At 37.3% G+C, this 60572-nt stretch overlaps 6 protein-coding genes across 13 annotated transcripts; 3 read left to right on the forward strand and 3 right to left on the reverse strand.

Moving 5' to 3' along the window:
• Nucleotides 1-10563: 10563 nt before the first annotated feature.
• LOC131018966 (uncharacterized) lies at nucleotides 10564-12056 on the forward strand. The gene is made up of 3 exons (XM_057947650.1): nucleotides 10564-10938; nucleotides 11032-11564; nucleotides 11627-12056. Exons 1-3 carry the CDS (start codon nucleotides 10564-10566, stop codon nucleotides 11964-11966), a joined length of 1248 nt encoding a protein of 415 aa, XP_057803633.1. The 3' UTR covers nucleotides 11967-12056.
• Nucleotides 12057-12076: 20 nt separating this feature from the next.
• On the reverse strand, nucleotides 12077-13824 carry LOC131018967 (uncharacterized). Its single transcript, XM_057947651.1, has 4 exons — nucleotides 12820-13824; nucleotides 12414-12716; nucleotides 12228-12335; nucleotides 12077-12160 (listed from the first exon to the last, which is right to left on the reverse strand). Exons 1-4 carry the CDS (start codon nucleotides 13336-13338, stop codon nucleotides 12077-12079), a joined length of 1014 nt encoding a protein of 337 aa, XP_057803634.1. The 5' UTR covers nucleotides 13339-13824.
• A 3473-nt stretch (nucleotides 13825-17297) lies between these two features.
• Nucleotides 17298-25056, forward strand: LOC131014265 (protein NPGR2). Of its 5 annotated transcripts, none has more exons than XM_057942177.1 (6): nucleotides 17298-17757; nucleotides 18207-18475; nucleotides 18959-19211; nucleotides 19870-21083; nucleotides 23093-23246; nucleotides 24505-25056. In XM_057942177.1, the coding sequence occupies exons 2-6, from the start codon at nucleotides 18230-18232 to the stop codon at nucleotides 24822-24824; spliced, it is 2187 nt and encodes a 728-aa protein (XP_057798160.1). In that variant the 5' UTR covers nucleotides 17298-17757; nucleotides 18207-18229; the 3' UTR covers nucleotides 24825-25056. The 5 variants fall into 5 exon arrangements, with proteins under 5 accessions (XP_057798160.1, XP_057798161.1, XP_057798165.1 ...); XM_057942178.1 differs by having other exon boundaries at nucleotides 17304-17771; XM_057942179.1 differs by having other exon boundaries at nucleotides 17385-17975.
• A 2505-nt stretch (nucleotides 25057-27561) lies between these two features.
• LOC131014266 (phospholipid--sterol O-acyltransferase) lies at nucleotides 27562-35083 on the reverse strand. Of its 4 annotated transcripts, XR_009098119.1 has the most exons (18): nucleotides 34773-35083; nucleotides 34024-34159; nucleotides 33571-33715; nucleotides 32951-33120; nucleotides 32798-32874; nucleotides 32056-32269; nucleotides 31921-31969; nucleotides 31784-31837; nucleotides 31277-31376; nucleotides 31048-31142; nucleotides 30470-30521; nucleotides 30283-30354; nucleotides 29512-29680; nucleotides 28500-28604; nucleotides 28341-28425; nucleotides 28138-28239; nucleotides 27966-28020; nucleotides 27562-27891 (listed from the first exon to the last, which is right to left on the reverse strand). XR_009098119.1 is itself a non-coding variant. In XM_057942183.1 (16 exons), exons 1-15 carry the CDS (start codon nucleotides 35022-35024, stop codon nucleotides 28158-28160), a joined length of 1929 nt encoding a protein of 642 aa, XP_057798166.1. In that variant the 5' UTR covers nucleotides 35025-35083; the 3' UTR covers nucleotides 27562-28020; nucleotides 28138-28157. The 4 variants fall into 4 exon arrangements, 1 of the variants encoding a protein (XP_057798166.1); XR_009098118.1 differs by having other exon boundaries at nucleotides 31784-31958; XM_057942183.1 differs by having other exon boundaries at nucleotides 27562-28020; nucleotides 31784-31958.
• A 1744-nt stretch (nucleotides 35084-36827) lies between these two features.
• LOC131018968 (uncharacterized) lies at nucleotides 36828-39379 on the forward strand. Its single transcript, XM_057947652.1, has 3 exons — nucleotides 36828-38556; nucleotides 38638-38872; nucleotides 38968-39379. The coding sequence occupies exons 1-3, from the start codon at nucleotides 36828-36830 to the stop codon at nucleotides 39377-39379; spliced, it is 2376 nt and encodes a 791-aa protein (XP_057803635.1).
• An 18011-nt stretch (nucleotides 39380-57390) lies between these two features.
• On the reverse strand, nucleotides 57391-58831 carry LOC131018969 (uncharacterized). Its single transcript, XM_057947653.1, has 2 exons — nucleotides 58016-58831; nucleotides 57391-57936 (listed from the first exon to the last, which is right to left on the reverse strand). Exons 1-2 carry the CDS (start codon nucleotides 58829-58831, stop codon nucleotides 57391-57393), a joined length of 1362 nt encoding a protein of 453 aa, XP_057803636.1.
• Nucleotides 58832-60572: the final 1741 nt, after the last annotated feature.

Raw genomic sequence — 60572 nt, forward strand, 5'->3', positions numbered from 1 at the left:
CGTCCCTTAATGCCATTAGCATTCACGGTTTGCTTCCTTTTATCAGCTTTTGGAGGCCTACCACGCCTCTTCTGTTGTTCTGCTTCCGTCCCAATGTAAGTTTCCTCCTTCCCCGTATCCACCGATCTAGCGGGAGTGTTTTGAACCAGCTGCAGAAAATTATCTCCTCCTGATATACCAATGTCGATGCGGTTTCCTTTCCCTGTGACAACATCCCTCTGTATCTGTTCAGGACTATTATGAAGACCATCCATATCCCCTGATCTGTCCATGGCAGCTTTCTCGGTCGACATAACTGGTAGCACAACATCTCTGTGCTCTTTTGTGTTACTCACCTGCTCCCTTCCTGCCGAAGCAAGGAGTTGACATCTGTTATCAGTACTTTCTTTCCCCATCCTGTCCAGATTTTCCGTGTCCTTAACCTCAATCTCCTCCGCATCCTCTTCGTCCGAGGTCGAGAGATCCGATCCCAATTGATCATCATGATTATTCTCCGATTTTTCCATCTCCTCATCCCCTGAATTTATCATAGCAGAAGCTAACAACTCAGGGCCGTAAGTATCATTGTTGTTGTCTTTCGGATCCACTTCTTCCCTCGTAAGATTATGAAAACGATTATTAGTATGAACCACATCTTGTTTCTCAACCCATTGTGGTTTAATAGCTTCCATAATTGAAGCTTTTCCTTTACCCACATCCTGGTCTTTACCCTTATTATCCCTTTTTTCCTCAAGAGGAGCAGTAACCTTATCCTGCTTATTAGCGACTTTCTTGCATTTATCCAACGAATGTCCCGTGATCCGACATTTTGAGCAAAATAACGGTAGCTGTTCATAACCAAACTCAACATAAAAGGATCCCTCATCACAATGCACTAATAGAGTTTCATGCAAAGGTAATGCAAGGTCCACTTCCACAAGAACCCTGGCATAGTGGCCAAACTCCCCTTTGGCAGACGCACTATCGATTTTGATAGGTAGTCCCAAGTATCTCGCGATGCCCGCAATAATTTCCGGATGCCAACATTCAACTGGCAAATAATAAATTCTCACCCAGATATGACATAGGGACGAAATTTCCCTGTAAGGATCAAAAATTTTGGACCATTCACGTATACGTATCGATCCTGAAGAGATCTCCCATAGCAACTGCTTACGTACTCTAGCTTTGTCTTCTGCTGTTGAAAACTTCATTGTGTAGAAACCCTTGCCCATGGGAATCAACCTCCAAGGGTTTTGGGTTTGCCAAGTCATCTGTAGTTCCTGTTTCAACGCATCACACGGCTTCGGTTTTTCACCTTTCTTGAGCAGAACACGTCCAATGATGGCATGGGTGAATTCTGAAACTTGTTTTTGATATAAGGTCGATGGAATGGAGAAGGAAGCATTCTCACCTTGTGTATCCGGTTTAAGGGCCGAATAGTTGTGTGCCGGGATCGCCGGTTCAGTTTTTCTCTGCCCCATGATAGCCACATACGAGGGTTTGGGATCATTAGCAGCCTGCGCAACATCCTTGGAGGAACCCGCCATATAATCAACTGGCAAAACCCTAGGCGAGTTGTTGGTAGGCGATGTAGCCCTAGGAGAAGGTTGAGCAGTTTTGTTACTTGAAGGTGGATCAAAGTTAGAAGAAATTTTAGGGATGTTGAGGGAATTCTGCCCGGCAGCCATCTCCGGTTGTTTAGATGCCGGAGACGAGTTATCGGCCTGAAAAACCAAGGCGGGCGACATAGAGAGCTAACGTAGGGTTTTCTTGAGAGTCATGCTTATCAAAAAAATGGTTGAACATCCATGAATTAACTAACAAATACCGAAACAAATTATTGGTGATAAGAAAAAACAAATGCAACAACAAAACTATTAATGAAATCTCAACAAAACACATTAAAATCATTTGAATTTAGGCCAAGTCAACCTTAACAAAGACAAAGATAGAAAATCATTCTCAAATATTATCAAGGGTATATTAGTCATTTCATGATATTTTCTATAAATCGGCGCTTCTTACTAAACAGACTGCTTATTGTTTCATGCTTTTTAGCGTAGTGTACAACATATTTTGTAGAAGCACGCTTAGCTCAACTCATGTTATATTTACATGGGCTTCTTAAACTAATTAAAACCTGACCTTGCTTACCACCTTCTTTTCATCTTGAGCCAATGCAAGAAAATCATTCACATCCTTCTTACAAGGCTTCCTTGGTGCAACCCATTTTTTATTTAACTCATTTCGTGTAGCCACTGTAGCAATCTAACCCATAGAGCTAGTGTATATATTCAACTTGTCTTGCTTACCACCTTCTTTTCATCTTGAGCCAATGCAAGAAAATCATTCACATCCTTCTTACAAGGCTTCCTTGGTGCAACCCATTTTTTATTTAACTCATTTCGTGTAGCCACTGTAGCAATCTAACCCATAGAGCTAGTATATATATATATATATATATATATATATATATATATATATATATATATTCAACTTGCCTGCTTGGTTAATTATTGTGTTAGACTTTATTGATTAATACGTCTACAAAAGATCATTAAATGTTAAATAATTCATATGTATTAAAGAAATGTGAGTTGGTTTTAGATTTCTGGAGATTTTTTATTTATTTATTTTTTCTTTGAGAAAATTGACAGGAAATTTGAATTTGAATAATCGTTATAAATTATCTGATCTTTGAATTCATGGAGTTAATCTTTCTAATTTAAATTATTTTTCATTATTTTTGTAACAAAAAAAATAAGATTTTTTTTTTAAAAAAAATGGGCCGGTTTGGCCCGACCGCTTGATGGCCTGAGAGGGACTGAGTTTGGCCTAGAATTTTGCAACCTGATCTGATTTTCAAGCCGGCCCAGCTCGACCCGACCCGGTAAAAGTCGATAGACCGGTGGGTTCGGGCCGGGCTGGCCCGACGCGCACCGTTTGACACCTCTACCAACCTATCATGAATTATGCATAAATATAATAAATATTTCAAAATAAAATAGAGAAGGAACTCACCAAAGTCTCAATTACATGCCATAAGAGTGCTCTGGACTTCATTCTTTGGAGCACTGAATCTCTTGCAGAGTTGGTCTACGAGGTGTTTTTCTTCGGGATGATTTGAGTAATTTTTGATCAAGTGTACTTGGAAGCGGTATAAAAATTCAATCGGACGCTTCATGACAAGTGTGAAGGCCATCTCAAGTACCCAAATCCAATCTGTACAACAAAACGCAAGACATTAAAAACAACACAACAACCTTAAATCAAATGCCTGAATTCATCTAAAGGAAGGCCTCGGAGTTCACATTGCAATATCAAACCATAAACATTTCGGAAATAAAACCATAGTTATGTCCAATTTGCTATAAATTAAAAAGATGGGGATTCTACTGAAACATATCAAATTTAGTCAAAATTTGTGCATTATATAGCAATTAACCTAATTTAAAAACCTCGTTCATAGCTTCGAGTGCAAACACCCACATTATCAAACTCCGGCAGTTCTAACATGAACCGACAATCCGGCAACAGAGCAAGTAAAGATGTAGCAATAGCTGCCACTATATCAAAAATCTCTTACAAATTCATTTTCATGTGAAAATTAGTAAAACACCCTTGTTAATTTCATGATCTTTTCTTTGAACAGCAAATACGTATAACATACTATCATACTAGCCAACAATATCTCCATTTATTAAGAGAAAAATAGGAAAAACCAAAAACTTACCTTAGATGTCGGGCCAGAGAGAAGAAAAAGCTTCGGATTTTAGGTGATGATGAGTAAAATACGCACCAGTGATGTGCACCCGTGGAAATCCACCTATAGAAATCCACCCTTGGAAGCTCACCCTTACTCAGTTGTGACGTCCACCTATGGAAAATTAGCCTTGACAGTTTAGCTATGAAGTTCGCTTTGACAGCTATGTCAAAGTTCATCCGTGTCAAAAGCCACCTTTGACATCCAAGTGTGCTGAATCCCACCCGTGGCAGCCTCCGGCCATGTCAGCAACCTCCGGTTGTGTCAACTTCCACCCGTGGTCAACGCCACCCTTGGCGCCTCCAACCGTGTCAACGCCACCCTTGAGAATTCCAGCCATGTCAATGATTTGGGCCTAATTACACTGTTTAATGGGCTTTAGGGCTAGGTTCACTTAATAACTTATAAATAGGGCTCTTATGTATAGAATTAAGGGCGGATTCATGATTATTACTAAATTTTGTACATGTAACAACTTAGCAAAACATAGTGAAAACTCGGGCAACCTCCGTGAAGTATATCATTATGATCGAACCACGTAAATTCTAGTATTATTTATGTTTTTATTTATTTTTCCTGATGAGATTAATCCCACGCTCAACACTAGGGTATAATAATAATAATAATAATAATAATAATAATAATAATATCTTTGAGCAGTGTAGGAACTGTAACATGATAAACGTGGCAATGCACAATATCAAATACTATATGAGACATTAAACACTGCATAAATCGACCTCATGGACGGATACAGAGTGGGGCGGTGGGGGTACGGTTGTACCCCAAATTTTATTTAATTTTAGTAGTATTATATATGTATTTAAATATTGTTTAATGTATTTTAGCACCCCCAATCCAGCAGAGCAACCCTTTCTCATATGATACTTATTTGGGCTTTGAGCCCAAATTAAAGTTAAAGAGTAAAAACTGAAAGTAGTGGCTACAAAGGTTAACAAATAAAAGTAAAAAATATTACAGAAATTAAATTAAAAAGAAATGATTGAATTTTCGATATAGAGTTGAAGAAAGAATTGCCAAACAGCTTAAAAAATTAGTGTGTGAAATTGTGTGACAATTTTGGAATTAAGAAAAAGATTTTATTGATTTTAAATTTATTGGATGATAAATAAGATAATTATGTAATTTTTTTTCTTGTTTGAACAATGTTTTAGAATGTACTATTTTTAACACGAAAATATCTTTTACATTTAAGTTTATGAAATTATTTTTTCGTACCCCCAATTTAAAAATCCCTAGAGTGAAAGGGTCCACCCCGAAAGCAAGGGGATACTAACTAACAGCTGAGTCCTCTCTCTGCCAAAGCTTTCCACTCTTCTTTCTGACAATAGGGCTTCCAAATACATCGTAAGCTAAACCGGTACTGACGAATAACCAACCCGCAATGAATAGGGAATGTATAGTAATGCTATGAATGACCCAATATCAAATACTGGTAATAATATCAACAAAAAAACGTTCTCCTGAAATTAGTTGAGTAGGCTTGCGTTAGTTGTCTGCTATAAGATAGCCAGTTTTGGGCCCTATTGTTAATAATAATGAATTAGTATTCTCATTAATAGCATTTAACCAACCGGGTCTGCTCGACCTCCTTCAAAAAACAAAAAAACAAGGTGTAATTTATTTATAAAATAAATATGAATGTTACTTATATAACGAAATAATTAACTAAATCTTTAAATAAGGATGAAATGAAATCAAATAAGTACATTTTTTTCTCAAAAAACTAATTCATACATTCTTTTTTCTTTTGTTTGAGTTAACAAAAATTAATTCACATTGAATTGAGGAGTTTTATTGTTATTTATACGGATATCAGCTTTTACTCAATAGTTTGACCTAGTCTAATTCATTTTAAGAACTGGAGTATTACTTAATAAGATCCTGAAAAAAAAAATCCACAGGATTTTAAATTCATAAGATGGTCACTGAAATAATGGTCAAATAAAATGACGAAAGCATCGAATCCCAAAATAACAACGAGTAAATAACATTATTAATAACCCTCTCGATTATTTTAAAAAATAAGATTGTAATATAAAGATATAATAATTTCTTTGTTCATAAAATATTTATCATAATTTTTTTTAGGGTTAATTACGCCAAAAACCATGAACTTTGGGCCCATTTCCAAATTTTCCATGAACTTTGATTTTTATCAAATTTTCCCTGAACTTAAAGGCGTGATCAATTTTTCCATGATTTTCGAAAATCCCCAATTTGACTGCTGACTTGGCACCATTTAAGTCACCTGAAAGCTGACTTGGCACCGGCGACGATGTGAAGAAACGACGTCGTCCTATACTCGTGAGGGATTGGGGGAAGAGAGAGAGATGAACGAGGGAGGGAGGCAGAGTGAGATAGAGGAGAGGGGAGCAGGGGCGGCGGCGCAGTCGCGACTTGCCGGATCTTGCAGAGCTTGTCTTGAGAATGCTTCTCGTTCTTTCAAACCCCCAATTTAATTTGGTGTGCATCTATTAGGGTTACAGAGCTTAGCAACCATGAATGAAGTAATCGAACTTGACGAAAACTGGGAGCGGCAAGACGACGGCTTTCGTCCTCCCACGGCCGGCGGAGGGGTGTCGTCACTGTTTGGGTTGATCTGAGAAGTGGGGGAAGGCCTTGATTCTGCTGAGTTGAGTCGATGGAGGCGGCAGACGGTGGTTGTTGCTATTGGCGGCGACCTCGCCGTTTGTCGCCGGATTATGGAGAGAGTAGAGGGAGACGGTGTTGTAGATCTGGGTCGTAGTAAGAGGAAGAGGCGCAACGGCGGCGATGAGCCGCTGTGGTCGCCGAAATTTCAATAGGGGAGAAGAGTTATTTGGGGATCTAGGGCGGTTGTCGCCGGTGTATGCAGAGATTAGGGGAGAGTTGAGAGAGTAGAGGGAGGCAGGACTCCGGTGGCGGCTGGGTTGTTGTCAATCGGAGGAAGAGAGATAGAGGGAGGCGGTGGCGCCTCGCTGTCGCCAAGGAGGAGGAAGGCGGAGGCGGCATGGAGGTTGTTTTCGCCGGGTTCGGTGAGACAGAGGGCAAGTGAGGGGGAGGTGGGTTTCGAGAAAGAGAAGGGAGAACCGGGGGTATCAGTGGCTGTCGTTGTTGCTTCGGCGAGCTTCGGTGGCAGCGAATTTTCAATGGTGAAGGGGTGGGTTCTGGCGTGAACCGAGAGAGAGATGAGAGGGGACACAGAGAGGGACCAGAGGAGAGCGAGAGAGAGACGAGAGAGATGAGAGAGAATTGCTTTTTTTGTTTTTTTTTATATATTATTTTCCATGTGGCAATTTTTGGTCCACGTAAGCGCCATATCAGCTCGTATGGCCTACAAATTGCCAGGTCAGACCGGAGTATTACCGGAGCTGAAATTCATGGAAAAATTGATCACGCCTTTAAGTTCAGGGAAAATTTGATAAAAATCAAAGTTCATGGAAAATTTGGAAATGGGCCCAAAGTTCATGGTTTTTGGCGTAATTAACCCTTTTTTTTATCTATTTATAATAATAGTACAGTTCACATTACTTTGAGACCTTTACTAATAACTTTATTTATATTTTATTAAAATTTTATCATTCACAATGTGGTAAGTAAATAAGATATTAAGAAAATTATTAAAAAGTTATTTTACTAATAACTTTATTTATACTGTGAATAGGCGAAAGTACCCACTTTTATAACTTGTCTTACAAAAGTACCCACCCAAGCCAAAGTCTAAAAAGTCAAAGCCGACATGCTTGGTTTTTTGGAAAAGCAGACCTGACATGCTTCGGTTTTTGTAAAATGTCTAACTCACGTCAATTTCACAAGTTAAAAATGTGATGAAGAGACAATAATTGCCCAACTCACGTCACTTTCACAATCTAATGTATACTGTATGTTTGAAAATTTATAAAAAAATTAGCTTACGTTTGCGTTATAAAAACATTAGTAAGAGGACTAAAAATTTCACTATTATGTGTATTATGCAACAAAAAAATATTTAGAAACCAATGAAACAATTAGCCGCCGGAAATTCATAGCCGTGAACAGTAGCCGGCGGTCCAAACTATACACGGCTACTGGTCAGCGGCTATGAACTTCCGGCGGCTAATTACTCCATTTGTTTTATAATATTTTTTTGTTGCACAATATACATAATAGTGAATTTTTGAGCCCTCTTAGTAATATTATATTATAACACGAATACCTTAATTTAGAGTTTTTATTTAAATTTTTAATTTTATTTTTTTTATATTACAAGAAGTATACATTGATGTCAAATATGAGAGATACTGAATCTGCAAAAAATTGGATTATAGTGGGGTAAAAATACTCACTTTATGCATGATTTGATTGAACACAAAATAATACAGTAAACACATAAAATAATAGGCTATTTTTGAAGAAAACACTTGAAACTCCTGAAATGTAAACACAAAAATATTTTAGCTCTAAAAAAACAATTAGCCGCCGGAAATTCATAGCCGTGAACAGTAGCCGGCGGTCCAAAATATACACGGCTACTGGTCAGCGGCTATGAACTTCCGGCGGCTAATTAATCCATTTGTTTCATAATATTTTTTTGTTGCATAATATACATAACAGTGAATTTTTGAGCCCTCTTAGTAATATTATATTATAACACGAATACCTTAATTTAGAGTTTTTATTTAAATTTTTAATTTTATTTTTTTATATTACAAGAAGTATACATTGATGTCAAATATGAGAGATACTGAATCTGCAAAAAATTGGATTATAGTGGGGTAATAATACTCACTTTATGCATGATTTGATTTAACACAAAATAATACAGTAAACACATAAAATAATAGGCTATTTTTGAATAAAACACTTGAAACTCATGAAATGTAACCAAAAAAATATTTGAGCTCTAAAAAAACAATTAGCCGTCAGAAATGCAAATCCGGTCGTACTAGCCGTGTGAAATTTTTCACACACGGGTAGTGAATCCGGCTACGATTTTGTGGCGGCTAATATTTGTTTTGGGAGCAAAAAATCATTTTGAAGTAATACATATGGTTGTAAAAGTTTTTACCTTGTTATGAATGTTTGAAAGTAACATATGTATCCCTTTTTGTGTATTTCTATTTATTTGTTAATGTTTTAGTCAAAAAAGTACATGTCCACATGAAATAAGAGATAAGGTGACTGCACAAATTTGGATTGTAATGAGGCTTTAATGCTCACTTTCTGCATGCATTTGATTGCACATTGAATAATAGATTGAAGTGTACTGAATGAATGAACAATACATTTCACGTGAATTTGTACAAAGGAATCTAATATTAGTCTATAATGGCTACACTTGTGAATGAGAAAACATAAATCCAAATACTCGTAGAAAGAGCATTCAGTTAAAAAATTGAGAAATTGAAACCCTCAAAGATTTGAGAAGTGGTTTGTGCGATAGTTGGTGCAATTGGTGTTCAAATTCTACTTGAAGAGGTGATTTTCTCATATATTGTTTGTGTAATTAATAGTTTGAATGTTTTATGTTATATTTATGAGAATTTTTAAAGTGTTTATGCATATTTTAATACTACATTTTATGTGTTTTTATAGATGGAATTCGTTAGATACATATATGTGAGATACAACGGACTCGTCGATGGTATACACTATGTTGGTGGGGCTACAGAGGTCCTTCCCCTCGTCAACGAAACTATTGAGAGCCTGATGTGCAGCGTCAACAATATTATGAGGACGCATTCGTTGAGCTCGAGCTACCAATTGTATTATTTGGCGACCAATCTATTTGGTAGGGAGATGAAATGTGGCTTGGCCACAGACGATGACGTGGAAGCCTTGTTGGCAACTGCCGACTATCCCATGGTGTACGTTGAGCACTACAACGGTCCGATTGTAGAAGAAGCCTACATACCTACTTTTAATTTTGCTGAACCTTCGGGACACGTAGATGAAGCACAATGCAGTCAGTATGAGACGCCGTATTATCATCATACGTCGTTTCATGGTGTCCAGAGCTCGCCTCCACGACAATGTTTTACATGGGATGGACAACCGCTAGACGAATCTGCATGGAATCAAACCGAAAGGCTTAATGAAGTATGTGGGAGATTGAACGATGTGCGGACAGATGATGAACCTGAGCACGAAGCTGAAGGCTCGGTTGCATCAGGAGACGATGATGATTCTGATGACGAAGAATTTGACCCTGCGCTCGAGGTGGGCACTGCTTCTGATGCCTCTGAGGATTTATTAGACGACGATCTAATTGATTTCGCGGAGACCGAGCGAGCAGGTTGGATCCGACAAAGTACAACACGTGACGGAGATCCGACAGCCGAGACCGGTGATCTAACTAATTGGTTAGTTCCCTTGATTCCAGTGGACGCCTCGGCTTCGCTGGTTGCTCGCGAGAGTGACCCTTCTAGAGTTGATGATCTGCAGAAGAATTCTTTTTACAACAGCAAAGACGACCTGATCATTGCTGTTGGTTTGTGGAACATGAAGCGAGGCACTGAGACAAAAGTTGTCCGCTCAGATCCGGGACGAGTCTATTTCTCGTGCAAGCACTCTGACAACTGCAATTTCGATCTTCGTGCGTCTGTTCACGGCCGAGGGATGTGGAGAGTGCATAAGTTGAAAGAGCATTCATGCGAAGGGGACTTGCGCACAGCTAAAAAATCAAGGCGCACTCGAAGGTGGTGGCAGCGTTTGTGGCAAACAGAATACGCGATGATGGAGAGGTCATTAAGCCGAAATCCATCATGGCTGAGTTAGTACGCGATTTCGGCATCAAAATCAAATATGATGTCGCGCTGCGTGCAAGAAATCTCGGGATGGATATGATATACGGTCGAGTTGATGATTCGTTCCTCCTGCTCCCAAGATATCTGTATGCCCTGAAGGAAGCGAATCCTGGCACCTTATATGATTTGGACGTAGATGTAGACTGCCGGTTCAAACATTTGTTTGTTGCTCTGTGGGCTTCCATCTCACCTTTCTACTTTCACCTTCGACCAGTGATTGTGGTTGACGGCACACACCTGAAGGGCAAAAATAGTGGCATTTTGTTTGTCGCCGTGACAAAAGACGGAAACGAGGCAGTTTTTCCCTTGGCGATCAGTGTCGGTCCGATCGAGAATGATGAGTCGTGGAAGTGGTTTATGTCACATCTGAGAGGTGCTTGCGGCGAGCCCGATAACTTACTTATTGTATCTGATGCGCATGTCTCCATCGCTAATGCTGTGAAGAGCGAGTTTCCAAATGCTACTCACGGTATTTGCTACTACCACTTGTTGAACAAGATGAAGGGTTACAGGCCCGGTGTTGCTGAGCTTTTCCGCCAGGCTGCATACGCCTACGAGCAATCAGATTACACGCGTGCAATGTCAGCCATGGCTGCTCTGAAGCCAAAGGCGTACGAGAAGTTGTTGCGCGTAGGCCCGGAGAAGTGGGCACGATCACAATGTCCTGTGTCCCGTTACAGCTTCCTTACATCCAATGCCGCCGAGAGTTTTAATGCACGTTTGCTGTGGGCCAGGCGTCTTCCAATCTGCTCGATGTTGGAGGCAGTCAGATTAGTTGTCGAGCAGTGGTTCAACGACAGGCTTGCGGCCGCACAAGAGAGCGATGAAAATCTGACTCCGGAGGCAAAACAGAAGCTCAGTGCAGAACTTGTAAAAAGTCGTCGTTACACAGCCAAGAGGACCACCGAGAGAAAATACAGGGTTCGTGCTAGTGGTCGCCATTATATGGTTGACCTTCAAAAGCAGAGCTGTGAATGCAACGAATTCAACGAGGACCAGATGCCGTGTTCTCATGCGATTGCAGCCATTACGTATGTCATTTCTATTCATGACCATTATTAAATAACAAAAAGTATAATCGTTTGTTTTGCAGTGAGGCGAACGAGTCAGTGGAGGATTACGTGCACTCTTACTACTGGAACAGTTCACTAGTTGACACATACTCTGGTGACGTTAACCACTTGCCTCCCATAGAGAATTGGAATATTCCTTTCCGAATTGCATCTCAGCTTATTTTACCAAATCTCTCTCGGCGACAAGCTGGTCGTCCAAAGGAAACTCGAGTTCGATCCGCAGGTGAAAGGCCGACTCAAAACACATCAACAGCGGAGGCATCAACTAGTAGCAAGAAACGAGCACCCAAAACGTGTGGTCTATGTGGCGGGTCTGGTCACACACGTCGATCGTGCAAGGGTACGGCCACCGATGCGTAGTCGTATTTATTTTTCTGTTTTATTTAAGTTCATTTAGAGTTCCCTAGTTTATTATATTATTCTAATTATTATGATATTATTTCAATTTCATTGTTCTTTTCTTCTAAATATTAAATAAAACGCTGCTCTGAAGGAGAGCTAAACATACGGCGCGCATTCGCCATAAGCTCATTGTATTCTCTATCCAAATAAGTCTGCAAAGAAGAAAAACATTATTTCAAATAATACTTTATTATAAACGCAAAATATGTTAATGCTTACGAAGAATTCCGCATCCAATATGATATGGCTCCTGTGATCGATGTCCTGAAGCAGGTCTGTACCGCTCACCAGCCTATGCCTCAGCGTCATCATGTACGCATCTACATGCTGCACATACTTTAATGTTAATATTAAGTAAACACTGAGGGTACAACATGTAACAAGTGCATCAAAAATATTAGATACCTCGGGCTCGAGCTCTTTAGTCCTGTTCATGAGAGTCACCCAAAACTGCCTCTTGATCGGGTGCCCACTCTCTGTCACCACCAACTTCCTGTAGTTCCCACCACGGAGACGCTCCGCCATACGAGTAAATCCCTGAATATACTTGTTGTCGACGGGTTTCGGCTCGTTGCTGTGAACGTATGGGGATCTCAGCGCAGCCGAAGGCTGCCGCTCACGGTAGCTTCGGCGCAGTTGCGCATCCTCTGGTGGTGGTGGACAAACACTGAGGGGAATGGCAGGTGTTGCCCCAGAAGCAGAAGCTCCCTATATTTACATTAAAACAACACAAGTTAAACATATAAACAGTCCATAAATGACACGTAATTTCAATTAGAAGTAAAATTTAAAACAAATACTGAGCTTTTACCCCACTAAACTGCTGCCATAAACGCTCCATCTCTTCCTGAGAATATCCAGCCTCGGCCAGAATCGGCAGCGAAGAACGAGGCGGCTCGAATGGGTGTGCTGAGCTCGAGGGCTGCTCAGTGTACGAGTAGCGTGGCCCCAGATATGGGGTCAACTGTAGGCCAGCCCCAAAAGTCGTGGGCACACCAAAACCAGTATGCGGGCCCGGTGGGGTTTGATAATCATCACTGCCGGAGTGACCCGCGTCCCTAGCAGGCGCCTCGTGTGCAGGGGACCTCTGCTGTGATGGCGCATCCTCCGTCTCGGGCTCCGTCTCGGGCTCCGTCTCGGGCTCGGGCTCTCGTCGCCTGTCCGATTGAGGTCTTGGAGCAGGCATGGGCTGACGTACATCGGTGCTATGCGAGCATCGGCAACGCATACACCCAAAGGTCTCCTCTGCCCAATTCTTCAGCCTCGTGAATAGGCTCTCCTCCACACGCCTCGCCACCCGGCCCTCACTCTCGCGCACCATCTGCTCCATGCGCTGCCACTCCTGCTCGCTCAAACCAGAAGGCCCATGAGCAGCACTGCTCTCTCCCCCGTATCTGGGCCTCCTGTGACTCTGTGACCTCCGGCCGGAAGTCACGGGGCGATCGCCGCCGCCAGTCTGATCCCGCTGGCCACTGCTCGACGAGGACGAAACCACCTGTGGTCTTTGCCGCTTTCCCCGATCTTCGCGCCTCGAACTGCGACGTCGGGGTTCCACCTGAATAGATGCCTCAGAGCGGTCCCCACCACTCACATCCGGTCGAGGATTCCTCTGGCCGAAGACGCCCGGACCTGGAAACTGGACATCTCCTTCATTCGCGACCGATAGCCACCACTGCGTCCTCGCCTCCTGCTGTTCGGGCTGCAACTCATAAAGATCGTTCTCCTACAATAAAAAATATATGTACATGATGATTAATATTCATAACATCAAATATAATTAACTAATAAACACTTAAATTATTACCGGTGACTCAAATAGGGGCTGCAAATCTTCACTGATTTTACTCAAGAAGGTCCACCTCTTGAATCTAGGTATTATCCCGGCATTATGTAGAGCGACGGCTCTGCCCAAGCCGGGAACAACCTCAAGATCCCAGATATATAGAGCCCAAGAAGGCCCATAGAAGTGGTACTTCCATTTTTTCGACATCTTCTTCATCCTGTAGTTCAAGCGACTATATGCCGCTGCACCCCAAGGAAATGTGGAGAACTCCGACAAGTCCTCCACCAAAGCCCACGTCCAGATCTCCACGGGTCGTGGCAAATCCACGCCCAAAACAAATGCGTGTAGCACCAACAGGTGGGCCACACGCAGTGCTACCGAGCCGTCGGGGTCGACAATCTCCGTCCACTGATCAAAAAAAATGTTTGCCAACTCCTGAACTGACAAGCGCTGCCCGCCACAAACTCGTGTGTAGGCTACATTGTTTCTCAAATTGTGGGAGGCTAATGGATCGAAATGATGTGGCCCAAATGGCAATCCGGTCACAAGAGCGAAAGCGGCGTGATCAAGGCAAACCTTCTTGTCGTTGATGTAGAACCACATCACATCGTCACTATCCAGCAGATGACGAGAGACAATATGGTGCAATGCCATGTTGCACCTGTTGCCCGGCTCCCAATCCAACAAATGTCCAAAGCAACCCTGCCTGAACGTATTCTCCAGTGCGTCGCCCCCAATTTCCCTCAGTCGCTTGGGTACCCGGGACAAATAACTGGTCTTGTAGTAAGAACTGATCTGCGTCCCGGGGCGATTTATTGTTTTGGGCCTCCGATAATCGATCTATTCAATACCAAAAATATATCAATTAAAAAGCCAAAATATAATTAATTAAGAAAAATAACACAAAATTTAATAATAACATAAGTAATTCAACCAAATAGAATTAAACAATTTATTAATAATTCACGAAAATAATTATGTACATGTAGAGGATCTTCTCGTTAGTTTCAATTTATGCACTACCCAATTCAATTCTTTGGTTGTGTATTTTATTTAAATTATTGAAATGATTTTAAAATTAAACTAAATCAATTTATATACAAACTAATTCACAAATAACATAACTAATTCAACCAAAATGACTACAACAAAATAACATAAGTAATTCACGAAAATAATTAATTATTTTCGTCCCAACAAAATAATTAAACATAATGACTACAACCAAAATGAATATACAACCAATAATTAATTATTTTCGTCCCAACATAAGTAAATTCCATCCCAATAATTAAACAAAATGACTACAACAAAATAACTACAACCAAAATGACTACAACAAAATAACTACCCAATTCACGAACCCAATTCACGAACACAAGTAATTCGAATTAAACAATTTCACCAAAATAATTCACGAACCCAATTCACAAATTTAAAATCAACGAAATAGGATACTTACTTGATTTGAAGAAGAAGCCATGTGTATGCCTTCGGACGTTGAAAAAATCGTGAATGCTCTCCTTCAAGTTCAAAAAAAATGATTCTCATTCAAACATGGACAAACAAGAAAACAAATAAAAAAAAAAAAATTCATTCCAATTTACCTTCGGTTTGGAATGCTCTCCTCTTTCTCAAAAATTTACCCGATGCTCTTTCTCCTCTCTCTCTCTCTTTCTCGGCTGCCTCTCTCTCTCACTCTCTCTCAAAAAATAAACTGATGCCGTGAATTCAAAATGGAATGCGGCTAGGTTAAAAGTTCTAATTCTTATACATGTAAATGGGTTTCTTGGTCAAACAAGCCTTAAATTGCCTTGTGAATTTGAGATACAGCCGTGTATATCCCCCCAATAAAGCTTCCGCGATTCTCGCCTATCTGTATAGCCGTATGCATTGTCCAATCACCCTTTAAGCTTATAATTAAAAAAAAATAGGTTTTCGTGTATAAATAGAAGAAATAGTAGTAAATTAAGGGTAAAAAATACGAATATTATATAAAATGATATGAAAAATTATTTTAAAGATATTTAATAACTTACCCGCCACTAAAGTGTAGCCGTCCGATATAGCCGTGAGTATTTTCTTTCACACGGCTACGGCAGCCGGCTACATATTTCTGGCGGGTACTTGGTGTTATGGTGTAATATGTTTCATTGATTCATAATATATGATATTTTAATTTTTTTATCCATCATTTGCTATTATTTTATGTGTTACAATATTAATTCATATTCCAATCAAATAAACTAAATAAATTTAGACTTATTGAGTTTATTTTGTCAATCTCCTTCTCGTGAATTTACTGCAAAGAAGAAATAGACCCTATAAAGCTGCATTGTAGCCGTATGAATTGTCCAATCACCCTTTAAGCTTATAATTAAAAAAAAAATTAAGTTTTCGTGTATAAATAGAAGAAATAGTAGTACATTAAGGGTAAAAAATACTAACATTATATAAAGTGATATGAAAAAATATTTTAAAGACATTTAATAACTTACCCGCCAGTACTTAGTAGCCGTACGCTGTAGCCGTGAGTAGTTTCTTACCCACGGCTACGGCAGCCGGCTACATATTTCTGGCGGGTAATGGGTTGTAAGGTGTATTATGATTCATTGATTCATAATATATGATTTTTAAATTTTTTTATCGACTATTTGCTATTATTTTATGTGTTACAATATTAATTCATATTCAATTATATAAATTTAGACTTATTGAGTTTATTTTGTCAATTTCCTTCTCGTGAATTTACTGCAAAGAGATTGCCCCCTATAAAGCTGCATTATACCCGTGAATTGTCCAATCACCCTTTAAGTTTATAATAATAATAAAAATTAGGTCTGTTTAAAAATTTTAAATCAAGATTATTATGAAACTAGAATTTTTTTTAAAGCTAATTAAGTATTTACCCGCCTGTTAATCCTAGCCGGTCACAGTAGCCGCTGGGATCCATTTCCAGCCGGCTACGTCTAACGGCTACGATTAACAGGCGGGTAATTGTTGTATTAGCTTCAAAAAAAAACTTGTTTCATAATACACTACATTTAATTTTTTTTCAACTTTCTTATACATGTTTAATAACATGAATACCTGTCTTTATTTTTTCGAACTTAAGGCATTTAGGGTTACAAATAATGCCATTTCCTCAGATTTAGAGTCATATTTAACTACCTCTCTTACACATTTTCTTACACAAGTGTACTTGTGTAAGAAAAGTGTAAGAACTTTTACGGAAAACGATGCAAACCTATCACCATCAATTGCAAAGTGGGTAGTTTTATAAGACATCTTATATGGGTGAGTAATTTTGTAAGATAACTAACCAAAGTGGGTACTTTAAATTCCATCCCTTATTTATATTTTATGAACGGAGAAATATAAAAATTCAAAGTAAATAAGATTAAGAAAATGGTAATAAAATATTAATTGTGGCTATCCGAAAAGAAAAAAAAAAGGAGTTTGTGGCATACATTTGGCCTTAAATTTGGCAACCTTGTTCACCAAACCGGGTCCCACTTGGAAGTCTCTATTCTCCCAAAACCCAATGTATACTTTTGTTTTCTCTCTCAAAAAAGCAAAAATAAAAATACTAATGTCACAACTGCTGCCTTAATTGGTTTTTTTTTTTTTTTTTTTTTGAAGAAAACTGCTGCCTTAATTGCTGAAATCTTCTTTCTCACGCTTTCCGTCAAATTCCGTTCCTCGTTTTCAGTTTTCTCTCTCCTAAGAATTTCGTGCAGACCAACTGTGGAGAAAGCGAAAGGCTCTGTGGCGTTGGAAACATTGGAAAAGAGAGTGATTGTGGAAAGTGAAGTGTTTTCTTTTGATCATCGGAAATTCTGTTTGATTTTGTCTTTGTGGAAGACGCGATTATTGGGATTTTTCCAGTGGTGAGATGTGGACTGGTGTTGATGAGCTGTGGGCGTCTAGTATCAGCTGTGCTTCTTGTTGTTCCGATAGCGAAGGGTGAGAAATATCAAGTTATATTCTCCTCTTCCAATTTTTTTTATTTTATTTTTCCAAGTTCATTTTCCCGTCTCGAATAAAACCCTGAGAATTTCTTCTTCTTCATGCGTTTCTTCCAATAATTTCGAGTATTTCGGTACATAGGTCGATTTCTACGATTATTAGTATATGGTGAATTTGTGGAATGAGTTTGGGAAATTTTTATGGTAACTTTTTAGGTAAGAATTTCTGGTTTTGAATTTGACTCACTGTCACTTTTTTATGCTTGAAGTTTCTTGTTTATTTCTGTTTTCTCTGAGTCCATGCTGCCATATTTTGCAGTGTGAATAATAGTACATTCCAGTTCTGTTTGTGTTAGCTGTTTTCTGAAGAAGTCTTCCCTGCAGCTTGTGTTCATGATTGTTTAGTGGGAATTAATTTGTTTTTAGTTCGATTCTATGCTTGTTCAGATTCCCTAGGGAGTTGATGCGCTATGAGGAATAAGAAGCAGATTGGAGAAGAACGGAGTCATAGAGCCCGTACTAGGCTGGGAACGATAATGCAGTGTCTTTGTTCTGGGGAGCAGTTACATGCAATTGAAATGGTCCCTTCTTTAGCCAAGGATAGTTCAGCTAGTGTTCATTCATCGCAGCCTGGAGAAGCCGAAAGGAAGCCTGATATCGGCAACATCGAAGAGGCTGAGACATCACTGCGAGAAAGTGGATCTTTAAACTATGAGGTCCTTCTCTAATAATTTTGATGCAAATCTTTGTCCATTCTCTGATAGAGTTAAGGTTGTTTAAGAGGCAACGGAGAGAAAATTTTCTTATGGAATTACTGGAAAATCAAAGGAAAAGGAGAAATCCTTAAAAAAGTTTAAAAGAATGCTGTAACCAAGCCCAAAGTTCTAATTAAGGTACAGGGTTTTTGGAAACAAACCACATAATTGGCCCACTCCTTTATTCTAGTTAACTATCTAAACAAGGTAAAGAAAGATTGTTTAAATCAATTATTTTGATAATTATGGCAACAACATAAGGAAAGATTCCATGAGATCTTCTCCTCTACTCCATCAATCTCTAACATCCTCTTTATGTTTGTTTCCTTTATTTCTTGGGCTGAGGTTCCTCAAAGTTAGACCATTGCTTTGAGGATAGTCGGTGTGCTTCTTCATAATAACTACTTCAATCGCAACTTGACAATGTGTTGTTTTCTGCTACAGGAGGCCAGAGCATTGTTAGGGAGGTACGAATATCAGAAAGGAAACATAGAAGCAGCCCTACATGTGTTTGAAGGGATCGATATAGCTGCTATAACTCCAAAGATGAAAATCACCCTTTCAGTAATGGGAGAAACTCATAGAAGACGACAACATAATTTTGCAGCCCCTCCAATGTCCATACATGCAGTTAGTTTGCTTTTTGAAGCAGTGTTTCTAAAGGCGAAATCGTTACAAGCACTTGGGAGGTATAAAGGTATATCATCCATTTATTTTTGTTTGACCACATGTAGTATCTAGCAAATAATCATGGCTTTTGTACTAGTCTATAATTGTCGACTAAGTTTTGGAAACTTATTTGGTGTTTTTATTGATTTAGTTAGCACTCATTTGGTATAATGTATTTCATTTCCAGTACCGATCATGACCTGTGAATTTGCAGAAGATTTTGGAATAAAGGAAGCTGCTCTCACTAAGAAGCGACATACTGCTAATAAAAGAGAACAGTGTCGTCAACTTTTAAAATGAGTTCCCACCTAACGGTTCCTCAGATTTATTTGTCTAGCATCTGTATTGGAAAGCTATCACTTTTTGTGTTCATCTTTTTCACAGTTCCTAAACTTGTGTGTTTCAGAGAATTGAGAATGAACTATCTTTTATTGAGTTTGCTTATGTAAAATATCAGTGTAAAATCTTTTCATATTTTAATTAGTTAGTTTTCTTAAGTTATTTTCTGGTTATAAACCTTTTCAGTAGCGTTCTGTTGTTCTATGATGTTTACTTGTGATTTCAGTTCATATACTTGTTGTTGCTATCAAAGGTGGATGAAAAATTGTGGAGAGAAAATAAGCCTTCAAGCTTATTTCTCAGCTTATTGTGAATAATAATTTGAGTCTTTCCAATCATCTTTGCAGAAGCTGCTCAATCATGCTCAGTTATTCTGGACATTGTTGAATCATCATTACCAGCTGCCTTGCCTGAAAACTTTGGTGCTGACTGTAAATTGCAGGAGACTCTAAATAAGGCTGTTGAGTTGCTTCCAGAATTGTGGAAACTTGCTGATTCTCCCCGTGATGCAGTCTTGTCATACCGTCGGGCCCTTCTCCATCACTGGAACCTAGATGCACAAACTACAGCTAAGATCCAAAAAGAGTTTGCCATTTTCCTTTTGTACAGTGGAATCGAAGCCATTGCCCCAAACTTGAGATATCAAATGGAGAATTCATATATACCGAAAAATAATATTGAGGAAGCCATTCTTCTTTTGATGATTCTTTTAAGAAAAGTTTCGCTTAAGAGAATTGAGTGGGATCCTTCAATTTTAGATCACCTTTCATATGCATTATCCATGTCTGGTGGACTAGAGGCTTTAGCTAATCAAATCGAAGAGCTCCTTCCTGGAGTTATAGATCGAAAGGAACGGTATCATACTTTAGCCCTCTGTTATCATGGAAAAGGTGATGACATGGGGGCCTTGAATTTATGGAAGAAAATTTTGAAAACTCAAGTGGATTCGACTTATTTATCATTTTTGATATTCATTTCAAAGATATGTGGGGGGAATCCTAAGTATGCTGGCGAAGGGATTAATTTTTCTCAGAGTGCAATTGACAACTTGCATGGGGGATGTGATCAGTTGATGGGTGTTGCCCAATGTATGTTGGGCATTTCACTATCAACATATTCTAGGTCTGCTGCAACTGACATTGAGAGAGTTCAAAAACAGTCCAAGGCACTTAAATCCCTGGAAATTGCTGGAAGAGTGACAAAAATGAAGGACCCTTTCATTATTTACCATTTATCTCTAGAAAATGCTGAGCAGAGAAAGCTGGATGCAGCACTTCATCATGCAAAAAACTTTCTTACATTGGAAAGCGGTTCTGATATTAGAGGATGGATCTTGTTGGCTCGAATATTATCTGCTCAAAAATGTTTTTCCAATGCTGAAACTATCATAAATGCGGCATTAGACCAGACTGGAGTATGGGATCAGGCAGAACTGCTGAGAAGTAAAGCTAAGCTCCAGCTTGCTCAGGGTCTAGTGAAGGAGGCAATTGAAACTTATTCTCAGCTGCTTGCTGTGCTTCAGGTGCAACTCAAAAGTGTTGATTCAGTGAAGAAGCTTAAGGTATGTATTGTCACTTGTTTGACATACATCTAACAAATTTAATGGTCCTTGTGCTATAATCCCTCCGTCCCACAATTTAGTATCCATATTTCTATATTAATCCGTCCCCCAATTTAATATCCCTTTCTATTTTTGGTAAAAGTACTCCACATAACCCTATAAAATATGAGCCCCTTACTCCACTTAACACTCTCATAAAGGTGAGATCCTTATTCCACTCACAACACACTCAACCACTTTATTAAAACCTGCGCCATTCTCAAATGGATACAAAATTGTGGGACGGCGGGAGTACGTTATTTGTGAATGATTGGAATGATTGTTTGTGGAATTTAATGGTACATGTAACCTGTTTGCTGCCAAAAAGGATGTTTACTAACATGAGCTCTTTTCACTATTTAAGAAAGCTTATAAGAGCTCGGAGACTGTGCTTATGTCCATGCAAACAAAGTTGTTTCTTTTGGTCGACTGACTAAAGAATATATTGAACTCATATATGGAGCTTAATTGCTTTGAAGTGTTTAGAGGTTTAACAGTGCCCTATCTAGATTCACCCGCTCTGATGATGGCCAGCTTGACTTTGATGTAGAGTTGATATTTTTCGTTAACTCCTTAAGGCCTTCAAAAGAAACTGTAGTGTGGAGTTTAAATAGTCTGGAGAGAATTGTGTTTAGGTAAATTACACTTTCCAAGTGGCCTTTTCTTAAATCCAAGTTATCTTTTGAGGCAGCTTTCCTAATGTTGGGAGAAATTTTTGGTAAATCCTGTTAGAGACTACAATAGAAACATGAGAACCAAAAATTCTAGTGATTCAAGTACTCATTGATACGGCAGAGAGATTGTGCTTGGACATAGTTGAAAAGTGTTCAACAATTATGCAGTGGAAACCGTCATATTATGGCGAAGTTATTTGTATTCTAGAAACAACAAAACTAGGTTGACTTGAGTTGAAAGCTTAATCCAATCTGATGAACAAAAGTTTCCAGAATTTGCCTACCTAATGGATTTATCTAAAGGTCTTTAAGTTGTGTGATACATGGAAGATAATTTTAACTGCCAAGATACACATACACACAGGATGGTATATATCATTGGAAGCTGGATAAAGATGTCTGTTCAGGTCTATCTATGAGAAATTGAGAATAGAACCCTTGTTGTAAGAAAATTCTATAGTATTATGTGTATGTCACATAAGAGGAAGTATGCGTGACTGGCTACATGGATGAACCCATATGTTCTTTTGAAAATCTGTCCATGTAGGATATCTAATTGTGCCTTATAATATAATTTGTTATCATCCCCATCTTAGTACATTATTGACCTTGTTCTTAACTCTGATTTTTATAAACCATTGAGTTGCTCTTAACTAATTGAGAAAATATGTCCTTATGTAGGATATGAGGATATCTAATTTATTGACTAATTGTAATTGTGCCATATACTACAATTAAGTATCATCTCCATACTATGAGACCTAGTTCATAGCTCTCAGCTTTACAAACTATTAAGTCATTTTTAAACCATTCATTAAGACCAGCCCCACGGCCACCTGCCTGCCCCCATCTTCTGAGTGCTAAGACGTAAAATAAATAGCATCCATTGTGATTTGCAATATTCAGCATGTTCGCAATAGCTTTATTCTCCGACTCTTTTGACAAGCCATTAGATGCTGTCATACTTCAGATAAATTATATCATGCTTCAATCTCCTGCTTTGTCATTTTCATTATTTCAGACTACATGTTTGGAAAAGATCGGATAATACAATATTTATCACAGTGGCCACATTTTATGAACATTGGAACTGTGGAGATATTGCGTTTGAATTTGATTATGCTTTATTGTAATCCTTCTGCCATTAACTTAAATTGTCAGGATGGTTTGGTGTTATCATTGGATATACATGTCAGGAATTTCTCTTATTGTACATACTTGTATGCTAATTTATCTTATCCTTCCATAGCTGGTCCATGGGTTGTTTGATGAAAGCCCTTCTTTATCAAATGACAGGAGAACCGAAACCATATCAAGAACTTAGAGCTGGATACATGGCTTGGTTTGGCTTCCATTTACATCAAATTGTCTCGATGGCATGATGCTGAGCTCTGTCTTTCAAGATCTGAAGCCATTACTGCCTTTTCTGCCTCCAGGTGGCATGTCACTGGTAATCATGCTTGGCCATTTATTTATGTCAAAATCCTTTCTCATTTACAATTCATCTTTTACTGGCTCTTATATGTGGAACAACACACTCTATAGCCACTATCAAAAGGAGAACATATAAAAGAACCATTCCAGGATTTTGTCTGATCAGTTATGCTTTTACTATGAGCAATTTATGTGAAGAACATGTGAACTTGTCCGGAAGTCCATGGCCCTGTATATTTGATAAATTTATATTTTAGTATCCAATAGATGGAAGTATATCAGAATACAGTAGTTTTATTTCTCTAATAGATGGAAGTATACACTTTTGCGGATATGATGTTCTATCATAACACCCTGTTGTGGTTGGTCAGAGTTTATGGTTCAACATCAACCTAAATGAACAGTTACAGAAGCCGTTTTCTTTTTCCTTTCTCTTTAGTACTCCCTCCGTCCCACTTCACTTGGCGTAGTTCTTTTCGGCATGGTTATTTAGGAGAGCAAGATTGTAGTGTAAAGGTGTGTGGGCCCAAGTCAAGTGTAGTGTAAAATGATACCATTTAGGAAGTAGGCCAAGTCAAGTGGGACAACCCGAAAAGGAATCCAAGTCAAGTGGGACGGAGGGAGTATCTCTTTTGGAAATAAGAGGATTTTTCTTAAAGCAAGGAACAAGACAACTTCATCGTTTGAGGAAGTTACTATCTGATGGCAGATTGAGAGAGCAAGCGAGGCCACCTTTTGACGATCTCGAAGAGCTAGTTAGCTTTAGAAGTTCGTAAAAAAGTCTTTCATGAAGGAAACTCTATTCTCTAGTTTTTCTTGGTAAAGCTGATGGCCTTTAGCAATATGAAATGGGAAGCTGCAGGATAGTATCTGATTCTATGGTGATGGAGGAAAACTACTCCAAATTTTTAAGAGTAACTTTTATTTTGTCAATGGGTGTAAAATAATACTCCCTCCGTCCCGCGGATCTTGAGTCAATTCTTTTCGGCACAGGAATTAAGAAAATAGTATTTAGTGTGTTAAGTGTGGTAGGTGAAAAAGTGAAAAGGTGAATAAAGGAGAATTTTTTTGCCATATAAGGAAATGACTCAAGATTCGTGGGACGGAGGGAGTAGTTCTTTAGACATTAAGGACCTCGTGGTTTGAGTGACTTTTTCTTCAAATGGTCTAGAGGTTTTGCTTGCTGGTGGCGAGTGAAGATAAATTGTTAAATGGCTCTATCTTCCACATCAGGGCATTATACTAGGGAATTCATTTCTGGATATTAAATGCAGGTTTGCTTCACGAAGCAAAGGGTGACGAGAAAGAAGCGCTGAAGGCATACTCACTTGCCCTGGAAGTTGACCCAATGCATGTCCCAAGTCTTGTCTCCAAGGCTAAGGTTCTGAGAGGTGGTAGTTGCAGGTCTCCAGCTATCATAAGAAGCTTTCTGACAGAAGCTCTACGACTCAATCGTACGAATGCATCGGCTTGGCATCAGCTAGGCCTGCTTTACAAGGATGAAGGAGGTAGTTTATCAGCTGTGGAAGCTGCTGAATGTTTCGAAGCTGCTGCCGTCCTGCAGGAAACTGAACCCGTCGAGCCATTCAGATGACGTTGTTCTGTATTTGTGAGTATCCTCTATACACTGTTGAGTAAAATAATTGTATCTGTTCCATTTTCGAGGAGAAAAAGGTAATACAAATACAAGTTTTTGGGTCTTGATAGTTTTCCATTTTCTTCAATGGGATTGTGATGTGAGCAGTGAGAAATCCACTTCTGTTTGAGCATGGCAGTTGAGATTTTATTTGTTTGCCTTCGTTTTTCATGAACATGTTCTTGATTTTTTGTTACTAATTTTTATTTTATGGTATTCCATCCTGTGCAATTACACACGCAGGGAAGGATTTTGGTTGCTTCGGTTCTATCAATAGACTACTTCAGTTTTTTATTGGGTTAAATGCATTCAAATATACAAACTTTTGGGTTGACTTCCATTTTGTAAGTAAATTTTTAATTTTCTTGGAAGATTTATGAACTTTACAAGTACTCTAATTTTTCTACGATTTTAAAGAAGGACGATTTGTTGTCTGGTGATTCGAATACCTTATATTCAATTAGAATTTGATGTTTTGCGAGAAGATTAGGAAGAAAAAAAAATGTCTTCAAGGATAAATGTTTTTAGTTTGTGAAAAAATGTCTTGAGATTTTATTAAAATTAAAGACAAAAAGAAATTCCTTTAAAATAAAATCGTTCCCGCTCAAACGTGAAAATTAACTGCCATGTGGATGGCACTGTCAGTTTCACATTTTAATTGGAATGCAAATCGTGGAAAAAATAAAGAATTTATAAAATTCATAAGACTTTTTTCTTCTTCTTGAAGTTGACAAACACGATCAGTTTTTATCAATTGTGTTAACATAATAGAAGTGTCAGTAGCACTACGAATCTCAATATCTTCATCCTCGATCGTGTCTCCAAGGAAAAAGAAAAAACACAAAAAACAATAACAACAACAATTTTGATCTCAATATTGTTTAAGAGGTCATCTGCCAACGTTTGAACACCTCATTTCATGATGATTACATTACATATGATATATGTAGATGAAAACTGCTTAATTCTCATTAATTCATTCATCTGTGTGCAACTAGACATGAAAATTTAAAAGTGAAATACCGTCGTTTTCATTCATCCACTTGCTTATTTGTGTGTTGGATGGCTAAACGAGAGCGTTTGATGGATTCTTCGCGCTCGAGTTTGAGTTGCTTCTTGAAATTCTTGATGAACTTGTCTGCTTGTGTATTCACATCCTCTGCAATCAAGTGCCTGTGTCTGTGTGTCGTGGTTTTCATGTAGATATCATCTTCTCGGCGTTGATCCATTTGTTTAGTGATGATGCTTAACTGCGCAACTGCGTGTATTTATAGTTCAACTTCTTTTCTGGAGCACATGTTTTTCGCGTGCGCGAAAGCAGGTGGAACAAGCTAAGAAACAAGGAACAATCTAAAGGTTTAATGGAAGGTGATTAGGAAATGGTAGTTGTGTGTGAATATAAGAATTTCAGATTACTTTATTGCCTGCTTTATTTGTTCTGCCATGTTTGTTTATAGTGAAAAGGTTAAGTTATTCAATATTCTTCTATGCAAGTTTTTTGAATTTTGGCCCATCCATTATTTAATAGCTGTTTATTTTGCCAATTGAGTGAGTATATGTATATATGATGAAATTATTAATTTGGTCAGAAGTAGAATAATTTTTAGCCATATATAAAATTTTCTATTTTCTTCAGGTTTATCTAAAATGACAGTTTAGTTTTGAGTTTTGATACGCCATCTTATAGTATAGTATATTTATGTTCCTTTTTTTAAAGTACATTTATGTTTATTCATATATTTTCTTAATAATTGACCTAAATAAAATATTTTGTTAACAATCCGACAGGTCGTACGGTAAAATTTATGCTAAATAGACAAGAAAACAAGAAATTACTAGGCCAAGCAAACAAAAGTTATTAATCTAAGTCATTATCACTAGTGGAGGTCAAAGGTCTCAATTCAAGTCCATGGTCTTTTAAAATAGTATGTGTTTTTTCTTTTCTAAAAAAAATATTTTTTCTATTAAAATAAATTAAAAGATAAAAAAATAGAATTTGCATAAAAGAATTAATATACCCAATATTACTAGGAAATGAGAAGATTAAAAAGAAATAAGAATTAAAACAGTCACCTCTGAGCAAATCCTATACCAACTAGTGTATAATCCGTCAAATTTCAATAGAAAGTCACTCTATGTGATAATTTATAATCATTTTACGTTGTGTTTAAGGTCATATTTAATCAATATTAATTATCGAAATCAACTCATAAGAAATTGACATCAAAATTGTAATTAATACTACTAAAATTACGATTGAAATTGTTTGTTGAAATTGGATTCTCTTTGAGTAGTACAGATTTCCCCAACTGTAATATTTCCTCCGTCCCGCGAAGTTTGAGCAATTTCTTTTTTACACGAATTTTAAGGAATTAGTATTTTGTGTGTAAGTATGGTAGGTGAAAAATTGAAAAGGTAAATAAAAAGGAAAACTTTTACTGCGGGACAACCCGAAAAAAGAATACTGCTCAAGCTTCGCGTGACAACCAGAAAAAAAAATACAGCTTAAGCTTAGCGGGACGGAGGAAATACTCAAGTAAATAAGTCCAGCTGAAGTAGAGGCAAAGGTGTACCAAAATCTTTTTTTTTTAGGGGGTTAGCTGACCAAAAAATCTTTGATGTATATGACAGTATGAAACCGTAAACCTAGACGAGCACGGCAGCATTGAGCCTTATGAAGGCGTAGCATCCCAAGTAAATAAACAAGCAGGTAAATTGAAATAAGAAGCTAAACTAAGCACAGGAGTCCTAACTGCACAGTAGATTTATCTACCGTTGAATAATAAAAAATAACTCCTGCCATAAGCTGGTTTAGATTCTAAATTCCATGTACACTCTCAAAATTGTGAGGCATGCGTGGTACACAATTTTTTTCCCCCTAAGTCGCCTAAGGACTCTCCAACTCTACATCTATGTAATCTAGTGCACTACAACTACAAAATATACAAGCATCTTCATACTTCAATTTCCAAAAATGTAGCATGCTGCTCCTCTGGTTTTAATAGGCAGCTCCTCTACGTCATTTCTATAGAAGAAACATTTTATGATGAACACCATTTCTACAAACCAAAGGAGCAAGCATGTGCAAATAGCTATTACCTTTTTACAACACCAGTGCCTTTTTCATTTGGCAAACCGCCAACAAGTGCACGGCCTGCATTAAAGATATTTGAATGGTTTCATTAAAAAACCTTTTACCCATCCGTCGACCATCATGTAAATGCTTAGAAGCGAATTCATTCAATTTTTGCATAATAAATATCAATCTCACCTTGAAAGGTATCTTCTACCTCATATATAATGCAACAACAGGTCAGCCGAAGAATTCTTCAACCTGCAGCTCTGCCCTAAATGAACATCTCCAAAAAGATACCTACATGAATATTTTTCATAATGGTAATCAGCAGGTTTCTAGATTCTGAACATTCCCCCTTGATTTATTTCAATGCACAGATGGTTTCTGGGAAGTCAGACCTGTATTCACAATGCTCAGGCCATGCACATCGGGCTTTTCCATAATCCCAATAGCAATCCTCATCCCTTAGAGGTCCACGACTAGCTGTTTGTGATATAATAAGATGGTCGTAAGGGTACTATGACGATGGTAGAAACTACAAAAAGAATGGATTCAACCTTTTGTGACAAAGTTGGACTTTTTGTCAGGATGGGTATCATGCCATGTCTCGAGCCACAGCTCCCGCATTAGTACTGGAGATCTAACAATGTTCCTGTGATTTGCTGCAAATGAGATAATTTGATCAACTGAAAGAAAGAATATTATCATTTACTCAACAAAATAAATCCAGAATTGTTCATGTCAAATCACAGCTTCCTGTACTTTGCAAGCTGAAAAGTGTTAGCTAATTCATTGACTATTCCTTTTTTGCTATCTATGGAGCTGTAGATGAGACGCTGCTTGATGGCTAGCAAAAGCAATTTTGTTGCTCTTTAAAAGTAAGAAGGAATAGTATCCCAAAACTACAAAGTAACACATTCAGCAGTTACATCTGCTATTAAGGAATTGAAGCTGCTTCAGCAAGACATATATAGATAATAAAATTCATGCCACTCGGAAGAAAAGGCAGTCTGCCACATGGGTCTTTGTTAAATGTTAATCACAGGCTAGCATGGACCAACATATCATAACGGATACACTAAAGCAAATCATAGTCATCCATTAAACAGCAAATTACAACTTCTGCTTCTCATGAATCATTCTCTTTGTAGCTAGATGCAACCAAGACTATGATTATTGTAGAGATACTGCATAGTGAAGGATTGTATGAAAAATGAAAAGCCATTCAATCAATATTTGTTCAGCAGTCAGCACATTGTTACAGCAGTACGTATTAAACAACTTTTATCCCTTCAAATTATGCACTTTCGACATAAGAGAATCACTGCACTAGGAGTAGAAGCTAGCAAAAAGGAATTCGTTCACTAAACACTGAGTGGCGAAATGAGCTTCCAAATCAAAACAATACCACCGACTGCAGAAAAAAAATATCATGTTATCATGCATCTCATGATCAGATAAAAATAAACGTGTCATCCAGTTTCACATGATTTCAACAATTACAATCCAGCTACAACTACACTAATAACTGAATCTAGCAAAGTTTGATAGGTTAGACAACTGTATTACCTTTATCAAGCTCCCAAACTGCTGTTCTCTTTCCTGGAACACTTTCAGAGTCTTCATAATAGGTCATGTACTTCACTCTAGGAGATCTGGTCATGTTCGGTATTATATCCATTTCAGGATGATGGTCAACATCTAAATGCACTTGGATATCTGAACCATCATGCTCTGACTGCAATTTGACAAAAGATCGCTCTCTTAGCAATAAGAAAAAAGATATGTAAACTTTTCGTTCGAAAATTACACTTATAAGCTGGCTTAACCAGCAAAAAGGGACCATAATATCAGTTTTAGTCGTATCCAGAACAACAAGTAATATATTAATTTGTTAATTTTTTCGGCAGTATAAACTAATCAGGGAATTACAGTAGCAAGTGTGCTCATGAAAGAATTCACACCCTGACTAGGTTAACCCTATCAGCCAAGTTCCTGAGTGATGATGAGTCACCAATGTGAATTTTACAGCAGCAGGTCAAGGCCTAAAGGACTTAATCATGGTTAATGAAGAAGCAAAATGGTAGGATTTCTGCATTTCAGCCATTACAATCCTATAAAAGGCACACTGTCAATGGAAAAGCTTTTATGGAAGATAGGGACAATGTTGAGTAAACTTGGTTCTTAATTTCCTGTATCAAAGAGACAACCAAAAAGTATTACTCTTTAGAGCACTATATATCTGAATTAAGAAGTGTCCAATAATTACAGTTAAGACAATCACAAGTAAATACAATATGGAAAGCACAGAAACACTTAAAACAAATCAATTATCAACACCTGAGGAGCCCTTGTTATATTTACTTTTGGTCCTAGCCAGTTCTTGCACCAAGAGAGGGAATTATATGGTACCTGCAAACCATATGACAACCATTTGGTGAAATATAGAAATGAATAATAAACAGAAAGACATCATGAGTCAAGATTATTTAGAAGGAAACATCTCTCCATTTTATAATCATCATACCGTCTCATCCCCACTTGCAGCACCAGGGTCTCCTTCAACCAGGTTTCCTGACCTGAAAATCAAAAACATACAAGAAAAGTGAACCAAGGTCTGTCTACCTATAAGCTAATAATTACTGCATGTCAAGAGATGATGCACATAATAAATTACATCAAGCAATGCTGCACCAATTCCATGGCAGTCTTTTCAGACCTTGCATATCTGTTTGGTTATTGCAGTTTTATACTAACACTTGTTGTGCTCATTTAGGAAAGCAAATTGAAGGTGTAAAAACACAATCGCATTCATTTCATAAGAAACATATTTTACCCTTTGCTCACAAAGCGTCCAAGGTATTCAGTCTTCTATCATTCACAAGAACAGATTGAAATAGAATGGGACGCCAGCAAATAGGTTCTTACTTCTGTACTTCAACCCAAAAATTCACATAATAAATTACTAAGAAGAATATCTTTCAGATACAAATAAATAGACGTAGGTACTTGATCATCTTATTTCTCATCATCAAAAAGGAAAATAATATTTCGGAGTTAGATTATATAATAATAAACAAGTTTTATCATGCGCATAATATGCACCTGGAATACAGTGATCCTTCTAGCTCATATATTATATCAGTTATTATCCAGTTATCAGGATAAGGCTTTCCACTTGGTGCAAAATAGTAACCAACCTGCTTTGTCACATGTCGAAATAGATATAATCATCAGCATCAAAATTGAACATGCAATTTAGTCACATTGTAAGAATGCCAATTTCCAGGAATAGACTACAGAAATTGCCTAAGGTTACCATAAAGTGACATACCTCAGTTTTTGAATCTATTCCATAAATGCAAAAGATGTTCTTTAGAGGTGGCCTGTCCCAAGGTGTTAGTGGATTCAGAACTGGATCCCTGTGATACAGCCTGAAATATATTAAGGATTAGCTACAGAGTGCTTTGGTGGTAAGGACCCTCTTTCATATTCCAATCAATAAATGAGATGGCAAAATTATTGCAGTTATTGAGTGACAAATTCCACTAATATGATTTGCCTAAGATCCATTTTATTTTACAAGTGATTAAGCCTATAATCCGGGTAATGTAAGATGAAAATAATATAAGCCAAATCAGGCTTTTGCAATAATTAGTACTTTAGTAGTGCTTAGCTGGAGGGCCATAAACATTCTAATGGATAATAGACATCTCTTCCATTTATATGTAGAATACACATTGTAGGTTGACCATCAGGATCATAGAGATCTATTGCTTATTGGAGAAGTTTTCTGAAACTAAAGCACAAAGAAGCAGAGCATGTGCAAGTGACAACTTACTCTTCTAACTGGTACAAGAGTCTTTCACTATCAGGGTCATAGTCAGATATAGATCTGAAAAATGTTCCATCTGAAACTTCACGGGCAGAAAAGGATAAATGAGTTGGAAATGCATAATCCATGTCAGACAGGTTAACCTGTGCTGCTCCGATAAATGAAGGATAAGCTTCATCTCCTGCCAATGCACTACAAACCTTAGCATAATCCAGCATATATATCGAAACAGTATATACCACTATAACTGAATGGTCATTCAAGACTATATTCCGCACCTCGAGTTGTTGGAATTTCAATATTAACAACATTTGTTGGCCATCCAGAGTAGTTAGTTTGAAACTCGAGGTCATCACAAAGGTAAGCTTGATGCCCCTTTTTGTTCCAAGCAGTGAAATGTTTCAAGTATACATTCTCAGTTTTACAGTGTTTTGAGAAAGGCATCATCCAGTGTGATGAGCCAAACGAGTTGAACATCAAGCGAGCTGTTCCCTGATGACTTGCCAGTGGTTTAATAAAAGGGAGTTAATGCACGTACACAAAGTAAAATCAGCAGAAATGATATGACCCCCCCCCCCCCACCAAAAAAAAGGAAGAAGAATAATATTAATTAAATAACAAAAGGCCCTCCTCCAACACAAGATCTCCAACCTAGCCCACAGATGAGCAGTATAAACCATGAAATTCCTGGAAACACCCCCAGAAGATAAAGATGGACTTTCAAAATCAGGAAGCTACTGTGCAATAATCTTCAAAAACAATAATTTTCTTTATAATCATTGAAATTCAAAATAAAAAACAGATTGTTAAGTTCCTGAAAAATGTATTGATACATTTCTTCCATCTCTAGGGCCTGCCATAGCTAATAGGACCATACAGCAGTTATTGAAATGCAAAACCACAAAATATTGGCTTCAAATAGTTTAAACTCACAGGTAATACAATAAGTATAAACATCATAGTATGTTATCTACACCGAAATATATATTTGGGATTGTGGAGATAATAATAATATGATACCTCAGAAACCGGGAGACCAAATGCAGCTCCTGATAATGTTGCCTTAATAGTCTCAACTGATCCAAGAAGAGGAGCACCTGAAGCCATGCAAACACCATTAAAGACAAAATTATAAACATAAAGCAATTAGTGAAACAAAGTTCACGAGCATACCAACAGCGAAATAGGCATGAATGTGCTCATCCAACCATTTGATGTAATCTTTGGGGGCAATTTCTAATTTTAACCACTCCAAGAAATATCTGAATACATTGTTTCCCAGTGAATGAGCAAAAACTAATGACGGTCCACCACGAAGCTTAAGAGCAGTTTCAAAAGTAATCCTGAGAATATCAAAGCACATCCAATCTTTGTATCATTTATTAGTTTGAAGAACAGAAAGGTGTTGAACCTTTCTAGCCAGAAAGAGATTAAAATGAACAAAAAAGACGAAAATGAGCAGAAAAATAAGATAATAGCAAATATATATTTCAAACACCCAGGCAGAAACACAATACACTTACACTTTTGAGCACAAATAGACTGGTCATTGCATCATATCTAATCATGGCCCATGTGAATCCTAAGATTCTTAGCTTGCTTTCTTTACCTCCAAATATTTCTCAAAAGCCTTTAAATTTTGTTAAATGTTTCTATTTTATTTTCATTTTTCAGTACTTGTTTGAATAAGATTGCAAAATCTGTGGTGCGGGCAATTGTGATTAAAAACTGAAAAAATAGACATCGGCTAATAAACCTTATGGAAATACACAAGAGAATCAGAAGATGTGTACTTTAGTCTATGAAAATAAAGGTCCCGCTCCTCTAGTTTTGCAGGTGACAGTCTCCAGTCATATGGGGCTGCGATTATAGCATTAGCCTCAATACCAAACTCAATGCACCACTTAACCCATTCTTTCCATACTGAAGAAAGAGGACCTGCAGCATACAGAAGACTGTATTTGTCAACTTAATTAAATGCATCTACCAAGTTATTCACCGAATGAACATTGAGAAAGAGGAAAATAGTAAGTCAAAAGCTACTTCAATATTCAAGGAGCAAACTGCATATTGGGGATGATATCAACTCCAATACAGAACTTCAGTATAAACTTAAAGAAACCAATAATTAGAAGCTCCAGATCATCTCTTTGACTCTTTGTATGAACAACTTTCACAGATAACTTCTTAACTAAGCTCCAAGTTAGAATAAAAAAGGCACATACATCGTTTCATCCAAAGCTTACCTGTAATGTACCCTGGATCAAGCTCTGTAATAGCAGAAAGACCACTATCTGGTCGTGACTTGCATTCAGCATTATCAGTTTGGTTGTATGGATCCAGCAACATACACTTCAGCCAGCAATTTACGGCAGACAGAAGCTGAATGTGTGCCAACAGTTCATCACCAATCACAAGAAGGAAAAAGGATCTAACGTTAACAAAATAAGAGACATGATATACATTTACATCTAATTCAGTAACTGCATAAGTAATGAGGTTATGTTCCATAAAACATCGACTCATAAGAAGTTATGCATTTAATATCATTCATTTATCTTACACAAATCAAAACCTCATAAGACCTCCTTATGCTATCATCGCTACAAATAACATTCAATATGTCCAATTATATTATATGTATATCCTAAGACAGTTTTCTTACTTAGGAATCATTAAAATCCAAATTATGGCAAACCTCTGCAAATAAATTAATCTTAGATAACACGCTTATTAAAAAATAATCAAAATCTAAACAAAAGGTAAAAGACGTTTGTCACTGAAACGAGCGGGTATACGCATTCATTTCATAACAAAATAGGTATAATGTCGTTCCATATGACCGATCATGCCTACATTCTTATTCACGTAACATCAAATTTAAAGCGGAAACTGAATACGGAAGAATTGAGCGTCGGAACCAAAATTCAAACTGCGAATCGCATCAATATACCATAAATTAAAAAAAAAAAAAAATACGAAAGGATCACAAAACCTTGGTGGTGTCGAGCCACACTAAATCGAGAGGATTGAAATCGAGAGGCGAGTACGGACAGTCCAAAATAGACCACGCTCTCAGCTGAGTGGACGCGAAGCCAGGTATTATGATTCCAGAAAGTTTGCTATGTCCTCCGCTGAAATCGCCGGCGTTGGTTTCAGCTCCATCGCCGCCGCGAGCAGGAGCCGCCGCCGCCGTGGTGAGGAGGAGGAAGGAAGCGACGATTATTGTGGCGCGGTGTCCTCTCATTGGCTGGCTGGGCGCTGCGTTTGAAGACCTGAATGGCGGACTGACTGATTGGACTGTACGGTTGGGAGTTGCAGCATAAATATATGGTGTTAGCATGGCAATGACAGTATTACCCCTTATAAACGTAGTTATTACGATGAAAATTCTAACTGGGTGCTGACGTGGATTAATGTCAGTGGTTCTTTGGCGGTAGGCTCCTGACTATGAGGATATAACTGACCGGACAACAATTTTTTTTTTCTTTTTTATGAAAACATAATATTTGCATTTGTAGTTTATGTGTGTCTTTTAGTTGTAGAATCATCTTTTTTTGTTAAACTTAAATATTGTACTCCTATATTGGATAATCAAAACTAATTTAAAAACATCATTTAAAAAAATGACTAAAATACCTCTAAGTATGTGTATAAATTTGGTGGGCATGAGAGGGGAGGGGTTTGGTGGGTTACGTGGGTATTAATTTTTCTTTAATGAAAGAGATTTTTGTCCTTCATACGTTGTTGTGATTAATCATGTTTTTTTTTGGAATGAATGTTGTTAACTTGGAGAATAATTACATTTTCCACTATCATAAATGGCTACTTTCCTTGATTGTCATTTTTTTGTGTCCCTTTTCAGTTTAATCTGTGTTTCAGAGTTTAAATAAATTTTGCAATCAGATAAATTCTAAAATGTAACGAGCATGTCTTTTTTCCTTTTTGGTTTTTGTGTGTTTGAAAGTGTATTGTGTTTTTTATCAATGTGATTATTTACATAAAATGAGCAAAAACATATGAATTTTAAAAAAAAATTATTGTAGGTTATTATACACCACAAACAAACAAAAACTTACAAATTTGCTAATTAAAGTAGTGTGAATATATGAATCTAGCCTATTTCATATTGTAAACTTAAAATTTAGCCTATAGGATTAAAATTTAAAATTTTAGCCAGTTTTTGCGTGAAATGTCCGAAATGCCCTTGTATAAATAGTGAATTCTGCCATTTTCGTGAATTCTGCCATTTGCCATGTTGCAGCGTGAATTCTTCTTCTCTCCTTCAATCCTTCAAATCTTCAAATCTTCAAGCCTCCAACTGCAAATCTTCATCGTCTTCCGGCGTCGTGCGGCGCTCCGATTGTCATCTCCGTTGCTTCACCGAATTTGTCGTTGATGTGCGTGAATTTGTGGTTGATATGTGTGATTTTTTTTGTTCAATTTTTTTTTTTTCCGATAATCTTCAATCTTTAATTTTGTTATTGTTTTGTTGTTTTTCATAGTTTGTCGTGGTTCGCCGGCGGTTGAAGGTGTGTTTGTGAGGTTCATTGCTGTCGATTTTATCACCCCAGAGTTTCTAGGTTAAAGGTGGGAGCTTTTGTTTCTGTAGTTGTTATGAATGTTCTTCAATTCTCAACTAATTCGTTGAATTCACGACTAGTTATTTAAATTCACAACTGATTTGTGCCTTAGATTTGTTTACATGAACTGGAAACTAGGGTTTGTTGTGCTGGTTGTGAATTGTAGGTATAAATCTATAATTCACAACCATATTAATTTTAGTTGTGAATTTTGTGTGTCAGTTCTGAATTATAGTTTTAGATCTTTTGTGAATTAGTGTCTTAGTGTCTTAGTCGTGAATTAGTGTCACGACTAGGATTTGTTGTGCTGGTTGTGAATTGACAACAGTTTGATGTATTTTGTTGTGAATTATTGTCTTCGGTTGTGAATTAGTGTCTTTGGTTGTGAATTCCCTGTTTCAATTGGTAATTTGCGGATTTTATGTTTTAATTTACAGATTTTTTATTAATTATATTTTATTATACAGATGAGTCGACCTGGGATTATTATACATTATGGTGGTGAATTGGTGAATGACAAGTATCTTGGTGGACAAAGAAGGTTTCACTTAATTCCTCCTGATGGATTGAAGTATTCGAGCTTGATTAGTCATATTCATTTGCTAGTTGCAGCTGACATGAGCTCTATGTGTTATCTATTAAGTTCAGTTGTTGTGGCACCTGATGGAGATAACATTGTAATGAATGTTATGAATGATTTGGATTTGCAGTATGTTATTGATACTTCTGAGGTTCCCAAAGTGTTTGTGACTGTTTCACCTCATTTGTTGGCTGGACCTGTTGTTGGAGATGGCTTTGCTAATGATAATCTGTATGAAAACATTGACGATATTGATTTTTACTTAGATGATGGTGATGAGGTTTCTGATGATCAGGATAGTCTTGATGACTTGGATGATGATTTACAGCAGGATGTTCCCACTGTTGTTAGAAGTCGACATATAGTTCCACCTTTGCCATCTTCTTCTTTTGTTAATGATGGTTTGGATGATCAGAGCATTAATGTTGATACTAGCAGTATGCGGCAATGGATTATTCCAGGTGCAATGAATCAAGCTTCGTTGCCTGTCGATGGAGCTATTGATGTTGAGTTATATTCTAGAGATTCTTTAGCTGTTGGATCTACCTATATGGACAAAGATAGTATGATTACTGCATTAGGTCTGTACCACTTGAAGAATCGAGTTGAATTTGTTGTTAGTAGGTCATCCACTAGCAGATTTAATGCTAACTGCAAGTATCCAGATGAGTGCCAATTTTTGATGCGTGCGACTGCTTCAGGTACAGTTTGGAGGGTGATCAAGTGGATTGCACCCCACACTTGTCAGATGGATTTTCGCCACCATGGTCCACGTACGGTTTCTTCAAAGATTATTGGTGCTTTTTTTGCACCAACATTGATGCACAATGGTGCAGTTCTGAAGCCTAAGGAGATGGCAGCTCAATTGCAGCGAGAGTATGGATTTCATGTTGACTATTCAGCTGCTTATGCCGGGAGGAATCACGCCATCAAGCTTATTTATGGCGATCCTGATAAGTCTTTTCAGTTGATCCCCTCATATCTTCATATGGTGCAGCATTGCAACCCGGACTCGATTATTGATTTGGAGACTAATGGAGATGATGTCTTTAAGTATTGTTTTATGGCTCTTGGTGCTTGTATTCGTGGTTTTTTATCATCTGGACGTCCTGTTGTTGTTATTGATGCTACGCATTTGAAAGGAAAGTATAAGGGTGTGATGTTTGTTGCTGTGACAAAGGATGGAAATGAACAGGTTTTCCCATTAGCTGTTGGATTGGGTGATAAGGAGAATGACAGTTCATGGTTATGGTTTCTTACACGGTTGAAACGAGCTTTTGGTGTTTTAGAGAACATGTTATTTGTTTCAGATCAGCATATCAGTATAAAGAATGCTGTTGAAGCTGTGTTTCCTGGAGTTCCTCATGGTCTTTGCACATATCATTTGCAGAAGAACCTTGCAAGATATGGTGCAAATGTTGTAGCTATGTTTCAAAGAGCTGCAAATAGCTACAAGAGGGAGCAATATGATTTGCATTCTGGGCAATTGGCCTTAGTTCGTGACAAAGGTGCATATAAGAAGTTGATGGATCTTCAGCCATCTAGATGGGCACGTAGTCATTGTGGAGTTCGTAGATATAACTTCATGACGTCTAATTGTGCCGAGGTATTCAATGGTAGGCTTCGATGGGGTAGGAGATTGCCCGTATGCACCTTGCTAGAATTTGTGAGAACATTGATATGTCATTGGTTTGCAGAAAGGCGTAGCAAGGCTTTGGCAAGAACTCATCCACTTACAGAGTGGGCTGCATTGAAACTAGACATTTCAGTTGAGGAAGGTCGGAGAATGGATGTTAATGCAATTAATGCATTCAAATTCACAGTTTCTTCTAGTGATCGAAACTATGTTGTTGATCTTCGTGCTATGAGTTGTTCTTGTCATGAGTTTGATCTTGACTTGATCCCTTGCCCTCATGCTGCTGCTGCTATATTGTAAGTTTTTATATGTTTGTCTTTGTTTTTGATGTTTTTGCTTTTTTTTTTTACTGTATATGTTTCATTAAATTTGAATGTGTTTGATTTTGTAGGAAGTCAAAGCAATCTTGCATTGCTTTTGTGTCTAGCTACTATACAATGCAGACGTTACGTGAGATGTATTCTATTGATGTGAATCCTATCCCTCATCAAGATGAGTGGTATGTTCCTGCAGATGTGAGTTCAAGGGTTGTTGGTGCACCACAGAATCCTAGTCAATCAGGGCGTCCACGGACTTCTAGAATTCCTTCAACAATGGAATCTTCTACAAAGTCACGTGTTAGTGTTTGTTCAAGATGCCACAAATCAGGTCATTACAAGTCAAAGTGTAAAGAAGAAATTTCAATTCCCGTAGAAAGTGATGAGCAAGAAGTTGATCGTCCTCGTCGTGCTAAGCATTGCAGTATTTGCCAAAAGACTGGGCATACAAAAAGAAAGTGTCCGTCACTTAATCCAAGTGCTTGATTGTGATTTCATGATTTTTTTTGGTTGCTTTTTGTTTTTTGGATTGTGATTGGTTCTGGTTGTGAATTGTTATTTTCGTTGTTATTTTGATTTAATTCTGAACAGTTTGGTCGTGATTAAATTCTGAACAGACTAGGTTGTGAATTGTTATATTTACTGTTATGTTATTTTGGACTGTTTTGGCTCTGAGTTGAATGTTGAGGTTTGAATTCACAACTGACCTCTTATTGTTGGTTGTGAATTTAAAATATAATACTTGAATTCCAAACAAACAATATTCGTTGGTCGTGAATTCACAACTGTTATGATTAGTGGTTGTGAATTCATGTTGAAGAGTATGCATATTCACAACCCATCTGTACTGTTTTGGTTCTGTGTTGAATGTCGGCGTTTGAATTCACAACTGACTTGTTATTGTTTGTTGTGAATTTAAGATATAATACTTCAAGTCACAACCAACAATATTTATTGGTTGTGAAGTCACAACTGTTATGATTAGTGGTTGTGAATTCATGACGAAGAGTATGCATTCACAACCCATAATTCTTGTAGTTGTGAATTGAATATTTAAATATCCAATTGACAACCAACGGCTAGTTTTGGTTGTCAATTCAAATTTTAAAGCATGAATTTACAACAAGTAATATTGTTTGTTGTGAATTCTTGCTTTAAGACTTGTATTCACAACCGACAATAGCCGTTGGTTTTGAATTCCACTTACAAAGCTTCAATTCACAAGTAATTAGTTTTTTTAGTTGTGAATTAATGCCTTTAATCTCGTATTCACAACCAACACTAGCCTTTTGTTGTGAATTTGAGCTTTCAAGTTCGAATTCACAACCATAAAAATTTGCTAGTTGTGAATTAAGATATTAAGTGGAATTCACAACCAACGGCAATTGTTGATTGTGAATTCTAGCTTTATGACATGAATTCACAACCAACAATAGTTGTCGATTGTGCATATATAACAAAATTAAATAAAACAGTAACCAAAACAAAATAGCATTTAACTAAAATATTCATCATAACTACCACAAACCTAAGTATTAAAACATTCATCACCTAACCATTCAAACTAGCTAGCAAAAGTATTAAATCAGTCAAACCACCACAAACCAAAGTTATTATCCCAAGCATTAAACAGAATCAGTTTTAAGTTTCTAAACCAACCACCATTAAAATTTTCAAATTCTTGTTTTCTCACTCGTCATAACTGGTACTGAATGCATAAACTGTCGTCGCCATGTGATTTCTGTACTTCTTCAAACTGTTCCCATTGAAGCCATCTTCCCAGCGCCCTGTCAGAATTGCTTCCACAAACTTTACTGCAAATGGTCCGCAGTTTATATCATCTTTTTGCTCGTACAAGTTGATTTCGTTAGGATGCTCTATCTTCCATTGCTTCATAGATTCTTCGAGCTCTGGTCTTGCATCGTAGAAACCTGCATATTTCAGTACGTATGGAAGCAATCTAGACAATGGCACGATGTTCTGTGCGCTTAGTACATAGTCATTTGCTGTGAAGAGGTGCTGCTGGGAGTCATAAACTGTGATCGATGCTTCTACCAGATTAATGCATAAGGTGATCCAGTGATTTGCAATGTTCACCACTGCAATAACCTACAAATTCAAATATCAGTAATGAATTGAGTCTGCACATTACTGTGAATTCATAACCACTAGCTTGAATTCACAACTTAAATAACAGTTGTAATCTAAATTATTATTGTTGACTTATCCTTTAATTTTCAAATGTTGAATCACAACATTACACTTATCTGAACACAATACACTGACTACCTATTTTATGGTTGTGAATTAAACATTTAAATCTTTAATCACAACCAAAAACACTTGTAGTTTCTAAATTTTAGATCAAAAGCACTAATTCACAACCAATATTTTCTTTGGTTGTGATTTTTCTAATACTTTAAATTTTTAATACAGAATTAGTGATTTTTACCTTATCATAATCGTGCCACGGTTTAATATGGCCCCACGATGGCTGCTCTCCAATGACAAACTGCGACAGTTCAAATAAGTCTTCTGTATTAATGTGAAGTTCATTTTGTGAACTTGACTCTGGTGTCTCTTCTTCACTTTTGTACTTTACCCATGTTTGGAAGACAACAGCCTGTATAAGTATAGAGTTTTTTTCTTAGTTTTACTTCAAGTATGGAATTGAATATAATATTCATAACCAATTCTACTTTTTGTTGTGAATTCATCCTTTCAATCATGAATTCACAACCAAAATCTAATTTCTAACAACTAATTCACAACCTACAATAGTTAAAATCTTTTGATTGTGATTTTTTTTAAGAAAACAGATTTACTTACCATGAAAGTTGTAGAAGTGATCGTCACTCGTCTTTTGAATTTCCTTATGCCAGCCATCTCTGGGGACGTGTACAATACAGCCAAGTAGGAATCGATATGGATGTTTTCCATTTTCTTTTTGGGATCCACTATGATCTTGAAGAAGGCAGACGTCACAGCCATTGGCAAACCAACATTTCGCCTACATTATACATTATACATGTGTTAGAGTTTATATATTTTTCAGTTGAAGCAAAATGAAATATATCATAAAACTAATTTGCATAGAATTCACAACCAAAACATACAATTATTTTATTTTTTAGGCTGCAGGGGTGGGGTTGTTGTGATTTAAGGTTTAGAGTGGTTTTAGGGTAGTGAATTAATTTTTTATTGTTATTTCACAACAAAAAAATTCCAGTTCTTGAATTCACAACCTTAACCTGTAACATTCTTGTTTTGAAATTGATGTCTAAAAGTAATACTGATTTTTAATTTTTGGTTGTGAATTCAAGTTTTGAAGCTTGAATTCAAAACCAACTGTAATTGTTGGTTGTGAATTAATGTAAAAAAAAAAATATCAGTAACAGACACAACAATTTACACATAACAATTTACACAGAACAGGTTTTTTTAAATATTTTACATTTGTATTCATATTATAACAAGTTTTATGTAAAAGATAAAAGTTAGTGTACTTACTTGTCCTTTCCTGTTTTGAGGAATTTGTCAAAGTTTGCTCCTCTCTTGTCATACGGACGAAATGGGCTGCAGAGTGCAGCTGATGCAGCTCGGGCCCTAACCGTTATGAAGTCAAGCTTGTCAGGGTAGCTTCCACTGCCACCATCAATTCTAGCACGCTTCCATTCTTTTTCTATGTACTCATCATTTGCTCTTGCTTGGGCTTGTGCTATTTGTTCTGCTTGGCTCCATATCGGATCATCGTCCAGTATATCCGACATATCAAACATGCTTCTGTCCTCAACAATTTTTTGTTTTGCTGTCTTGTCGCCCTCTTCTTTCGGTTCTTCATCCACATCCATGTTCTCCTACAATATGAAATCAGTTTATGTTATTAGTTGTTGAATAATAAGTACTAAATTAATAAAACAATACTGATAATACTAGCCTGTGTATCCTGCTCTGTTTCTTCTTGCGTATCTTTGTTATTTTCCTTTGTTCCATTCTTCTTGATTTCTTCCAGCATTTCACCCACCCGCTTTGCCACAAAGTTTGCTATTTCCTCGCTGAGTATTGACTCAGTCAGCATATGTGTAGATGTCGTGACAGCAATTGCATTGATGAATTCAATGTCGCTTCTTATCTTGTTATGGACTTTATTTGCAATCTCATCAATGTGCTCAGGATTGAATGCAGAATTTGAGGCAACGGGTGTGCCAGTGGGTGGCTTGGGTGTCCTTCGGCTTTCACCAACTCTCCTTGTCTTTATGGTTTGAACTCTTGGTTTTTCTTGCTTTATGTCTTCTGGCTCAATTTGTGAGTCTTGTTCTTGCTGTCCCTCTTCTTTTTCTTCCTCTCCCTCTTGTGTTTGTGTCTCTGCAGGTGTTGATTTAGGTGTGTAAAACTTGGCTGATTTTTGACTCTGACTTGGCTGACTTTCATCTGTTTCCTCTGCTTGCACAAAAACGTACTTGTCTTTACCATAACCAAATGCAAGTGGTGTTCCCTCTGGTTCGACAGACTGCCAGTAATCTGTTTCAGATTCTTCTGAATCTGGTAAAATTATTTCATGCAACTGCAATGTAAAATTGTTAGTTGGTAAATGTTGAAATATATAAATAAGAGTCATTTATAGACTGAGTTTGAACTTTGTAAGCCTTAATTCACAACCAAACAATAGTTAGTTGGTAGGTGTTTATTTTTTAAGAGTTCAGTTTCAGTTTAGTTGTGAATTCACAACTAGGGTTTAGTTTTATGGTTTAGGGTTTAGATTTTAGGGTTTAGGGTTTAGTTTTTAGGGTTTAGGGTTAAATTCAGTTCAGTTTCAGTTTCAGTTTCAGTTCACTTCAGTTGTGAATTCAGTTCAGTTTCAGTTTAGTTGTGAATTCACAATTGCAATAATTCACAACTAATATTTCTTATGGTTGTGAATTCAAGCTCAGATCTCGAATTCACAACCAACATAAATATTGGTTGTGAAATATAATTTGTAGTTCAGTTTAGTTTGAGTTTAGTTGTGAATTCACAACTAGTGTTTAGTTTTAGGGTTTAGGGTTTAGATTTTAGGGTTTAGGGTTTAGGGTTCAATTCAGTTCAGTTTCAGTTTCAGTTCACTTCAGTTGTGAATTCAGTTCAGTTTCAGTTTCAGTTCACTTCAGTTGTGAATTCAGTTCAGTTTCAGTTTAGTTGTGAATTCACAACTAGGGTTTAGTTTTAGGGTTTAGGGTTTAGATTTTAGGGTTTAGGGTTTAATTTTTAGGGTTTAGGGTTCAATTCAGTTCAGTTTCAGTTCACTTCAGTTGTGAATTTAGTGTTTATAGTGGACTTATGGTTTAGTGTTTAGAGTGGGCTTATTCTGGTTGTGAATTTAGCTTGTTGTGAATTGTTGGTAATTCACAACCAATATTTTTAATGGTTGTGAATTCAAGCTTCGAAGCTGGAATTCACAACCAAGAGAAATTTTGGTTGTGAATTATAGATCAGTTTGGTTTCATAATAGTACTTGAAGTAATTTATTAATCTTAAACATGCTAAAATGAATACATATTGATGCAATGTTATTTAAGTATTTAATGTTTGTTTGTGAATTTAGTGTTTATAGTGGACTTATGGTTTAATGTTTAGAGTGGGCTTATTCTGGTTGTGAATTTAGCTTGTTGTGAATTGTTGGTAATTCACAACCAATATTTTTAATGGTTGTGAATTCAAGCTTCGAAGCTGGAATTCACAACCAAGAGAAATTTTGGTTGTGAATTATAGATCAGTTTGGTTTCATAATAGTACTTGAAGTAATTTATTAATCTTAAACATGCTAAAATGAATACATATTGATGCAATGTTATTTAAGTATTTAAATGTTACTTACATTTCCTGTGACCTCCGTCACAACAGAATTAGTCCTCGGGTATTTGAACCTCAATATTCTTGGCATTTCCTTGTCCTGTTTTCGATGGCCACAAGTTTTGCCCAACTGTGGAATTGCAGTATATATCCATGCCTATTCAATGAAAAATAACTTGTCAGAATTTGATAAAAAACTAAATAAAATTTTGTAATTCAACCAATATTAATGAATAGAAGCTTACCAAGAAAGCAATTGAGAATCCGAAGAAATGAATTCCATCTGGCTTATCCTTGTTTCCTTCTGTTCTCTCTGTTGGTTCCTTCTTTATGCTCTTCATGTACTGCAGCAGGTGCTGGTAACTGTAGCTTCCCCATGGAAAATTTTCCCATTGATTGTCATCTTCAACCATTGCCCATAACCAAGGCTCCGTCATTGTTTTCTTAGGTTCCATTCCAAGAAGAAAGTAGTAGACTACCAGTATCTTGGCAACCTTCACATCATCCATTTTGTCCTTTGTAATTTTCCCATTTACAAACAGCTCCTTCAGTGTTTCGACGCTCATAGACTTGTTGTGGAATCGCCTCGTGAACAGTGACTTGGCTGGAATGAGTGCTTCACCATCATTGTTGAATGTTGATGGTCCAAATCTGAGCCCTGTTATCAGAGCATACTCAAATCGTCTGAATCTTAGCCTCTTGTCATTTATCATGAAGCTAAGTTCATCCTCATCCTTGCCAAAGATGATCTCCCTCGTCAGCACATACTGCACAGCGCTCCCACACTTGTTAATGACATCTGGGAGCTTCAGGAAGTGGCCAAAGCAAGAATTTGTTATCTTTTTATGAGCTTCAGATCCCCTGAGCTTCAACACTGAATCAATTATGTTCAATATTCCTTCTTTGCAGTAAAAGTTGATCTTGAATTTGATATCCCTCATGTTTGGCCTTTTGTAATTCCATTCAACCTGTTAAGATCATGTTTAAAAAAAGAAAAAAAAAATCAGTACAGTTTCTTATTAAGGCTTGAATTCACAACCAATCTCCAATTCACAACCAATTCACAACCAATTTACAATAGTATATTTATGCACATTCATGCTTCAAGACATATATGTTTTGTAATTTTCAACTAAGAATGGTGTTTTTGTGATTTCATAACCAATACTTGGGCTTGGTTGTGAATTGAATATGTAATGCTCGAATTCACAACCAACCACAGCTCCAGTTCACAACCAAAAGCCCTAGCTCCAATTCACAACTAAAAGCCCTAAATATTGCTCGTGAATTTTAGAACAGTTTGCTGTTAAAGTATATTCAAAATTATTCACAAAATATTCCAAAAATAATTATTAACCTTGATATCAGAATTCACAACCAAAATGCCTAGCTCTAATTCACAACCAAAAGCCCTAGATATTGCTCGTGAATTTTAGAACAGTTTGATGTTAATATATATTCAAAAATATTTACGAAATTTTCGTAAAACAGTTATTAAACTTGATCTCACGATTCACAACCAAAAATCACTACCTGTTGTTTGTGAATTTTAGAATAGTTCATCACAACATATATTGAACAATAATTACAAAGAGTTACTCTAACAATTCATCGCATGCATAACATTAACAAATATAATTTTTCAGAATTTAATCTAGATCTAGAAAACTTACGGTATTTTCAGTCGCTTTTTGTTCATCGCGCTTTTCCTCGGCTTCATTTGCTATAACTATCTCCATACATCCTTTTTCGCGGTTGATTTTTGTAGTTTCTTCTTTCTTCTTCGCGCTGTCGTCTTCTTGCGGAATGATTCTTCTTTCTTCTGCCGGATCGATTTCTGTAGTTTGTTGTTTCTTCTTCGCGCTTTCGTCTTTTCCAGAAATTTGTTTTTCCACCGTCGAATCTTTTACTTGATTCGGATTTTCCATTTCAGGCGCGGTTGCAGTCGTTTCCATCGGTTGTTGTTCGTCTTTGTGGCGGTGCAGATTGTTGTGGATCAGAGTTCGTCTGTGGCCGTTGTAGAGTTATGGCGGTGATGCAGGAGAGTTGTCTACTCGAATGTCTTTTCGCATTCACGTTTTGGTGCGAAATTTGGAGAGAGAATGAGCTGTAACTATTTGAATAATGTGTTAAAATTGTGAGTTAAAAGTGACTTTTTTGGATAAAATCGGATCAAAAATTGGAGAGAGAAATCTGTGAATTGCTTGCGAGATTTTGGTTGTGAATTCTAGAGAGTAGAAAAATCTTATTTGCTGAGAGAAAATTGTGAATTGGTGCGTGTGTTTTGGTTGTGAATTGTGTGTGGCTATTTTTTTAATTTTTAAAGTTGAGGGTAAAATGGTAAGTGTGGCTATATTTTTATGTTTTTATTTTAGTGGACAATTTTTAAGTTTACAATATGAAATAGGCTATTTTCAAAATCCACTCATTAAAGTATGTCTGTTTATTGTTCATATGTCACATCAGTGTAGCCAGGATTTTGTTTTAGGGGGGTTGAATTTGTAATAATTTTAAAATAATATATATGTATATAAGTTAAAAGTAAAATTATTTTTGTATCAATTTATTTTATATATAATGCATCGTTTAAAATTAATAGCTAGACATTGTTATATCATAATATATATATTTACATTTAGTATTCTAATTATAGTATAAAAACTTCATTGTAATATTTAAAATAAATCTCTTTCGATGTGGAATCAAAAAATCTCTTTCAATGTGAGGTACTAAGATTAATCACAACATGTCCTAATCACTTACATAACAAAATTTAGGATTATTATTAATAATAATTAATAACTTGATATTTGAAAATAAAAGTAATAATTTGATTCATTCACTAACGCACTACTTCACACTAGCATTTACACTCGTTCAATGCACGAAAAATATTTTTATATTTTATTTATGTATAAAATTGATATTAATTTGATTATTATATAGAAATTCTAAATATAGTTAAAAAATACTACTATAATTTAAGATAAATATATTTTAGTTTAATATAAAAATAATAAAGAATAATTCATATTAATAATAATTGATATTGTAAAAGAAGAAAACAATATAAGTTAAAAGATAATTGGAAAAAAAATAGATTTATTCAAAAAAAAGAGGAGAGAGGAGAGAGAATTTTCTTAAGTTTTAATCTTTAAATAAATATAATTTTTATATTTTAAATCCAATATTTACATAACATATATCAAATTAAAGCTCTTGTCATGATATGCATATCAAATATTTTATAATTAGTCGAATTTCACAATTTTAAAAAAGAAATAAAATAGAAAAATAAGAAGTTAAAGAAAAAGAAAAAAAAAAAGATGTATAACTTATAAATAAACCTTCAATTTTATTCTAACTACAAATTGCCACTCAATTTGAAATTAATTTAAAATTGATTTCAAATTGGAAACTCCTTTTTTAATATAGTATAGATAACTGAATAAATACTAAATCCTCATTAATAATGTAAATACAAATAACATATACATAAAAAAGAAATTAAAACTAATTCACTAGCATATGATGATTTGAGCTAATAACTGATATGAACTAGAATTAATTACTTAAATATATTAACTATAATATCTAATATATAATTCACATAATAAAATCAAGTTATAATTAAAAAAAATATTATTAACAAAGAAACTAAAACAAGCAATCCATAACATAATTTAAAAAGTAAAATAAACATGAAAAGTAAATTGCAAGGTGATTATAAAAAAATTTACATTTAAAATTCAAATTTTACTCTTTTCTTTATGATCGTTCATTATAGATATTCAAAATTCAAATTCACTATTTCAATAGAAAAAAATAATAACAAACAATATAAAATAACATCAAACCTAAATTAAAAAAATTGTGAATTAATGATTGTTTTAAGGGAAAACAGAGATTTTTTTTAGAATTAAAATTATATTTAACTAAAAAATATAAATATTACTATATGTTTTAAGGGAGTATATACTAATTATTTTAAAAAATTTAGTGGGGCCCAGTGCCCCCACTGGACCCCCTCCCTCCCTCACTGTGTCACATGAATGAATGCCATATAAGATAATGGCCGCTTTCGAGTGAGGATGCGAATGAATCAAATAAATTTGGTTCGATTCAAATATTTAATATTATAATTTTAATATAAATATAATTTTTCTATTTGACCAAATATAAATACGATTTTAAAATTATGATATTATATATGTATATATATAAATAAAGAATAGATCATGTAGTATTCACTCTCCTTATAATATATAGGTTCAAAATTGGATCATATATTTTGGACGCGGGAGTGAAGAGTACGATTAGCTGAGAGTCAGCCATAGGCAGTCCGCCTCGATCGATCCACAGTTGGAGATTGCTTGACTTTCTCGATTACGTACACAATAAAATTTCTTTTTGTTCGAAAATTAGACGTTCAAATCCGAATCAGCCTTCAACGCTACTTTTATTTTTCTCCCTTCATCAGTGGTCGATGTGTAGAAAAACATATAATCTGATCAACCATTCTCGTCTAATTACCCATTAACCTCTCACATCAAATTAGAATGATCGATCCACAACGTACTCTACGTTATTCTCCACATGGCACAATCCCACGACAATCGTCAAATCATCTTTTGTGCGAAATATAGCACCTACTGATAATATCCCGCTTTTCGGTACACTATGTTCTTTCCAACCTAATGGTAGCTGGTGAAACGAGAAACCAACTCCTAAACTAGAAAGCAGTAAACGACACCGGATTTACGTGGTTCGGTCGAGAAGACCTACGTCCACGGGGGTTTTGGGGGTTTTTCCACTATAATCGAGAGAGTGTTTTACAGTTTACAAGTTGTGGGCTAAGAAAAATGACTATCCCCTTAATCTATGCATCAAGTCCCTATTTATAAGCATGAACATAAACTTAAGGTCCTTGGGCCCATTAGACCCCTAAAGCCCATTAGCCCAATGAATCAAGTCCAAGCCTCGTTATTCTAATCTGCATCTTGCAATTGAGCCATCCGAGCTGGAGAGCGGAACCGAGCTGAGCTAAGCCGAGAGTCAGGGCAATCTTGTATCAAATATCAGAAATAACCACAATAGCAATAATAACTAGAAATATTCTCGTTATGTTTAGCACAGCGCTGGTGCATATTTCAGTCCTCATCAGCTACTCCCCCTAGTCTGGTTGAACCGGGTATTCTTCGTGTTCAGCCAGCGAAGTGTTGTTAAAGCCAGCGCTGTGCTGTTTTCCGTTATCCCTGCAAATCATGAAGATATAAGAGTTTTAATTTTGTAAGAAAGCAAAGATAAACATTTTACCCTTGACTTTGGAATTGTAGTTCCAAGTTAGATTTCCTTCTTTTTTGTTAAATGTTGACAAAGATAAATAATTTCCATTTCTTTGGGCGCACAAGAAGACCAGCGCTGAGAATATCCCATATTGAATACTTTGCATAGATAAGCAATATAAATGCTTTGTGTTGGATGAATCAGAAGACCGTTGTAAGAATACCCGAATAACACTACAAGAAAAATGCTAATAGACAACATGCGAAGCTTGTCGTCTATTCATATAATAGACGACGTGCTTTATCGTTTGTCGTGTAAAAGCTCGGTCATAGACAACACACAAGAGAAAATATGTCGTCTATTGACATATAGACAACATTTTTTGTTGCGCGTCGTCTATAATGCGTCATCTATGACCATAATTCTTGTAGTGTAACATAGGAAGACCCATGTCGAAGTTGAGAAATATGATACTCTGATCATGTGAGAAAACCCGTCATAAATATTTATCGAGTCTGAACAATATACCCTGTTGTTGAGCGCGTAAGAAATCCAGCGCGTGAGAAGACCGATGGATGACAGTAGCACGCCAAAAGGCGGCTTATTTCTCGCTGAGCAGCGATTAAAATAAATCAAAGCAGCCCATAGAGCAAATGAGCAAAATAGTGTAGCCCGTAGAGTAGAGCAGAGCATCCCGTAGAGTAGAACAGAGCATCCCGTAGAGTAATACCCAGCCCGGTCAGAGCAGAGAAATGCCTAGCCCGGTCAGAGTAGAGAAATGCCTATTAGATCAGAGAAATGCCCGTCAAAACAGCCCTTTCAGAACAGAGAAATGCCCGTCAGAGCAGCCCAGAGCATTGAAGTCATGGCAGAGCTTTGAAATCGCGGCAGAGCATTGAAATCAGGGTGGAGCATTGAAATCACGGACGGTGGCAGAGCATTGGGATCACGGACGGTGGCAGAGCATTAGGATCACGGACGGTGGCAGAGCATTGGGATCACGGACGGTGGCAGAGCATTGGGGTCACGGACGGTGACAGAGCATTGGGCTGACTCCTCTGGCAAGGATTTCGCTGATTCCTCTGACGAGGATTTCACTGAATCCTCTGGCGGGGATTTCGCTGACTACTCTGACGGGGATTTCGCTGACTCTTCTGGCGAGGATTTCGTTGATTCTTCTGACGAGGATTTCGCTGATTCCTCTGGCGAGGATTTCGCTGACTCCTCTGGCGAGGATTTCGCTGCTGCTTCCCATCCAAGCATTCCTCCGCTGCTTCCCATCCAAGCATTCCTTTGCTGCTTCCCCTCCAAGCATTCCTTCGCTGCTTCCCATCCAAGCTTGAACACTCTGGGCGGAGCATGGAGGGCCCAGGTGGCGCAACCAACTTTCGCGGCTTACGATTAAGTAGTGACCTCTGCGCGGAGCATGGAGGACCCGGGGGGTGCAACCAACTTTCGTGGCTTACGATTGAACAGAAATAATACCCTGCACGGAGCATGGAAGACCCGGGGGGTGCAACCAACTTTCGTGGCTTACGGTTGAACAGAAATAATACCCTGCACGGAGCATGGAAGACCCGGGGGGCGCAACCAACTTTCGTGGCTTACGGTTGAACATAAATAATACCCTGCACGGAACATGGAAGACCCGGGGGGCACAACCAACTTTCGTGGCTTACGGTTGAACAGAAATAATACCCTGCACGGAGCATGGAAGACCCGGGGGGCGCAACCAACTTTCGTGGCTTACGGTTGAACAGAAATAATACCCTGCACGGAGCATGGAAGACCCGGGGGGTGCAACCAACTTTCGTGGCTTACGGTTGAAGAGAAATAATACCTTGCACGGAGCATGGAAGACCCGGGGGGCGCAACCAACTTTCGTGGCTTACGGTTGAACAGAAATAATACCTTGCACGGAGCATGGAAGACCCGGGGGGTGCAACCAACTTTCGTGGCTTACGGTTAAAATGATTCCTCTGGTCTGCCCTTGACGTTTGCTTTTCCCTTGGCTTGCTAAGAAGCAATTGTTTTCCCTTAACTTGCTGAGCAGCAATTTTGAATTTGTAAATTGTGGATTATGGGTATACACCCTACTCCCCCTCTGGTGACATGTGCAATGCTCTGCATGAACATGTTAAGTAGAATATGCAAGTTGCATTTCAAGCCCTAGCACATATGCAGAAAGTGTGCAGCTTCGAAGATGATGTTGTGATTACATAAATCCCATCAAAGATCATATAAATCATGATTTTGCCCAAGTGATAGAAGTAGAATATTTCCCAAATCCCTATCATGCTTACATGTTCCCATAAAATACCCTAAGATCATAATTTTGCCTAGTGATAAAGTATAATACTCCCCCATCATGCTCACATGCTTCCACGAGATAAAGTTCAGCGAAGTACCTGAATTACCACTTACAAGTGGTTTACCGTTTTCACGTTATGGCGGTTCCCATACTTGTTCAAGTTTTTTCCCAAAGCTGTTTATCCTGTGCTGTAAGAACTCTTGAACGAGAATATTAGTAAGATATGAGAGCCCCTTGAAATAGGGCTGTAAAGAGGATTCGAACCCTAGATTATATAATCCATTGTCACAACTTGATTCCCATATTCATATCCCGATGAATTCACTCAAATTTTCAGATCCCATGGTATTAAAATCAAGCAATAATTGCACATGCATCATCAGTTTGCATAATCATTTCCCAATTAACTCAAAACCAGACGGAGTTGAGCGAGAGATATAACCCAACTTCTTTATTGACAAGCAAGTCACCATTTTCTTCGCCGAGCTATTATCCCTATCACCGGCTCGAGGGAATATACTTCATCTTCTTGTTTCACTAATTTCTTTTTCTCTTGTGCTATTTTATCTTGCTCCACTCCACGTGACCCTCGCATTAATCAGCAAACAATTGCAATTAACTATTCAAATACAGAATATATCCTCATAGGAATGAGAAATAAATTACGAATTATCATCCATTTGGTCCTGTCTAGAATTTAAGTTGAATTCCACCAAAGTAAGATATAGGCAAAAGCAACAATTATACCTCATTTACCCCAACAATATTCATTTTCATAAGAAAATGAGCTTAATTAAGCTTCCCTTATACCCCGAGTTCCGCCATTCAATAGTCATCGTAACCAAAAAATTCAATAGTCAATATATCATGAATTCAAAATTAAGATTTCAGTCCCTGGCAAAGGAAACAAACAACTCTGTACATGATGAAATGTCGTCAATAACTTCAACCCCGATAACTTCCCGATGGCCGAAGATCGACCGACGATAACATTCTCATCCATGAGTTCAACAAAACGACCATAGGGCTGTTCGTCTCTCCCGATTTCAGCGAATGATCACAGGTCAGACTTCCAGCCCTATCTCCCCTCAGCTACAATGACTGGATGTTTTGCCTTCATAATTGGATTTTGATCCAGACTTTATCGATGGCCGGAGGCCATTGACGGGCGCGACGGCGACACACAACACACTGCACGAACGAGCAGTTATCCCAACTCCCCACCTTCAAGTTACTCGACACAGCACAGAGTTATCGCCCCCACCCCCAGCTCCCAACCTTTAGCAAATAGTTACAGCTCTGAAACACAAGTCGTCCCACCCTTGTTATTCTTTCCCGAGTAAAAACAAGGCTTGGAAGTAATCAAATGTTGAGATATCCATCCCGATAGTCCTGAATTTGTAAAGAAAAGAAAGAGCAAAGTTAGTCCAACACTGAACATGGGTAATCCCAAAATCAATAGAAATAATTCCCAATCAAAGCAAAATTAATCCCGGAATTCAGGATTGTCGAAACAGCAAGGCTGATTGTGGCGGCGCTGGCTGCGCTGCCGAGCAGAGCAGCGACGAGGCGAGAGGCGGCGACGCTGGCTGCGCTTCCGAGCAGAGCAGCGACAAGGGCGAGAGGCGGCGGCGCTGGTTGCTCTGCCGAGCAGAGCAGCGACAAAGCGAGAGGCGGCGGCGCTGGCTGCGTTGCCGAGCAGAGCAACGACGAGGTGAGAAGCGGCGGCGCTGGCTGCTCTGCCGAGCAGAGCAACGACAAGGGCGAGAGGCGGTGGCGCTGGTTGCTCTGCCGAGCAGAGCAGCGACAAGGGCGGGGGCGGCGGCACTGGCTGCTCTGCCGAGCAGAGCAGCGACAAGGGCGAGGGGCGGCGGCGCTGGCCCCACAGACGGCGCCAGTTGGTGAAACGAGAAACCAACTCCTAAACTAGAAAGCAGTAAACGACACCGGATTTACGTGGTTCGGTCGAGAAGACCTACGTCCACGGGGGTTTTGGGGGTTTTTCCACTATAATCGAGAGAGTGTTTTACAGTTTACAAGTTGTGGGCTAAGAAAAATGACTATCCCCTTAATCTATGCACCCAGTCCCTATTTATAAGCATGAACATAAACTTAAGGCCCTTGGGCCCATTAGACCCCTAAAGCCCATTAGCCCAATGAATCAAGCCCAAGCCTCGTTATTCTAATCTACATCTTGCAATTGAGCCATCCGAGCTGGAGAGCGGAACCGAGCTGAGCTAAGCCGAGAGTCAGGGCAATCCTGTATCAAATATCAGAAATAACCACAATAGCAATAATAACTAGAAATATTCTCGTTATGTTTAGCACAGCGCTGGTGCATATTTCAGTCCTCATCAGTAGCCATTGTCAAAATCAAAAATTGGAATCGCCTAATTACGTAGCTCATGTCTCGTTTCCTCAAGTCTCCCATGAGACTCGACACTAGACTGATGCTCTGATGTAAGTTGCGATGCCCTGACTGTCTCTGAGCGTTAAATTCAGTTGTCACTGAATCCAATATCTCCCTACGCCGTATCAGGATGCTTCTATTTGCATCCATCTTGGGAGACAACACAGTAGACCGCTATGAAGCATATAATCATGCCTCATTGTGTTGATCCACAGTTGGAGATTGCTTGACTTTCTCAATTACGTACACAATAAAATTTCTTTTTGTTCGAAAATTAGACGTTCGAATCCGAATCAGCCTTCAACGCTACTTTTATTTTTCTCCATTCATCAGTGGTCGATGTGTAGAAAAATATATAATCTAGTCAACCATTCTCGTCTAATTGTCCATTAATCTCTCACATCAAATTATAATGAGAAAGGTTTTCCACGACCATGTATATAACAACCTAGCTAATCGCCGCCTACATACTCCGCTCTCCCCCACTGACCACCATGGAGTATAACGATTGCTTGAAACGACATGTGTTTCCAAACAACACAAATACACAATCAAATATACTAAATAGGCAATCGTGTACATAAAAATATAAAACCTATATATAGAAATGCATGAAATAACATCATAATTAATAATCACCAAACCGTGATATATGAAACCGTGCACGAAACCACGCATGGAAGAACCCTGAAGGATGAAAAACTGATTTACTTTACATGTACATTGTTTTAGATGTCATGACTAAGTCCAAAACATGTCATAAGTCATATATATATATATATATATATATATATATATATATAACATAACTACACAAAATCAAGAAATTTCAAGCGTGCACTCATAAATACAATTGTGCACCATTTTGTGAACGGTTTACTGCTCGGTTAGGTTTCAATGTTTAGCCTTAGTTGGTTTGGTCCTAAATACTAGTTCAGAAAGTTTTAAACTTTAATTAAACACATTACATGCAACCGTGTATAATAGTGTACTGTAGAACAGTAACCATATACACACGAAATTAAAAAAAAATGAATATTTCACATGGCTCTCGTAATATACGACTTCGGATCTATAATGAGCTTTTTTTTAATGAAATAGTTCATAATTGTGCACGAGTCGTCACTATTTTATACTCCCTCCGTCCACCAAGATTATGTAAAAATTACTATATTTGGCGTCCGCCAAAATTATGTCACTTTCCTTTTAAGGAAATAGGCCCACCATCCTCTTTAATACCTTATCCTCACCTTTATCATTATTTACAAAAAACCATGCTGACTCATCACTCATCTATCAATACATTAACTTAATTTAAATAATTAATCCTACCTAATCCATAATCCCCATTTAATTTACATTGAATTAATCTCACTCTCTCTCTCTCTCCCTATTTCTAAATCTACGATCCTACTCACCAGTCACCACTAGAAAGAACAAACCCTAGTTTTTCATTTCTCTTTGGGCCGCCATATATGGGGTTACTCTGAAACTGAATCTCATTCTCTCTATCTCTCCCTATTTCTAAATCTGCGATTCTCACTCACCAATACAAAGAACAAACCCTAGTTTTCTCTCTCTTTGCGCTGCCATGGGGGATTCTTTGAATTCCGCCGACGCTTGGTTCCTCGAGTCGATCCAGACACCCTCATCCTTGGGGATCTCTGATTTCGAAAAATACCTCGCGGATTCGGAATTGGAGTCGAGCTCTTTTTCCCTGGCCGTTAATCTTGGAAAGGCAGCCGCGATGCAACTCCGATGGTGTCAGTTGACAGCGCCGACGAAGCAGTACACGAGACGAACGGTGCAACAACGATGTCTTCAGTTGATGGCGTCGACGGCGAAGCTTTGAAAAGTGACGGTATCCCTTGCCCATTCAACGGCAACCATGTGAAATGGGTCGAAGGGCCAGATCCTCCGATCTGCCCACTCTGTGCCGAGATGAGGCGAAGAAACCTCACGTTCTTAGCTATCTATTGTCCCAGTGTGTTGTCCCTCGTATAACCAGGTGCATACGTTCTCTCTCGACCGATTTGCTTGATTCTTGTCTGTGTTGGCCCTCTGATGGGGCGATTTGCTTGATTCTTGTCTGTGTTGGCCCTCTGATGGGGCGATTTGCTTGATTCTTGTCTGTTTTAGCCCTTTGATGGGGCGATTTGCTTGATTATTGCCTGTGTTGGCCCTCTGATGGGGCGATTTGCTTGATTCTTGTCTGTTTTGGCCCTCTGATGGGGTGATTTGCTTGATTCTTCTCTGTAGATGGGGCGATTTGTTTTATTGCTATATGTGTTGGCCCTCTGATGGGGCGATCTGCTCGATTATTGTCTATGTTGGCCCTCTGATGGGGTGATTTGCTTGATTCTTATATGTCTTGGCCCTCTGATGGGGTGATTTGGCTGTGTTGAGGAAAAATAAATGTGGGGGTTTGTAGAGGTTGAGCCACCACTAGGATTTTGGGTCCTAGTTTTGGAGGTACAACGAAACTTGTCGATGATGCAAAATAAAATTAGGTTTTTTACAAAAGGCTGAGACAAAATCAAAGTTTACATGCTATAATCAACAACTACATATATATATATATATATATATATATATATATATATATATATATATATATGTTGTTGATTATGTTGTAAACCATGCAAAAACTATGCTAATACCCTATGATTCATAACCAAAAGTACTTTTCAGAGGTCGTAAGTCGTAACTTGAACCTGCTTCAAGCTCTTTTTGCATCAAGTAATCCAAGCATTCTTTGATGATGCTTTCCTCTACTTGAATGTTGTCTGGCAGAAGTCCATTTCTTTGTAACTTGGCTTTGTTGATATGTGGAATTTTGTAATTGTTGCCTCCCTTTTCCTTCATTATCTCACCTAAACAACACTGCAAGGTAAGAAAAACATTGTTAATTGTATCTGCACTTAACTCTTCAAATGCATTCTTCACATGCTCCACCAGTTGGTCCACATTATATGCACTCTTCTCATCATTCAAAGACTGAATTGCTCGAAAAAATCCCAAGTCATTTATGTTTGTATCAGGGGAATTTGGTGGCTGACTCATTAAGCTGATGTTGAATCCATCTGAATTCCCAGCCTCAATTAATTCCGGGTCGTCTGATTTTAGATGTGATTTTGCATTGTCTTGTTGAATCAGGATAACTTTACTTGCACCCTCTGGCCATTTCTCCTTAATTGCTGGTATAACCTGTTGTTGGACATATTATTTGAGACTAAATGATGATTTTTTCTGATAGTCAATGATAGAATTAACTAAATAAACATACCTTGTTTATGATGCAGTCTTTGATGATGCTTTTTGTAATTGACTGTATTGGCTTTGTCATAACTGTGCCTCGAACTCTATTTTTAGAGTTCCTTTGTGCGGGTACCACTTCAGTGAAGGGGAAAATCCCTATTTTGCCATCAAAAATCATCTCCCCTGTTTCATTAAATATTGGTCTGGTGACAGCACACAAAAACATGATCTTTTGAATGAATCTCTTCGATTTGCATGTCCTATAAGGATCTTCTTCGTGCGGCAGCAAATAGTACCTCTCAGACACATTTGACATGTAAAACCATTTTTCGTCAATGTGTACTACATTGTGCATACCTTTAAATGTGAACTTCCCATCAATGTTGGCAGCAGAATTCAATTGACTTAAACTGAATTTAAGTCGTGCTAGTTTGTTTTCTTCTGTAAGTAGTGGCTTCACAGCACTTGTGTGAGCTCTTAGCTGTTTATCTTTGATCCATTCACCAACAAGAGATTTGGAAATGCCTAACTTACTTGCCATCCTCCTTATTGTACCTCTATCTTTGACATGTAATGCTCTTATATTGTCTTCATTAGGCTTCATCTTGTCAAAATGTTGCACACCTTTTCTTCTATTTTGAAAATGCACAACTTCACCATTCTTTAATTGTTGGCTTGCAGTTGTCCATATTTGTCGTACTGACCGCACTGAAACTCCCAACACTGCAGCTGCCTCTTTTGGTGTCCCTCTTTGAAGAACTCCATCTTTGGAGTGTTGTAGCAGAAATTGAAGAACATTCTCTTTTTCTTCTTTTGTAAAATCTGGCCTCCAGCGATTTGGCATTTTGTAAGAAATGGGTAATTTTGCTGTAATGAAGCAATAATCTGAATTGGAGTGGTGATTATATAGTGTAGGCAGTTCGAAATTTGGTGGGATTAAATTTCCCCCCAAATTTTTTTAGCTGTTTGTAAATTTGCGCCACTTTTGGGTGCTGAGTCTGTAAAACCTTTTTTTTATTTAGCAGATGTAATGATTGTGAATTTTAAATTAAGTTTCTCTCTCTCTTTTTTAAATTATTTTCGCTGATAGCTGCACACAACCTTTGTGTTTCTCTCTCCTTTAATTAAGCACTAAACATTTTGGATTAGTAATACCCTTACAATTTTTATGGTGGGACCATCTAACCACTAAGTCAACATTTTATTAAATCCTGTGTCCAAGCATTTTTACATAATCTTGGCGGACGGAGGGAGTATCATTTTCTTGCTTTCTTTTTCAAATCTACAATAAATGAACTGAATTTGTTGATATACACTTATTCTCTCTTTATTAATTACACAATAACTTCTCTTATATGTATTAAATGTATATTTAATTGCTTGTGCTTTAAGGTTTTTGCACGAGTAAGCTTTCAACGTGATTAATGTTTTAACGTGCAATAAATGTAGATTTAATTCCTTGTGCGTTAAGGTTTCGGCGTGTATTTAATTGCTCGTGCTTTAATATTTTTGGATATAAAATCACAAAATTTTGATTTTATAAGTGGGTGTTAAACCTCACAAAAAATCGTAGTAGAATTTTTAAGGGCAGAAGCTATAATGTCACATGAGTTTTGTTTAAAGAATCAACTTTTCATTTATTTTTTAAATTATAAATAAATGAGATGTCAACATCATCCACTTATTGATTTGTTATAAGGATATTTAAGTACTTTTATCCCAAAATGGCTATAAAACTCATACCTTTATGGATGGAAAACTTATACTTTTATGAAATTGATTATTATGTAGTACCACTAAATTTGGGGGGTGTATAATTCAATCAAGAATTTAAATAATATTGACATTTTTTTTATAATTCATGGATTATGCTAATTCCATGGATTGTCTTAATTCTATGTAGAGTCTGTTAGATTGATTTATCTCTATTTTCATAGACTTTATAAATCTATAGATAGTTATAATAAAAAAAATGTCTATGAAAAAATATAATAAAATAAAAATTAAAATAAATTCAAAAAACATATAAATGCATCCCAGAAAACTCCGTATAGGGCCGAAAATTTGAGGGGAATTCTCATTAATCTCAATCTGGGAATGGAAATCCATCCCATAAACCTAGCAAAAATTGACCTCAAACTACAAGAGCTAGAAAATGACACACAAATTTGATTGAGGCTGACAAATAATTTGGTGAGATGTGATTGGAAATATATGCATCGTCAGCATTCGAGAAAGGACACACAAAATTCGAAGGTCAAATGCATTATTCAACTGAAGAGGAAAGAAAGAAAAAAGAAATATAGAAAAAGAGGCGAATGTTGCTAGAAACTGGGATAAAGAATGAGCTTTTCTAGAAATATGATGCAATACCATTAATCTTTTCTAAGCCCACGTCTGATTGTGTGTTTTTAGAGGTTGGAAAGGGATTCAATTAATTGAATCCATTACTTATTGTTTGGTTTGAGTAATGACTTAACCATTACCCTTACTTGAGGGTAACCCAATCACTCAATTTGTTACCATTCAAAATAGAGGGGAAACAAAAGAAAGAGAATCCTTTAATTAATGATTCATTTTCATTG

The sequence above is a fragment of the Salvia miltiorrhiza genome, chromosome 3, assembly GCF_028751815.1.
Source record: "Salvia miltiorrhiza cultivar Shanhuang (shh) chromosome 3, IMPLAD_Smil_shh, whole genome shotgun sequence".
Classification (NCBI taxonomy): domain Eukaryota; kingdom Viridiplantae; phylum Streptophyta; class Magnoliopsida; order Lamiales; family Lamiaceae; genus Salvia; species Salvia miltiorrhiza.

Excerpts from the sequence above, each read along its gene's own strand:
- LOC131018966 (XM_057947650.1), top strand. The coding sequence starts at position 10,564 with ATGGATATGATATACGGTCGAGTTGATGATTCGTTCCTCCTGCTCCCA. Across the intron at positions 10,939-11,031 it reads AGCCCGATAACTTACTTATT|ATGAAGGGTTACAGGCCCGG; the intron begins GTATCTGATGCG and ends TTGTTGAACAAG. Across the intron at positions 11,565-11,626 it reads CATGCGATTGCAGCCATTAC|TGAGGCGAACGAGTCAGTGG; the intron begins GTATGTCATTTC and ends TTTGTTTTGCAG.
- LOC131018967 (XM_057947651.1), bottom strand. The coding sequence starts at position 13,338 with ATGGAGCAGATGGTGCGCGAGAGTGAGGGCCGGGTGGCGAGGCGTGTG. Across the intron at positions 12,717-12,819 it reads TATGGCAGCAGTTTAGTGGG|GGAGCTTCTGCTTCTGGGGC; the intron begins GTAAAAGCTCAG and ends ATGTAAATATAG. Across the intron at positions 12,161-12,227 it reads TATTGGATGCGGAATTCTTC|ACTTATTTGGATAGAGAATA; the intron begins GTAAGCATTAAC and ends TCTTCTTTGCAG.
- LOC131014265 (XM_057942177.1), top strand. The coding sequence starts at position 18,230 with ATGAGGAATAAGAAGCAGATTGGAGAAGAACGGAGTCATAGAGCCCGT. Across the intron at positions 19,212-19,869 it reads AGCACTTGGGAGGTATAAAG|AAGCTGCTCAATCATGCTCA; the intron begins GTATATCATCCA and ends TCATCTTTGCAG. Across the intron at positions 23,247-24,504 it reads CTCCAGGTGGCATGTCACTG|GTTTGCTTCACGAAGCAAAG; the intron begins GTAATCATGCTT and ends TATTAAATGCAG.
- LOC131014266 (XM_057942183.1), bottom strand. The coding sequence starts at position 35,024 with ATGAGAGGACACCGCGCCACAATAATCGTCGCTTCCTTCCTCCTCCTC. Across the intron at positions 32,875-32,950 it reads TCATGCCTATTTCGCTGTTG|GTGCTCCTCTTCTTGGATCA; the intron begins GTATGCTCGTGA and ends GCATGGCTTCAG. Across the intron at positions 31,143-31,276 it reads GAATAGATTCAAAAACTGAG|GTTGGTTACTATTTTGCACC; the intron begins GTATGTCACTTT and ends GTGACAAAGCAG.
- LOC131018968 (XM_057947652.1), top strand. The coding sequence starts at position 36,828 with ATGAGTCGACCTGGGATTATTATACATTATGGTGGTGAATTGGTGAAT. Across the intron at positions 38,557-38,637 it reads TTGTGCCGAGGTATTCAATG|AAAGGCGTAGCAAGGCTTTG; the intron begins GTAGGCTTCGAT and ends ATTGGTTTGCAG. Across the intron at positions 38,873-38,967 it reads CATGCTGCTGCTGCTATATT|GAAGTCAAAGCAATCTTGCA; the intron begins GTAAGTTTTTAT and ends TTGATTTTGTAG.
- LOC131018969 (XM_057947653.1), bottom strand. The coding sequence starts at position 58,831 with ATGCCAAATCGCTGGAGGCCAGATTTTACAAAAGAAGAAAAAGAGAAT. Across the intron at positions 57,937-58,015 it reads AAGACTGCATCATAAACAAG|GTTATACCAGCAATTAAGGA; the intron begins GTATGTTTATTT and ends GTCCAACAACAG.